The sequence below is a fragment of the Balaenoptera acutorostrata genome, chromosome 2 (assembly GCF_949987535.1).
Source record: "Balaenoptera acutorostrata chromosome 2, mBalAcu1.1, whole genome shotgun sequence".
Classification (NCBI taxonomy): Eukaryota; Metazoa; Chordata; class Mammalia; order Artiodactyla; family Balaenopteridae; genus Balaenoptera; species Balaenoptera acutorostrata.
Window position 1 is genome coordinate 41,545,541 of NC_080065.1, and position 72,089 is coordinate 41,617,629.

General features: G+C 37.0%; 1 non-coding gene and 2 pseudogenes across 1 annotated transcript; 1 reads left to right on the forward strand and 2 right to left on the reverse strand.

The window, feature by feature from the left end:
• Window positions 1-12,689: 12,689 nt before the first annotated feature.
• On the reverse strand, window positions 12,690-32,605 carry LOC103013619 (protein MAL2-like; annotated as a pseudogene).
• A 17,613-nt stretch (window positions 32,606-50,218) lies between these two features.
• LOC114235689 (small nucleolar RNA SNORD28) lies at window positions 50,219-50,292 on the reverse strand. The gene has a single exon (XR_003621805.1). It is a non-coding gene; the product is annotated as a small nucleolar RNA SNORD28 (small nucleolar RNA).
• Window positions 50,293-62,108: 11,816 nt separating this feature from the next.
• LOC114235675 (HIG1 domain family member 1C-like) lies at window positions 62,109-62,400 on the forward strand (annotated as a pseudogene).
• Window positions 62,401-72,089: the final 9,689 nt, after the last annotated feature.

Here is a 72,089-nt window from a genome sequence, read left to right on the forward strand (position 1 = left end):
TCATAGTAATGTACTACGCTAGGTATTGGAGACAAAATAGTGAACAAAAATTTCCTTCTAAAAAAAATGGCAGTATGGTGGACTACCCACTTAAAAATAATGTGTAAGGACCATGAAGGGGTCAAGAACAGAGTTCTTCAGAGAACTTGTCTTGGAGAGTCAGTTAAGATTTGCCCATGGGAATAACATCTAAGATGAATCCTGAAGGATAAGCAGGAGTTAGGAAGAATTGAGAAAAGAGTGCTCCAGACAGAGAGAAGAGCAAATGCCAGGAAGTAAGAAAAAGAATCCGCCAGCACACGTGAATGAGCAGGTTCAAGGAGCTGAAAGAAATTCAGCATAGCTGGAGAGTAGAGCTGTGGGGCAGGGAAGAGAGTGATGGGGAAATCCAAGATGAAGGAGGAAGACTGGAGCCAGAGTCTAAAATGTCCTCTTAGGGTATGTTAGAGCTTATACCTTATCACACAGGAAGGGGAAATATGCAGGAGTTTCAAGTTACGGTTAACATGGCTTTTTTATTGGAAAATGGATTGGAATAAACAAGATAGGAAATGGAAAGAAATGGATTTATTCAAGAATTATTTAGGAAACAGAATATATAGGGATTGGGGATTACTTGGCTCTAGGGTGTAGGAAACAGAAGGGAAGAAACCAAAGTTGAAATTCCCATTTGGGGCCTGGGTAGTTCAGTGACCGGTGCTTCCATGCTGGTTAAATATGGAAAGCTGGTTTGTTGGAAGAATGGGGCAGATGTATTCTGTGATTAAAGATCCACTCCACCTTACCTTACAAGCGAGGAAACTGAGATCTTTATTTTAGTTGAATAAAAAAGCACCACACTAAGATCTTACTGTATACAAGGGTTTAGTCAATGAATGTACCAGAGGATAGAAGGTAATGTATAAATCAAAATATACAGCATAATTATTACAACTATATACATTTCTTTTGTACAAGACACAATGAAAGGGAGGGAGGGAGTCTAGAAAAGAATAAAAGCAAACAACAAAAATAAGAGAATTTCACTCTATGAAATAAGAAAGCAGATAGAAACATCCAAGATATTGGATAATCAAGAAGTTAAAATATGTAAATAGGTAAGAAGTGGACAATTGGAATTTTTCCATTATTCTTCAGGAGCTACATTAAAAAGATTTAGCAAGACAACCATTAAGAAATACCATACCTTAAAAATCTAACCACCAGACATACTCATGCAGATTTTACTTTAATTTTTTTAAAGTCCTGTACTTCTTCTCTATACTTTTATTGAATTTTTCAGTCATTTATGTTTTTACATATTTTACTTGTTTGACAATTTTGAAGTAGGAAAAATCTTCATTATTTTCCACCCAGGTTAGAAATGCTGCTATGAAACCTGAAAATTTATATCAAACATAGGCAATGAGGAACTTCTAAAGTTTGTTTGCTTTCTTCCTTTCTGCTCTGGAATCACACAGTTTCAGAAACTTTTTATTGTTGTTGTTTTTACCACAAAAGAGCATAAGTTCTCTTTTAAAAATGACAATGGAATTATTGGAAATTCTCTTAAATTATCAGTGCTAAATATGACATGTTTTATATTTAACAGTTAACAGGAGTTGTTCTGTTCTTAATGAGATTCTATATTATAAAAAAAACTGTTTCACTTAGGTAACTGATTCCATTAATTTTCTTCTGATAAAAATATATGTATTAAAAATATACATATATGTATTGCTTTAGGTGTATTTAGAAACCTTTATCTTTATCTTATTCTTAATATTACCTGTAAAGTTTAGGTAGTGTAGCAAAATTTTACAAATTAAGATTTTACTCAGATCTTATCTTCTAATGGAAATCTGCCTGAACAGACTCTGCTGAATTCTTTTGGCACACTATTTTGCCATGTATTCACCCATAAAATTTTTTGATGTTTTACGATAGGCCGGGCACTATTTTAAGTGCTGAAAATATAAGGCAAGCAAAACCAGAAAGGACCCTGACTTTATGGAGCCTGTGTTCAGTCCAATGACCTAAGGCAAAACTGCAAAATACAGTGCAAAGCACATTGGAAGCTATATAAATCAAGGGCTCGGTGCAATAGAGAGATGAAGTAAAATAGTAATAATGATACTATAATCTACTGTTCCCTTTAAAAAGTAAGCCTCTGCTTCAAATTTTATTACAATCAAAGTACAAGAATGCCACTAGAAAGACAACACTTGAGATCAAGATGGGAATGTATATTAAACTGTTCAAGTTAGTGGGATGGAAATAATCATATTTTAAGATTTCTAGTGAGTGATATTTCATTTTTTAAAAACAAGTTGAATGTATACATTATGCACATACTCCCAAAGTATCTTCAGAGAGAGTAGGCTAGTACATACTCATATCTTAATATGCCCACCGTAACTAAATGTTTATTCCTTGGGCTTTGTGAATGAGTGTCCTAAAGTACTTCTTTCTCTCAAATTTAAATTAGATAGAATATTGTTATTCATGCTTAGAGCTAATTTTCTGGTTTGTTTGTTTTTTTAAGTTCTTGTATGTATCCTCCCTAGAGTATAGCTTAATTATAGGTCTTTTAACCATTTGATTTTTCTTTCATTCTTTTTTGTTTGGTTGGTTTTGGTTTGTTGTTGTTTGTTGTTTTGTTTTGTCTTGTTTTGTTTGCATGGAGATTTAAGAGTAAGTAGTTTGTATTTGAAAAAGACACTGACAAGAGGCATCCTAAGGGACCTATATATATATATATATATATATATATATATATATATATATATATATACATACGAATTTATTATTATAAGGAATTTGCTCATGCCGTCATGGAGACTGAAAAGGCGCAAGATCTGCACGGTGAGTAAGCAAGTTAGAGACTCAGGAGAGCTAAAGCATAGTTCCAGTCCTTAGGCCAGTGGGCTTCAGACCCAGGAAGAGTTAATCTTTCAGTTCAAGTTTGAAGACAGGAAAAACTGATATCTCAGTTTAAAGCCAGTCAGGCAGAAGGAGTTTCCTCTTACTCAGCCTCTTGGTTCTATTTAGACTTTCAACTGATTGGATGAGGCCCGTCCACATTAGGGAGGGCAATCTGCTTTATTCAGTCTACTGATCCAAATATGAATCTCATCCAAACACTGTCACAAGAATATTCAAAATAATATTTCACCAAATACCTGTGGTCCAGTCAAATTACCACATAAAATTAACTATCATAAGTGACTTTAATTAGTTTCCTTTGTCTTCTCAAGCTAACAAATAATGCCATAGCATTCAGAGGAAGGAGAGAGAGTTGACACAAAAACCAACCCATTGACAACTATTTACTGCATACCTACTGTGTGTTCACAAACTGCCTTCAGGGTCTGGTCATCTGACTGTAAATCTAATCCATGCAATAGGACATGAAGATACATGCAGCAGGAGGTCAGGATAGAATAAAGAGTTTTCCTGGGCAATCAGGTAGGGTTAATGGGGGAGAAGTGAGCAGATAGAATGAACAAGCAGGAATAAAGATAGGGATCGATATGACATGTTAGGACAGAGAGTTTAATTTACTTAGAGCAGACTATGCCTGTACATCAGTGATGGGAAGTAAGGTTAGACAGGTAGGTGGTAGTCCATTTATGAGAAACCTTGGAACTTACATAATATACTATTCTATCTGTATAGTGCTTTACAATTTTAAAACTGCTTTGAGATACTTATCTTTTTTGGTCCTTTAAACAAAACCACTTTTAACAACTTTGTGAGGTAAATATTATCATTATTTATTTTTATAGTAGAGAAGCCTTATTATTATACGGATGTTGGAGCTACCATCTGATTCCTACGTCAGTGCTCTTTTCCCATTGAAGTGGCAGCAGAGGACAATTTATGATTCTTGAGCAAGGGATGTTACTATAAAAACAGTGTTTTAGAAGGCTTGATCTTGGTTTATGAGATCAAGAGTGACACCTGGGAAGTCAGGAGGCAGCAATAATGCTTTGTGCTTATTCAGGCATTAAATGTTATCACAGAATAAAGGAATGAAGGAAAATTGACATGAGTGGAGTCATTTTGAAAGGAAGAAATGACAAACACTTACATGTGTGATCTATGAAAATGTACGTAGTAAGATATACAGTAAAGACACAGAGATAAAGAGAAGGTAGATCCCCACTTTAAAAATTTAGGAAGATATATTTTATCTATTTCTAAGTTTCTAAGTTTAAATTCAGCTTAGTTTTAAAGCTATCCAAATGTTCACTGTCATTTTTGACTTACATTATCTTGTGGTGTCCCCCACATTTAAGGGGAAAAAACTCTCACAAGAAGGTTTTTCTCATAGATTTAAAATCATCTCGTGGAACACAGATGATCAACAGATCAAACAACTTGAAAAAAGGTAATTGTTGAAAGTACTTCTACTATGTTGACAGTACTTTTTTTTCAGTTCTCTCTGTTCTCATGATAATGACCTTCATTATAATACTGCTAAATATATCTCACAAACACCTTTACAATGTTCATATATATAATATGATTTTTTTTTCTCTTTTTCTAGATACACAGAAAATTGGAAAATAGGCCCTTAGCTAGAAAGGATTGAGAGAGAAGGCTATTCTGAGAATTTAAAAATGAAAACAAAATAAATCATTAAACTTCTACTTATTTTTAAGGTACACATTCAAAACAAACTTTGAATTTAATTCATTTGACCTCCTCTGTTTCGTTTCTGGTTTGATACACAAATACATTTCTCCTAGGGTAAGAAATTCCCTAAGCAAATAAAATAAACGTAGTTCTTGTAGATTCAGAGCAAATCCAGCCATTTAAAAGACTCTGTCATCATCCTTAGAGTAATAATCAAAGAAAAATTGGCTTTTACAGGCAGAGTTTATACTGACCAATTCTCTGTTTTGTTTGGTTTTGGACACTTTATCTATTAAAATTTAGAGAAGAAATAAAATACTTGTTCTTTATCTTACATAAAGATTCAGGGAATGGAAAAGAAAACACAAAATAAATATAGTTTCTACTCTTTAAGAGTTTTAAAAAAGATTTATAAGGTGGGTGTAAGAAGAATTTAGCTATTGTTGTTTTAGCCCAACACACTACATATGAGGAACAAGTAAGTACAAATTAACAGTTTATCTAAATAGATGGTACAAGTACTGGGGTGACTTAGAGTAGTCATGGCAGATACCAGGTGGGGTTTAGGAGGGAATGTGCTTAATAAAGCTTAATATAGAGCTGTCCTGCAGGAGGGAACACATCTGAAATGGCAATGGGGAAGGACAAACAAGCTGGGTAAGTGTGAGAAACAACTTGACTGTTGGGAAGTGTGGTGTCAAGGGCCCTGCATATTAATAAAGATTCTCAAACTCAGTGGAGGGGGAAATTTTTTTTTAAAGCGGCATGGAAATATATCATGAGACTTTTATAAAATCAAGATACTTCAGAATGAAACTGGCCAAAATGCCAAACCTTATGTATTTTCCACCAGAGTACAGAAATGGAGATTCTTTCTAAAAGTATGATGTTTAGATTTCTTTTTAAAAGAGAAAGCAAGAAAGAAAGGAAGGAAAAAAGGAAAGAACATTTTGTTGGGTTAAGTCAAGTATTTTCTTACAAAAATTAAGTTCAAGATTAGTGGTTATTAGAGGGGAAGGGGGGTGGGGAGAGAGCAAAATGGATAAAGGGGGTCAACTGTATGGTGATGGATGGAAACTAAACTTTTGCTGGTGAGCACGCTGTAATGTATACAGAAGTCGGAATATAATTTGTGCACATGAAACTTATATAATGTTATCAGCGAATGTTGCCTCAATTAAAAAAAATCAGCAAAAAAAAAATGTAGTTCAGCTTCAGAGTATCTTTTTTATTTCCTAGTGGCAGAAAACATAAACAATGCAACCACAAACAAACCTTAACATAAATTTTATTTTCTTCCTCATTGCTTTGTGCATAGTTTAGTCACCTATGGATCATTTATTCCACCTACAAAGTTGCAGAAAAAAATTTTAAATCTTTTCCCAATATATTACAGAACTAATATCCTATTTGTGCTTCATAGTTGATTGGCTGTATTTACGTTTATTTTCCTTTAAAAAAATCACATATCAACATGTGAAAAGCATCCCCTCCTCCATTGCAAGCTATATTTAAAATTGCCCAGGTGGTGCTGTCATCAGCATTTTACCTATTCTTTATGCGTATATGATAATCATTATTTTGTGTTTCTTACAAGTCTTATAATTTTTCCTAAAATACTGATTTGCTGCCGAGATGCTTCAAATGTGTATACACCATATTCTTGTTCTCTTTTACCCATCTGTTAATTGTGCACATCAAACTATAATTCATATCTAAATAATTAGAAGCAATGTCTGTACATAGTCAGAACTCAGTAACTGAAGATTAAAGGAATGAATGAATGAATGACGAATGAATGAATGGTAAATGCACCCGTGGTGGGAGAAGGGAGATACTGATTATATCTGTATTTGTATCCGAAAAAAGCTCAAAAGATAAAATAAATATCCTTGGTAAGATAAAACTTGTATCTCAGTCAGCATTAAACTAAAATTACAAGTAGAGAGTAGGACTGATCGTAAATTTGTATCACATGTAAGTAATACATTTTTTCTCTGTGTAAAAATTTTAAAATATTGTAGATAAGATTAAGGTCCCTTTGAACATAACCCCATAGATAATACATATAATATTGATTTGTGGATATGTGGGATTTTTTTTCCCACAAGAGAACTCTGAACAAATATTTTGTAGCAGGAATGAGGGACAAAACCAAGGCAGACGATCTACATAGCAATAATAGAAATAGCTAATATCTCCTAAATTCCAAGTCGCTTTTTAAAATACTTGTGCCCACATTAGCACACTGAAGCCTTACAAGGGCCCGAGGTAGTTACTAGATTATTCTGATCGCGCAAATGAGTAAACTGAGGCATTTAGAAGTTAAGTACTTTCTTCAAAGTCATGGAACTTGCAAGTTGTGGAGTTTGGATTTGAACCTAAGTAAGGCGACTCCTGCTTCTGCTCAAAACCACCACATCACATACAAAATGTGTAGAGCAAAAGGGAGCCTATGATTGAGTGCTGATCATACAACCGTCATTGACACACAGCATGCACCTGCATTGGTACAAAACAGGCTCCCATCCAAGTTAACTCACATTTCTCACGTGACTGCGGGATACTCTAGCAAATTCTAGGATTTATATTCTATTTTCCAATTGGTTGTTCTTCTCGTGTGTGGGAAATCCGCATCAGTTCTCAAATGTGTTTCTTCTTGATTAGTAACTGAATCAAACTCACAAGGGGGGGACTCAGATATTCCAAGGTCCTCTGGCTCCAATTCTGTGAATCAATATTAATATACTCTTGTTCAACATAGATGATCCCAACTAAGCATCATTTCCATTAAGCCGCACATCAGCGTGTGAGACATTTTCATTGTGCCTGGAATGTCCTTCCCTTATTAGTTTACACGTCAAATTCTATTTATCTTTCAAATTCTTGCTAGGGTGCTATCTCCTCAGTCTTCCTTCCCTGTACTACTTCTGTCTCTTGTACGTGCTGTTAGTACCACACCATTATTCTGGGTTTTAATTTTTTTTACATGCCGTTCTCACACTAGGCAGTAAGATGCTTGAGAATAATTACAATCTTTGGGTTGCCCAGGTCTGAGCACAGCATGTTTTACATGCATCACAAATGCTTGTGAAATAAATTGAAATGTGATTATTACATCAGCATTGTTGCAGTCCGAATTTTACGACTACCTTTACAGCTCAGTTTTTAGTTAGGGTATGAATAAACTCCCATTTGTTGAGAAAAATTTGTTTCGTATCTTCCCCAAATATTCCACAAAGCTATATTCTTCTGATATGCCTTATTTTCCCAATTTTCTTGATATTCTTTGTAATATTTTACATTTGGAGGGAGCTTTTTATTCATTTATTAAATTTAGGAAGAATTCTACCAATTCAAAGCCCCCACATGTATTTGTAGTGGCAAATTTTATGTAGTGCCCATTAAAAAAAAATATTATACTTTAGCAGTATAGAAAGCAGCATCTAATTCTACCAAACTGTGCTTACTAGCAATTGTTATTCCTACTAAAGGATAAGTTCACTTTTCAAAGAATTTTTCCTGTCTATAAAATTCTGTAAAATGCAACTCCTATTTCTAGCAGGAAAGTTGACTAAGAAACCCTACCACCACTGTAAATACCTAGACATGGCAGGTGAAATATAACAAAACTTATTTTAAATGCATAACTAAGTTTTCAGCAAAGACGCAAATTGGTCGATACCAGAAATAAACTGGAAACCGAAAACCAAATGATAAGCATGTGAGTGGAACCTGAGACTGTCCTGTGATGTGCTTTTTCTCCCAGAACTTTAGGGACTCAAGCTGTCCATCCCATGTGAGACGGGGAACAAGGGGCGTGCTCTCCAGCCTACACAGGACAGGGAATTGGAACTGAGAAATTTGAACAGAGCTGGGACCTTCACATGTCTACAAGTTTGGTGGATGATTTAATTTTTTAAATTGCCCAATATCATGGGGAGATAATAAGAAAGCTTGTCCTGTCTTTTCCTCCACTGTATGTGGAAAAAAAAAAAATATATATATATATATATATCCCCAAATAAAGTGAAATTTTAGTCCTATGGCTATGGTGGGCTTGAGGGTAAAATTAACACATATTGTTAATGCATCATATTGTTCCTGAGACAGTGATTACCATTAGGCCACCTGGTACAGCTAATGCAAAGCTGTTCCTTAAAGGATAAAAATTTAGTAAAAGTAGCCTAGTTTTTGTGCATATTACAATACCATGAGGAATAAGGTTGACCAGATAGAATGAGTCCATTTCAGTAGGCGAAGCCAAGCTGAAGTAAACAGTGTGCTTAGTGTCCAACATCCATCCCATCACTTCCCCGATAAGTGCCTGCATAATTTGGGAATGAAACTTAGTTTTTGGATGGGTCTGCTTTGTCCACTACTCCCCTCCCCAAACCATGTCTGACCTGCAATGCTATACTTTAATTGTAGGGATTTTACCATGCCCATATCCCCTTGGCACCCTGTTGCCTCTGTAAATTCTATTCCCTTGCCTACTTCTCCTCACTTTGTTTTCTGAAATTTACAGTGTCCAACTGCACGAAAAGCAAAACAAAACACACAAATGAAGCACTTTTAAATATCCCTGCTGCCTTCAAAGCAGTACCTCTATAGTAGCATAACAGCCATCTAGAATTCTGATTGGGGTAATGAGAGGGAAGGGAGTACAGTAGGAGGAGTGATGAGTTGATAAATGTTTCATAACCAGCTTGGGGGATAAAGGCTGATTTGTAGCCTTTGATGATTTCTATGATGTAAATATTCCTACCATGGCTGATTTCAAGCTCCAGTGTAACAACCAGCTTGCAAAATTTCTGATAATTTAGCACTTGACTATCTCAAACCACTATGAGCCGGCTCCAGCACACTGCTCTCAACCTACCTTCAGAAGGCAGTATTGTACCATCTGAGACGCACTCTCCCAGGGAAGTTGTCTACTGCATTTTTCTAACTGGTTGTATCAACCTATGGATAGTAAATATTCCTCTCAGATTCTAGCAGTAGGGTTACTGCCATCCTAGGTGTTTGATGGCAATGTGGGCTTTGTGTTTGTCTTTATACATATTATAATGGGAAATTGGGAAACAATAAACCAGAGGCTATTTTAAATTGGACTCCCAAGCTATAAAATATTAACTATATTTCTAAATTTATTATTTATTTATTCAACAAAATGTATTAAGCACTTTCTAGGCACAGTTTGTTTTAAACCAACCAACCAAACAATTCCTTCTCCCCCGCTCCCAGAAAATTGTTCTCTAATTTGGTTTTAAAATATTCCATTTCTTTCCTCTGTGTAAATTGAATACAAGGCAATATCTATATACAATAATCGTATTTTGAATGTATAAAACTGAAAGGAAAGAAATCTACTGAAACGTTTAAAATATGACAGATCATGGTAAAACATCTGCAAGGAGAACTCTTTTTTTCAACAAGCCACCTGAATTTTCAAGTCACAGGATCAGTCATCCACCTATGATAGTAATTAAAATAACTGATTACAGTACTTTTATGATAGAAAAAAAATAGAAAAAAATTCTGAAATGTCCATTAATTGGAAAATAGATAAATTGTGATAGACCCATAAAATGAAATGTTACATAGCAGAGAGGACGAATAAATCCAAGCTATACAAATCCATATGGGCGAACCTTACAAATTTAATGTTGAAAAAAATTGCCGGAAAATATATATAGTATGATGCTTTTTAAATAAAAATTTTAAACCCTTTATATATACATATTTTATATATATATATATATATATATATATATATATATATATATATATATAATCTGCCATGCATGGTGGTAATAAACAGCAATTTCATGAAAGAAGTAACCTCAGAAGTTGAAGGAAATGTGTTGCTATTAAAAAGAGATTCATAATCAGCTTTAACTATATCGGAATGTTTTATTTCTAAGCTGGCGATTAGCATATAGATTGTTGTTAACATTTTGTTCTTTTGGAATGTATAAAATATTCCATAATACATTTTAGTAATTAAAAATTTAAAATTCATCAACTAAACATTTGTAGCTTCACAAATATTTTTGTGATTTAAGCATTAGTCAACAGAATATTATCTTGTGCATAAAAATCCTCATTAGTCTTTCCTATTTTTAAGTGTGGAAATTAATTTCTTCAATATTTAATTAATAATATGTCATTAATGTTATTAAGGATCTTCTACCCCATTTCAAATCATAACTTGCAGAGTAATACGTGTACAAAAAATCAGAATTAATAATTAGGAATGAGAGACCCGTGTCATCTTACCTGGAATAAGTATGACGGCGACACAAGTTCAATCTCTCTTTGTTTTCATCATCCACATTTCATCCCAGGAAGATGTACTATATTTTTCATAATCAAGATTTGTGATGTCATGTGAATGTGTATGCTGCTCCACGTGTGCGCACAAATATGTGTGCTCATGTATGTGTACGCAGAGAAAAGTGTCTATGATATAATTTTTAATTATGGAAATTGATCCAAGGCACAGAACACAAACTGTAATCAAACAGGAATATTTAGTTTCTCTGAACCTAACTAAAATATTGATTAAAGAGACTCAAAGAGATTGATTCTCTGACCTAGAAACCCCTGCTTTGCCAACCTCAGAATTGAAGTTATATATTGGATATAAACACTGTTGAGATAACTCTGAATGAGGCTAAGGAGACTATTTCTTCTCCTTCCATTGAATTTTAAGGTCAGATCTAGACAAAAATTGTCTTGCAATAGGATGGGTTTTAGGAAAACAAAAACCTAGTTAGCCATAGTTTTTCAAAATTCTGTCCCCAGTGGTCTAGTGGTTAGGATTCTGTGCTCTCAGAATTCTAGACCTTCTTTGGTCACTGACCAGTTTTGTGACCTTACTTCTCTGATATTATTTTTCTGTTTCTTTTTTTTCTCACTTGTATAAATTATCTGGCATTCTATGTATAATTACATAACCCATACTGATTATATTTATTTGTTATATTTAGTAGAATTAGTTTTCCTTAGGCAACCCATGACTTATGTGTGCCTCAGAATTTCCCCCTGAGATACAAAAAAGTTCCCTAGCACTACAAAAAATGAAAAAAGATGTTTCTCTAGTTCATTCTTGGTGGGGGGAAAAAAAAGAAAACTTAGATTACTTGCAACCTGACAGAACAAAGGAAGTACATGCAGATGTACTTTCCCCAAAATGAGGAGAAATAGGATGATTTACTAATGCCTGAACTTTTCTACTTAACAAGGGCCATGCAGTTTTTCTTGTATAACGAAATTGGCTTTATCCAATTCTAGCACAACTGTATTTTAAAGAAATAAAATATTTATGACTCTGTATGAAAAAATTTATATGCCAAAAATTATAAATTAAATAGGATTTGTTTACTTTCAAATGGATTTAGCCTAACATTTAAAGTATTTAATTTATAAAAATTAAATCTTAATTCAAATTTTAAGGTGAACATTTATTGCATACGGTGGTGTTCAGCTTTATTTGAATTAAAATGTGTATTAATTGACATCTTGCCTACATAAAAATGATGATATTATGGTGATTCTTTTTATTTTGTTTTGTTTCATTTTTAATTAAGGGTTAAGTTGCAGATGTGACCAAACCAGAACCTTGTAGATGAATGAATATTCTGAAATGTATAACTGTAGTTTAATAAAGTAGTGCAGATGGGCTCATGGTGGAAATAAAATATAGTAATACCATCAAAAGACATTTAATCTGTGCCTTCATAAGAAATATTGATTTTTTTTAGGTTAAAAGCACAGTTAGTTGCCAAATATTATTAGTTTGAAGTAGTAAACTCCCTTGCCAAAGCAGTCCAAGAGGGAAAATTTTCCTTTCTTTCCTCACCACCACCACCAAATTTCCCCCAAACTTAAAGGACAAGTTATCCTACAGTTACAAATGCTCAGTTGGCTTCTAGAGTCTTCTGACCCCGAGTATAGAACCCACTTCACATGCCTGCCCAGGTTCCCACGTTCACATCTGCCTGCTAGGCTTCAACAGGGTGCTCACTGGAATGTCCCTGCTGTCACCAGCAGTGCTTCATCTGTCACACCGCCAGTATTTCCGCCCTCCCAGCTGCCAGCTGGCCCAGCACAGCCTTCACACACCATCCACAAGGGGAACTGCAGTGGCCCACGCACCCAGGCCCAACTTGATAGGACTCACAGTAGCTCTGGTTCTTCCCATCATGGCCAGACTCAGATAAAGTATTGTGCAGTGGGACCTGGGACAAGGCTCCGCCAGCACCTGATAACACAACACAGAAGTGTGGGGTTTAACACCCCATGGACAAACGTAGGCTAATTAGAGTCAGAAAATGAAAGAGCCAGCAGATAAATTCCTCTCCTTTCCTTCTCTTTCAGACTGTTGAGTAGCAAGGGTTCCATAAAACCTTCCTCAAAGACTTCCGTACTGATTATGAGAAATATGTTGTGCTTCCTTCTGAAGCTGTGGCTGTTGGGCAGTGAACCACCTTTCCTCCTTCCTTGACTCACCTCTTTTTCCCTCACTCTTGTCGCTCTGGCATTGACCCTCCCCATAAAGTCTTAGGACGTAGTCTCTATTTTTCAGGGAGCTTTAAGATATCAAATTTTGGGGCATATATAATCTTAAATCTGTAAGAAATCTAAAATACTATGATAATAATTAAAAATCTTTCTGTAAAATTCCACTTGAATATCCATAGTTATCACCCTTTAACAACAATACACCAAGTTTAAAAAAAAAACAAAAAACAAAAGACAAAGTTCTCCTTAATACCAGGAAATTAATCTAGTTCAGGAAAAGATCCTATTTTTCTTATAGCTCTGTACCATGTGATGTAAAATACTAATCATTTTTTAAACTTCAGTCAGGACTGGTAAAGGATAATAAAATAATAAAAAAGTATGTTTTACTACTAGAGCTAATCAATGAATTTGGTAAAGTAGCAGGATACAAAATTAATGCACAGAAATCTCTTGCATTCCTATACACTAATGATGAAAAATCTGAAAGTGAAATTAAGAAAACACTCCCATTTACCATTGCAACAAAAAGAATAAAATATCTAGGAATAAACCTACCTAAGGAGACAAAAGACCTGTATGCAGAAAATTATAAGACACTGATAAAAGAAATTAAAGATGATAAAAATAGATGGAGACATATACCATGTTCTTGGACTGGAAGAATCAACATTGTGAAAATGACTCTACTACACAAAGCAATCTATAGATTCAGTGCAATCCCTATCAAACTACCACTGGCATGTTTCACAGAACTAGAACAAAAAATTTCACAATTTGTATGGAAACACAAAAGACCCCGAATAGCCAAAGCAATCTTGAGAAAGAAAAATGGAGCTGGAGGAATCAGGCTCCCTGACTTCAGACTATACTACAAAACTACAGTAATCAAGACAGTATGGCACTGGCACAAAAACAGAAATATAGATCAATGGAACAGGATAGAAAGCCCAGAGATAAACCCACGCACATATGGTCACCTTATCTTTGATAAAGGAGGCAAGAATATACAGTGGAGAAAAGAAAGCCTCTTCAATAAGTGGTGCTGGGAAAGCTGGACAGCTACATGTAAAAGAATGAAATTAGAACACTCCCTAACACCATACACTAAAATAAACTCAAAATGGATTAAAGACCTAAATGTAAGCCCAGACACTACCAAACTCTTAGAGGAAAACATAGGCAGAACACTCTATGACATAAATCACAGCAAGATCCTTTTTGTCCCACCTACTAGAGAAATGGAAATAAAAACAAAAATAAACAAATGGGACCTAATGAAACTTAAAAGCTTTTGCACAGCCAAGGAAACCATAAACAAGATGAAAAGACAACCCTCAGAATGGGAGAAAATATTTGCAAATGAAGCAACTGACAAAAGATAAATCTCCAAAATATACAAGCATCTCATGCAGCTCAATATCAAAAAAACAAACAACCCAATCCAAAAATGGGCAGAAGACCTAAATAGACATTTCTCCAAAGAAGATAAACAGATTGTCAACAAACACATGAAAGAATGCTCAACATCATTAATCATTAGAGAAATGCAAATCAAAACTACAATGAGATATCATCTCACACTGGTCAGAATGGCCATCATCAAAAAATCTACAAACAATAAATGCTGGAGAGGGTGTGGAGAAAAGGGAACCCTCTTGCACTGTTGGTGGGAATGTAAATTGATACAGCCACTATGGAGAACAGTATGGAGGTTCCTTAAAAAACTAAAAATAGAACTACCATACAACCCAGCAATCCCACTACTGTGCATATACCCTGAGAAAACCAGAATTCAAAAAGAGTCATGTACCAAAATGTTCATTGCAGCTCTATTTACAATAGCCAGGACATGGAAGCAACCTAAGTGCCCATCAACAGATGAATGGATAAAGAAGATGTGGCAGATATATACAGTGGAATATTACTCAGCCATAAAAAGAAACAGAATTGAGCTATTTGTAGTGAGGTGGATAGACCTAGAGTCTGTCATACAGAGTGAAGTAAGTCAGAAAGAGAAAAAAAAATACCATATGCTAACACATATATATGGAATCTTAAAAAAAAAAAAAAAGGTCATGAAGAACCTAGTGGCAAGACGGGAATAAAGACACAGACCTACTAGAGAATGGACTTGAGGATATGGGGAGGGGGAAGGGTAAGCTGGGACAAAGTGAGAGAGTGGCATGGACATATATACACTACCAAACGTAAAATAGATAGGTAGTGGGAAGCAGCTGTATAGCACAGGGAGATCAGCTCGGTGCTTTGTGACCACCTAAAGGGGTGGGATAGGGAGGGTGGGAGGGAGGGAGATGCAAGAGGGAAGAGATATGGGGACATATGTGTATGTATAACTGATTCACTTTGTTATAAAGCAGAAACTAACACACCACTGTAAAGCAATTATACGCCAATAAAGATGTTAAAAAAAATATTTCTAACACCCTAAAAAAATAAATATATAAATAAATAAAAAAGTATGTTTTAAAGAAATACAGGAAACATATGATTAGTTTACTGTGGAAAATAGATCTGATGAACAATAACAATGAACATTAACAAAAATTAATTCACTTTTTTTTCTTTCTCATGAACTTTATTGAGGTATAATGTATATACAATAAAATGTACCCATTTAAAGTATACAGTTCAATGAGTTCTGACAAATATCTATACCCATATTACCATCATCACAATCAAGATTTAGGATATTTGCATCACCCCAAATAGTTCTCTCCTGACCTTTTTCAGCAACACTTTCCCACTCTTAGCCCCAGGCAACCACTGGTCTCATCGGCTTTCACTTTGTCACCATAGAGTAATTTTGTTTATTCTAGAATTTCGTATAAATAGACTGATCACGCACACACATTTGTGTTTATATGTATGTCTAGGTTCTTTCTCTCAACATAATGTTTTTGAGGTTCATCCATATAGCTATGTTTACTGGTAGTTTGTTTCTTTTTGTTGCAAGGGAATATGCCATTATATTGATACACCACATGTGATTGGACCTTTTCATTGTTTCTAATTTTTGCCTACTACCAATCCAGCTGCTATGAGCATCTGTGTGCAAATTTTTCTGTAGATATGTATTTTCATTTATTTTGGGTAAATATTTAGTAGTGGAATTTCTGTATCATATGGTAAGTGTATGTTTAACTTTAGAAGAAACTACCTAATTATTTTCTAAAGCAGTTGGACCACAAGCAATGTGCAAGAGTTCCAGTTGTTCTGTATCTTTCTCAACACTTATTAATCTTTATAATTGTAGCCATTTTATTGGAGAGTGTTATCTCCTGGTAGTTTTAATTTGCGTTTCTCTGCTGAGCAATGATGTTGAGCATCTTTTCCTGTGCTTATTACCATGTCCTATCTTCTTGGAAAGTGTCTGTTTACATCTTTTGTTCATTTTTATTGATGTTTGTCTTCTTATTGACTTTTAAACAATGAGAAGCCTTCAGAATCCACTGAGGGGTCTTGTGGTTTACAAATATGCCAGAACATTTTAATTAAATTCATGAAATAAGAACAATTAATTACCTCATTTTCTGCTTTTAGCCTCCTTCCTCAGGAAGCTCCAGCTATTCTCGCCTTCTATCTGTTCTTAGAACAAGCCCAGTTTTAACCAGCACCTCACATTGCTCTTGCAATTAGCCCTGCTTGAAATTCTGCTTCCTTGTCCCCTCATGTGACTGGATCCTTCTCATCTCTCACGTCTCAGCCCAAAAGTCATATCCTCAGAGAAACCTTCCATGATCACCCAATTTAAAATAAAGCCTTTTATGCCAGTTCCTATCACAGCACCCTGTCTCATCACTTCTCATAATCTAGTTATATATTTTTAATTTATTTACTAAGTTGTTTATTGCTTCCCCCCCCCCACAACCCGTGCTCCATAAGAGTAGACACCATGCCCAACCTGTTTTTCCAGGGACCCTTCCAGCATGTTACACAGTGCAAAGCCCACATTGGGAGTGGAATAAATATTTACTGCTGAATGAATTAATACCTCAGTTCTCCATGGATCATTAATTTGAAGGTCAGTTTATACTTAGAGAAATGATTTACTCCCTAAAGTTCCTGTTGAAGTTTTAGGCAGCTGTCAGTAACTCAAAAAATGGGGATATGCTTGGACTCTCTTCCTACTCACCTATTCATCAGGAGATTCCTACGGTAAAAGAGGCTTCATGAGCTTTCCTAGACGACTGTGTGCAACTACAGGAATTCCAAGGAGTCACAGTATAGTTCGTGGCTTTTTGAGACTTCACATCAATGTTGAAACTTTTCAGAATAAGTGTCTCAAAATAAACAGGATTATCCAAAGGCTACTGAGCTATTTCTGGGCTCACTGAGAAACTAGGGAAATCACACAATGAGTAAAGTGGGCCCAGTAGAAGACAACAGAGAGCGGTGGGTATCTTGGTGAGTGCCACGTGTTGTCATGCTAAAATGAAGGATCAGTTTTTCCCAATCTCCTGGTTATGAATGATTAAGTGAATGAAGACAGGTTCACTTGTAGGCTCTATGTCTTAGTAATTATATTAATATTGGCAAGTTACTTAATCTCTATTTTAGTTTCTTTATCGTTAGTGGGGATAATAAGACCTAATGTTTAAGCTGTTTTCTGGATTAAGTGGAATGCTAGCAGAGTGCCTGGCATATAGTAGAAGTTTTATTTTGGTTTTTGTTTGTTTCCCAATTTAAATCACTTAAGCTTACATGTATTAGAAAGCAAACATTTTCTAAACACATACTGTATTTAGTTCTCTGTTCAACTAGCTGCCTAATAAATATTCACTAAGAGCAATAAAAATTTAATGGGTCTAGGAACAAATAGGTAACAATTATATAACCTAGAGACTGCAGCAGCAAATGAAATAAAAAATGTATTAAAAAAGAAAGACCTTAAATTCATATTACTAAGTGAAAGAAGTCAATGTGAAAAGGCAACATACTGTATGATTCCAACTATATGACATTCTGGAAAAGGCAAAACTGTGGAGACAATAAAAAAGATCAGTGGTTGCCAAGGCTGGAGTAAGGGGAGGAGAGATGAAAAAGCAGGGCACAGGGGATTTTTAGAGCAGTAAAAATACTCTATGATATAATAATGATGGGTACAGTGTATATGTCATTATATATTTGTCCAAACCCATGGAATGTATAATACCAAGAGTGAACCCTAGGGTAAACTATGGGGTTTTGGTTGATTATGGTGTGTCAATATAGGTTCATCCTTGGTTTAAAAAAAAAAAAAGTACCATTCTGGTGACTGATGTTAACAATGAGAGAGGTTATGCATGTGTAGGGGCAGGGAGTATATAGGAAATCTCTGCACCTCCCTCTAAATTTTGTTGTAAACCTAAAACTGTTCTAAAATAATTGTCGAAAGAAAGAAAATAATTCAAAGGAAAAAATACTTTTCATAATCAATTTAATAGAGCAGAGACTCAGACAAACTTAAAAAATAATTTTTTCAAGATATTCTTATTAAACATTCTCTAAAGAATAAGAAATATAATTTGTGCTTGACTTTAAAAAAAGGTTGCAGTGCATTTGTTTGGCAATATTGTAGAATTAGATATTGTATTTTGTGTACATTTTCCAGACAGTCAAATCTTACTCTGTGATATTTCCTTTAAAAATAACTTTGTCGGGCTTCCCTGGTGGCGCAGTGGTTGAGAATCTGCCTGCCAATGCAGGGGACACGGGTTCGAGCCCTGGTCTGGGAGGATCCCACATGCCGCGGAGCAACTGTGCCCGTGAGCCACAATTGCTGAGCCTGCGCGTCTGGAGCCTGTGCTCCTCAACAAGAGAGGCCACGATAGTGAGAGGCCCGCGCACCGCGATGAAGAGTGGCCCCCGCTTGCCACAGCTAGAGAAAGCCCTCGCACAGAAACGAAGACCCAACACAGCCATAAATAAATAAATTAATTAATTTAAAAAAAAACGACTGTACAGCTGTGTTAATTAAAAAATAATAATAACTTTGTCTAAATATTATATAATATCACTTACATGTGGAATCTAAAAAAAACCAGTACAAATCAACTTATTTACAAAACTGAAACAGATTCACAGACATAGAAAACAAAATTATGGTTACCAAAAGGGAAAGGGGAGGGAAAGGGAGAAATTAGGAGTATGGGATTAACAGATACACACCATATATAAAATAGATCAACAACAAGGATTTACTGTATGGCACATGGAACTATATTCAATATCTTATAATAACCTATAATGGAAAATAATCTAAAATTGTATACCTGAAACTAACACAGTATTGTAAATCAACTATAGTTAAATTAAAAAATAAGTATATAAAAATAAAAATAACTATAAAGTTATAAATGTGATGCAGGTATTATTATATAGCAACTGGGCATCAGAGATTAATCAAACTGTACCAAGTTAAACAAACAAGAAGTTCCTATTCAATCCTAGGTCTTTCAGGATAGAGAAGAAGAGAAATTTGACTAAATAAAATAACTTCAAAAATCACGTCTGAAATCAATGGGTATGTAAGTAAAGTCAGCACCTGTATACAGATGAGTCTCATATCCGCCTGACCATATACTCCATCTTCATGCTGACCGTACATATTTGTATATCCTGTTGTCACCATAAACTCAGTAAGCCTAGAGGAAATGTCTTTATCTCTGCAAAAATAGTTTGTTTCTCAATTAAAATCCACTTTATTTCCTCAATCATTAAGGCTAAGGCTTCAAAAGTATACACTTGTCTTCCAGTCTTTGATTTTGAACCTCATGTCTGACCAGTTACTAAGTTCTAAAAATTTTTCTAGTGAGATAAGAAAAAAGATCGTTGGTTATTTCTTACTTCCCTTCTTAAGCCTGAAACCAGAAAGGGGAAAGGAAATTCTAAATGCAACAAGCAGAGTTCAATCATTTGCTTACCATGGGAAGAAGGAGCCTCTGAATTTAAAAATAACCCTTGCCTAGAGTCCAGTGATCAAAATCTATACTTGTCTCAGCTACTAACTAGCCTTGTGACATCAGATAAGACACTTCCCCTCTCTGCTTCAGTTACCTGATCTTCAGAATGGTGGGGAAGTGGGTGGTATTCTAAAATAGATTCTAAAATTCTGTGTGATCCTCCCTCTTGTCACATTTGTCCCTTTTTTTCTATCCCCACTGTAGCCAGTCCAAATATAGGCACTTATCACTTTATTTGTAGATTTTACATTACTTCAAAAATCACTGCAGGGCTTCCCTGGTGGTGCAGTGGTTGAGAATCTGCCTGCCAATGCAGGGGACACGGGTTCGAGCCCTGGTCTGGGAAGATCCCACATGCTGCGGAGCAACTAGGCCCGTGAGCCACAATTACTGAGCCTGCGCGTCTGGAGCCTGTGCTCCGCAACAAGAGAGGCCGCGACAGTGAGAGGCCTGCGCACCGCGATGAAGAGGGGCCCCCACTCGCCGCGACTAGAGAAAGCCCTCGCACAGAAACGAAGACCCAACACAGCCAAAAATAAATAAATAAATAAATAAATTTAAAAAAAATAACATATTGAAAAAAAAAAAAATCACTGCAGCTCTTTGCCCTAAAACCCATCGTTGACCTTACGGACAGATTTAACTTTCTAAAACACCATTCTCTTTGTTAATTCCTTACCTAAAACAGCTAGCAGTGTTAATTAAAATCATATTCTAGATCTTTCTAAATCACCTGCCACTGAAATTTGTCATACAAACCACCTACGTAAGCAAACTTTCTGCCCCAGTCAACCTAGATCACTCACTCATATGAAAACATGAACTGAGTTTTCTCATTTCTTCTTTTTTGCTCGTTTCGTGTATACAAGTCTTCTGTACCTGGTGTGCCCTCTTCATTCCTTACTACCCACTGAAAACTTGCTCTGCTCATATTTCACATCCTCCAAAAAGTCTGTTCTGATTACCCCAAACCAAAATGAGTTGTCTTGCATCTGAACTCTCTAATCAAATGAAAGGACTTGAGTGTCAATAGGTTGGATGGGAGAGGGGGCTCTCAGGCCCTTGGGGACGGAGAGGCTTCCCAAGTTGGGTGCCTGGTGGTGAGGGATCCCCATCACTGTTCTCCTCCAGCCATCCTGCTGAAGTATTTTTTTTTTTTAAAAAAGGAGTGAATAGATACTTAAGCACAGGCTGTTGGTGCCCTGCCCATAATCCATCTGCACTGTGCATGCCAACTACTGCTTACCAGGAGCACTTGGAATTCTCTGGTTGCAGACTCTTTGGCTCCGTGCAGAGCAGGCCACAAGTTCCAGGGAACTAACACCCCCAAGAGAAACCCTCAACAAAGGAAAAATGAGAGTTTGTGGATAAATAGCCTAGTTTCTTCGCTCCTCAGGCAGGATAATTCTGAGCAGTGTTCTACACAGCCTTCCAGAGTCTCCAGTGGGATTGAGCCCCAGTTGCCCCCAGCAGTAACCCACACAAAAACTTTCTTCCCAGTCTTGCTTCTCCGCTTCCCAGTCAGTGCTTTGGGAGGTCAAGTCCTGTATAAATTACTCGCACCCAAATGCTTGTTTTGGGGATCTGCTTCTGAGAGAAATTTTAGGTCTTCTATATATTTTGGGGTTTTTTTAATCTATTTTCTTTGGCCTTGTTTTGACTTACATAATTCAATCTTTTGAGAAAATTGCAGTTTCATTTATGCTTTCAAATATGTTGTTTTTTTTTTTGTCAAATGGATACTTTATTAGAGTCATAACACTTATAAAATAAATTTCTTTTCATCATGGAGTTACCAGATTTTAAAACCAACCAACACTGTCTCATTTTTACAGCTAAGATATATAAAGAAATTCTCAAATGCCATAATTTTTGTTCAAGTGCTTTGTCAGTCAACTCACAAATCTAGATCGTGATTAATTTACAATTCTAAGTATTCACAGTTAGATGAGCTTTAGGCTTGGTTCTTAATGATCTAGAAGCAATCCATTTACAAAAGTGTCACCAAAGCAGTTTCATGAAATCATTTAATTTAATGCCACCAAGCATGGACCTGTTATACCTTGGAAACAAAAATATAATCTCACAACTAAATCTAGCAAACTAACTTTTAACAATTCCAGCCGGAATGGACAATATATCCTTATGGCGCATATATGACTTTGTAATATACAATTCATAATTCAGGGTTAAGAGTGTGGCATGGAGCTAGAAAAACCAGGGAAGTTGGATATTATAGAAAAGCTATGACATCAGTATAAAGTCACAAGACTGATTTCCTCTTGCCACATAGTAAATATACCTTTTATCTCTGTAATTACATCACAAACCAAACCTTAATAAGATTCTTCTTTCTAGGGGATTATCACATAAACAGTATTTGATCATTGAGCATTGATTATGCTACTCATTCAGGATTGTTCTATGTTCCATGAAATCTAACAGCCCAGCTTATACCTGGCACTTATAGTGGATGATTCAGCCAAAAAGCAAAGGGTTGAAAGTATAAAATAATCAAAAGCCCTCTTTTCCCAGAGGTAGCCCTCTTGAGGCAAGAGATAAGTATCTTATTTGGACGGGTGGTGTGAGCTGGGGGCCTGACTCCAACTTGTTCTCCCATTCAAGCCATTTTGGCATCTTACCACGACCAGGATCTCTGAGGTGGGTTAAAATACTTTTCTGTGCTATTCATATTCAATAGATGTCAGGACTGTTCTCTAAACATGTGAGGATCTACAACTTTAAGTTATATTTCATATTCTATTCAAATTTAACTCAGAGTCATGTAAAAGAATTAGAAGTAAAAAGTTCACCCTTTGGAGAAGTCTATTGGGTAAAGCCTCACATATCCACACATAAGTATTTGTATATTCATGCACAGGGCAAACAGCTGTATTTGAAGCATAAATAAACCCAAAGTAAGACATCAGGAGCTAGATACCAGTTCCAGGAGTGGTTAGTGGTCTCTGGGGCTCTCATTTTAAGGATGCCAGATGAGCAGTTTGCTCAGTTGTTAGGAAACACTTAGGTGGATTAAGCAACTAGGGTTCACTTCATAAATTACTTTTTCCTGTACCCAAGACTCTGCTTGAATTAGCTTGAGAAACTATAGCCCCTTCAAGGGTAAGTATTTGACCATTAACCCAAAGTCAATGTGATTACTGCATGAGACTAAATACTATGTGGCTTGTCTAATTCGCTTTATACCTTTCAGGATCAGTTCAATAAAATACAGAACCCATAACCAAGGTTTTACACCAGAGGTCAGCAAAAAACAGCCTGCAGCCCATAGGCCAAATCCAGCCTGCTGCCGGTTTTTGTAAATAAAAATTTATTGGAACACAGCTACACTCACTCGTTTACTTATTGTCTATGGCCGCTTTCACGTAATAACAGCAGAGGTGAGTAGTTGTGACAGAGACTGAATGGCCCACAAAGCCTAAAATATTTACTATCTGGAACTTTAAAGAGTGTCGATCTCTGTTTTACACTAAAACATAGAGTTCAGTGGGAAGCTTATTTGAAATGTGTTTTTCTTCAGGAGTTTTAGTTACCTATTAAAACTAAGGTTCAGGTGACTCAGTAACTAAACACAAGAGATACCCCTTTTTTCATGAATGATATCTGTGTATTTTATGGATGTGAAGGGAAATTTTCTTTAAAATAAGAAAAAAAGAGAAAGAGGCAGATGTAAAACTAAAGGCTATTTCTCTGTTTAACATCATACTAAAATTAAAATTCCATCCATGAAATGAACCAAAACTTATACTTAGATTCTCTGCATATACTAAACAAATTACTTTGGGGATGTTGTTATATCTGGACAAAATGGTATCCAAATTGATCAGACATAAGAAGTACACAAATGAAACTAACACGCAGGCAGTCAGTTTGTAAGGGGTGTTAACGGTCGCCATCGTCGTAAAGCCAGACCCAAACTGCAACCGTAACAAGCTGTCGTCACAAAGGCAAAAACTTGTTAAGCAATGGTGAGACCCCTAATGTGGTACATATTCAAAACTTCACGATGAGATGTCTATTCGCACAGTGGTCTCACAGCCAAGCAAAGTGCAGCTATCAGGACTTGAGGATGTAGCAAATCATTTCTGTGACAATGGAAAGTGACCTTAGAGTGTGGCTGCCACGTTTATGTTATACTGGTTATTGTTCAAGAGCGGCTGCACAGCCATGCTTCTGTTGCAACGTAGATTGTGCAGTGATGTGGCGGTGCTTCCAGCAAAAAGGCTCCAAAGTAGAAGACGAACACTGTAAAATGGTAAGCAAAATCCAGGAAGTTCCAGCCGGCATTAATCTGAGTCACCACGCCAGAGAGGAACACGCCCAGGAAGAGGAGGGAACAGATGAAAGCCGTCACGGACACGAACATGACCCATCCTTGCAGCAGAGGTAGAGGAGCATTGGAGGAGGCGACCAGGATCCACACGAGTCCCCCGAACACCTGCTAGTGTTGGAGGGTCTCCTGCAGAGGCGGGGGGTGGCTGTGTCTCACCGCGGGGACAAGGACACTGGCAGCAGATGTTCTGGGAAGTACTCCTTGGCGTGAGCCCTCCCAGAGTCCGCCATTAGCCTCACCAAAGAGCCCGGATAGGCTCCACTGCTGGGTCACCTCAGGCCAAACAACCAACCTCAAATGTGTTGATATTTATGCATTATGTTCTCTAGCTTTATTTACCATGCTTGTAAGAATGTTTATTTTTCAATAAACTATCTCTTAGTTCTGTTGATCATCATTTCTGATATTTGGTTATTATTGCTTCTGTTACTCTTGTCATTTTCTATATTATTAGTGTCTGCTTTTACTTTTGGTATTTCTTGCTCTATGTTCCCTTGGTTTTACTACATTTCTAACTGTTTGAGACAATTGCTAAGTTTATTTATTCTCAGTTGGTCTTATCTTTTAATTATGAATATAAAATTATACATTTCTATTCAAATATTAATTTAGGACCACCAGTTGAAACATAAAGTGCTTTTTCTGTTTATTGATTTTAAATATTTAAAAATCCCCATTGTTACTTATTTAGCAATGTGTTATTTAGCAATATGTTATTTCATTTCCAAAATTATTGTGTTTTGTTAGTTACCTTTTGTTGCTGGTTTCTAATTTTATTTATTTTGACTAGAGAGTTATGGACTGTTTAATGTTATTCTTTTGAATCTCTTAAAACTTTTGATCAAACTATTGATTCATTTTTATAAAGGTTGAAAATATGTGCTTAAAAATATCCATTCTTTATTGGGTGAGTAGATCTCTAAAATATCTATGGACTAAAAAGTATTAATCAAGTTTGGGCATTTGAAGACCTGCTTTTTGTCTGCTTAATTAGTTGCTTAAAATATCCTACCATACTTGTAGATTTGAGATTTTTCCTCTGTAATTATATCAGTCTTGCTTTATATATTGCAAAGTTCTGGCTCAGTGCACACAAGTTTCAATTGTCATATTTTGGTTGATTTTTCATTTTATCATTATGAAATTTTCCTTTGTCACTTTGAATGCATTCCATCTTCTGGCTTCACAGATGGTTCCAACTTCTGATTCCCCACTGTACATGGGGCTTGCAGACTTGGCTTCTCTCTCTCTGCAGGTGCTGAGGCCTTAGCCGCTGCGGATTTTTTAGGTGACAGTCACTGCAAAGGTCTAATGGCTTCAAATATGGCTTATTGCTATATGTCTCTTTTCTGTTTCTGGCAGCTAGACATCAAGACACTTTACTTTCTTGTTCTGATATTAAAAATTCTATATCTGTATCTATACCATTTTCTACATATCTATTAATTTTTCTGTTTTGTGTGTGTATGTATATATATATATATACATACACATACACATTTTATACATACACACATATATGTTACATAGCAGGAAGAGATGCATATATGTGTGTGTAATGTATACAGAGAGAAGGCACACAAGAATTGGTGTATTAACATGCGTTCCTTCTGCCATCTTGACCTTGAAGTCTATCTAATCTTTTCTTAAATAGAAAATGTGATTAATTGGCATTTCCATTCAACTTCTTAAACTTCAAATGCATTTCTTTCATTTGGAATTAATTTTCCTGAGCAGTTTAGTGAGTACCTCATTGCTTTCCTATGAAAGCTGCCCAAAAGATTTCAACATAAGTTGCTAATGACTACTTAGTCCTTTCACTAGAAATGCAAAGCTCCCCTTGAGTGATACTACTGATGTATTTCTCTAAACGCTTTGTTAAATGGTTACTGCTTTTAGAAATGGTACCTGGGCTGATGCCCAAGCTTACATTAAGAAGGGAATGATATTAATGTGCCCTTTAAAAAAGCATCTTTTATAGCCTAGCAGGAAGAAAAATCACTTTACTCTCATAATTTGCTTTATGCATTGCTGTTATCATTGCTAATTACAGTATCCCAAAAAAGCATTTATTTATTAAGTCTCTTCGGTTTAGTTTCCTCAATTAGTAAAATTTATTTTCCTCTCTCAGTAAAATTTCTTTCTCCCTATTAAAATTTTTATATAATTTGATTGGGTAAAGAATATAGATGGATGATCAAATTAACTAATGATAGAGAGATTGGTTAAGTTAATACTTTGTTTTCTTTTATCATTCTATTCAGACTTAAAAATTCCAGATCTCTTTCCTTTCTAAAAGTAAAAAAGGCTTAAGGAGTTCTAAATCTCATTTAGCCAGACACATCCACTTATGCCTAACAATTTAGAATGTGTTTTGACAGATTTTCTTCCTTTCTTTGCTGTCTGTATTATAATTTATGGTTTCATTGCACAGCAGTTAAATATTATAGTCATTTTCAGGAAGAGAAGAAAAGTTACCATAATTTAGCTACCTTTCTACTATCATACCTGAATCATTTAGAAAATTTTAGGAATCTATACAACTGCATTTCTCATAAAACAATAAAACACTCCCATGTCTGTGTGCTGTGCAGTGCCAAGACTTACATCTGTGTAGCTCAGAAAATTAAGATAACTAAGTAAAACAAAAGAAATTAAATAAAGCACATTTTGCAGTACCATTGTGACCATGCAACTTGAACAAAGCCTATGAAAGCAAATTTTGTTCAACTGCAATTTCTTACGTAACATTTTCCAGCATTTTACATAATATAATATGAATGAAAGATAAAGTAGACCTTTAACATATAAGCCAAAAAAAGCTGATTGATTGTCAATGACTGCTAATTATAGTAGATTGTCAATGACTGCTAATTGACTGTCAATGACTGCTAATTATAAAAAAGATACAATTCGGGACGTCCCTGGTGGCACAGTGGTTAAGAATCCTCCTGCCAATTCAGGGGACACGGGGTTCGAGCCCTGGTCCGGGAAGATCCCACATCCCGCGGAGCAACTAAGCCAGTGAGCCACAACTACTGAGCCTACGTGCTGCAACTACTGAAGCCCGCACACCTAGAGCCGGTGCTCCACGACAAGAGAAGCCACCGCAATGAGAAACCAGTGCACCGCAACAAAGAGTAGCCCCCGCTCACCGCAACTAGAGAAAAAAGCCCGTGTGCAGCGACGGAGACCCAAGGCAGCCAAAAATGAAATAAATAAAATAAATTTATTAAAAAAAAATACAAGTCATTTTCTCATCAAGATTAGAATTGTTATCCCAAATATGACTGAAGTTACGATTTTTAAAAGGGTAAAATGAAATAATTTATTTAAGATTAATTATAGAATTATTGTAATAGCATAGCTTGCTATTACAGTATTTTGAATCAGATTTACACACATTTAAAAAGCGGTTTTATATGGGAATATATGTATATGTATAGCTGATTCACTTTGTTATAAAGCAGAAACTAACACACCATTGTAAAGCAATTATACTCCAATAAAGATGTTAAAATAAATAAATGGGCTTCCCTGGTGGCGCAGTGGTTGAGAGTCTGCCTGCCAATGAAGGGGACACGGGTTCGAGCCCTGGTGTAGGAAGATCCCACATGCCGCGGAGCAACTGGGCCCGTGAACCGCAAGGACTGAGCCTGCGCGTCTGGAGCCTGTGCTCCGCAACAAGAGAGGCCGCGACAGTGAGAGGCCCGCGCACCGCGATGAAGAGTGGCCCCCGCTCGCCGCAACTAGAGAAAGCCCTCGCACAGAAACGAAGACCCAGCACAGCCAAAAATAAATAAATAAATAAATAAATAAATTCTTTAAAAAATTAAATAAGTAAATAATAAATAAATAAATTAAAAATTAAAAAGGGGTTTTGTGGTTCAATTTACTAGATAATTTTGGTTATAAATCAGAAAAATCTTTTCTTTAGCATGTGTCCCTTCTGACATTTGACCTTGAAGTCTATCTAATCTTTTCTTCAGCACAACAAAGTTATTAGTTGGCATAACCATTAAAAATACCTGATGAACTGGCTATTAGTCTACTGGTTTTTCTGATTTTTTGTTTTTGTCTTGGCTTGATTATCTTAATATATTCTCTTGAGAAAATTGTTTCTTCATGTATGCTTTCAAATTTATAGACATGTATTTATTTATTATGTTCTCTTATAATCTTTAAAATGTTTAATATAGCTTTAGTTTATATCCCAGTTTTCATTTTCAGCAAAAATGGTTATTATCATTTGCAATGTACAATGAAAATAATTACTTTGGTCATATATTAGAACATATTAGTCTCTTGCAATTGTATCACTGACTCTCTTTGACCTTGAAATTTTAACAGTTTCTGACTTTTTTTATTATAAAATGTGTTTATTGAAATTATTTTCCTATGTATTGAATGCTTTAAGAGCTTCAAATGAAAAGATTTGATAATAAAGCAGTTTCACTTTTGATTCATCAAAAGTGTGGATTTCCTCCCAGATGAGTAAAATTTCTGAATGCATTGCTTGTTTTTATAAGTAATCATTTTCCTTTATAACAATGTATTTATAATTGCTTGAAAATATCATGGTGTTATTTTCTTCACTGGATTTCCCAATTTCCAAATGGTTTTCTTTCGACATCTATAACTGCAATGACTCATGAAACTCCCTCCATAACAGGATATAATTGTTCAGTGGGTAAGAAGACTCAAAGTGAGATAGTGGGTCAAGGATTAAGGGGAGAAAATGAGCATATCTTTAAGCCCAGAGCTCCACAGAACAGTTCTGAAAATCTAACTATATCCACGGTTTTTGGCTCAATGGGAAAATGACACAAGGAAAGTGCCTACAGAATGAATAAAAAGGAGGAGAACAAAAAGAAGGAAGAAGAAGAAGAAGGGGAAGATAGAAAGGTAATTGGTGATTCCATTTAAATTCCTTAAATTATATTACAGAATTTCTTTCAGTTTTTCAGGCTGTGTCTTCGAATGAATGCAATCATAGCTTTGACAAAAAGATAGCTTTGTAATTTACAAGTAAAGGGAAAGACATCATGCTTCGCCTATTCCAATTATTTTCAGCATTAAGAATAGGCAGCACAGAGACTGTGGCAAATGTGGAAGCCATTATGCACTAAATAGGCTTTGCCACTGAGCTTTTACTTTGCTTTATTTTTTGATAATAGAGAAGCTTCTGGCTAGTGCCATACACACACACACACACACACACATATATTTGAATGCAAACGAAGAGATGCCTTTGAATTTGAAACAAAGAATAGTCTGACATTGTGAAAGACTACTCATTTTATGCTTTTATAACTACTCTCAAGTAAGCATTTGAAACACTTTGCAATCTCACCATATTATTAAATAGTCAGGTTGATGCAGCATTATTTTAAAATAGTTTGACATTTCTAACGATTTGGACTTGAGTTTTAGGCTTTAACACAAATTACTTGGACGTTGAAGTGATCTATGCTCATCTTCCAATACAGTGTCTACAACAGTTGTTTAAAAATATAAATGTTATTTCACTTCCCAGCTTAAATCCTCTAATAGTTCACCAAGGCCAAATTCCTTAACAAAACATTAATAGTGCCTGAAAGAAGGGTCCAGGCACACGGTTCCCCACTATTCCCTACGTGCCAGCCACAATAATCATGTTCTAGTTCTTCCGAAGTTCCATAATCCACAGGTCCTAAGCACCTTGGAGTTGCCTGCTTTTCGCTGAAATGTGGAATGTGTCCACCATCCTTCCAGCTAACTCTTGCTTCATGTGTGAACTCAAAATTTACTCCCTGGACCCCCAGATTAGAGCAATTCCCTCTGTCAAATGCTCATCTAGGTCCCAATATTTTCTTTTATACCATTTGTCACAGCTTAACATTGAGGGAAGATAAAATTAACAACCACTGTTATATATTACACTATAAGGTCTATGAGTAAAAATGGACCTTATCAATTTTATTCACCATTTTATCCTCACAACCTAGCACTGTACTTTGGATTGAGTAGGAGGTGCTCAAGAAATATTTCTGACTGAATGCATGAATACACGGCATGATAGTTGTAGCTTTTAAAATATATGTTGATGAAAATATATTACAATCACAAATAAATAGAACTTAACATCATTTTGTAATTTATATAGGTGAATTCAGGTATTTTCAAGAGTCCTACCGTGTTCACAGTGGACATAAGGTTAATTTTTCTGAAAATTGTGGCAACATGTTTCCTTTCTGTGTTCTTTTCTTTCCACCATATTTAGAAATTTTAAGTTACACGAGAAAATATATATGAGAATATGTGGTAGTATCTTAGTTTTACTCCCCTGAAAGTAAACCCTGAAAAAGGAATTCAAGTGTAAACAGTTTAGATAGGAGATGATCTCAGGAAACACTGGTAGCAGAGTGAGAAAGTGAAACAGGGAATGGAGACAAATTTAATAGCATAAAAATGTGATAACAACACAGTAACAAGGGTGTGTTATTAAGCAAGTTACTACTTTGGGCTTTGGGACCCATTGTAGAACATGCACCTCAGCCTTATCCCAACTGAGGGGCAAGGGAGCTGGGGTATTTAAATACTGTCTCCTATCAGTTGTGGTTGAAAGATGTTCCCAAGGGATGTAAATTTACCAGGACTTCCAGCCAGCTACCATGCACCAGCATAGCAGCCTCCAACTGCCAGAGAAAACCCACAAAGAAATGTACGTGCTGTTCTTGGAAGTCTACTGGCGTGTACTACAAGGCTAAGAACCTGGGGGACATGGCAAGGCACAGAGTTTGCTTACAGTAGGCTTCATAAATATTTCTCAGTACACTATGCTATATTTTGATGATTCCAAAGACTGAGGGGGTCTATAATCTTGTTTTAATCATGATATTCCTGAATTGTATTAAAAATTCTTGGTGGTCCATTTTAAAATATAACAATAAAGAACATGACAGGAATGGACAGGTGTAGATGATAGCAAGTGGCATTGCTAAACCTATGCAGAAGCAGGTAGCCTTTAAAAATACTTGGGGAAAGGAATTAGCACAGTATTTGAAGGCTTAATCTAAAATGATTATAAAAATGCTTCCAGACGTGTGAATACAATTTGAAAAATAATTTGGCAAACAGTAGACCATTTCTTTTCTGTTCTTTTTTACCTCACATGTTGAAGTTGACCAAATTTGCTCTCCAAGTGGAAGCAAACAGAGAAAGATAAATAAGCATATGGGTCCTAAGGAGATAAAAAAAAGCTGAAATGGAAGAACATCAAAATATAGATATTGGTCATCTTGTGGTGTTTTCACAAAAATCTGATAGACTTTGGAATTATTGTATTGGAGTTACTCTTAGACATTTTACATGATACCATTACACTTCCACCCTAAAAATAAACTACCAAAAGAGACTGTGTATGAATGAATATTATATTGTATAGTGAAATAAAATATTGAATTTATCTTGTGATTTTAAATAAAATACAATATTTTATATATATTTGTTAGTCTCACAATATCTCTAGATAATAAATACTGTTACTTATCTGAAAAAAAGATTTGGAAACAATGCCACACAGTAAAAAAACCTTTCTGATTATTAAAGAGAATACGATAGTATCCAAATTTACAAGGGTATATCTATAATGAAAATAATTACTGTAAACAATACTTTCAGTTGTCATAGTGCTCTCATATTCATTGTTTCAACTAATCCTCAAAACATTCCATTTTAAAGGTAGGAAACTAAGTCTGACACTAGACGTCTAATTATGATGTCTCCCATCTTCAAAAAATAAAAATAAAAGCCATTGGATTGGACCTACCTCAGTTTCCCCCCAATAAATCCACCAATCTTGTCTCCTTTTCCATTCATCTTCTCCTCCTTTAAAGTAGAATAAAGGAACTGACCCTCTTCCTGTTGAAGACCAGTCCTTTCACTGGCACTCTGAATCAACTTGTCTTTTGCCTTCTTAGGAAACTGACACTACCAACTATCCTTCTTGCCTCAGCCATATCCGCTTTTAAATATCTTCATGTCTTTTCCATATTTAAAACCAGGCAAAACAAAGGCAAACAAAACAAAAAACCTCGCCCCTAAATCCCTCTCTATCTACCCTTTCACAGCCAAGCTCTTCTAATAAGTTGTCCATATTCGCTTTCGTTTCCTTCACACCCATTCACTCCTCACTCCCCATTCCCTCCCTCATTACATGATTAACCTGACAGGTTTTTTTCAACTTCATCGTACTTAATCTCCTTGTAACTTTTGTACTTGTTGAGCACTTCTTCCTTCCCTTGGCTTCATTAGTACTATTCGTTCCCAGTCTTCTTCTCATATTCTGCCTGCAACTACTCAATTTCTTTGTCAAGTTTATCCTCCTTTACCCACACATGAAGTACTTCAAGGGTAGTACTTTCTTTCTCCTCTATTTTATCAAAGCGGAGAAGATTGTGTCTGGGGAACTTGTAACTAAAGATAGATGTTTAAGTAATTCAGACAATAGTGACTCTTCAGTTGTGAAGACATTAATTATATGAGACAGTCTATGGACTTCCAGTTTTTTTTTTTTTTTAAGGATTTTCTTATTTATTTATTTATTTATTTATTTATTTATTTTTGGCTGTGTTGGGTCTTCGGTTCGTGCGAGGGCTTTCTCCAGTTGCGGCAAGCGGGGGCCACTCTTCATCGCGGTGCGGGGACCGCTCTTCATCGCGGTGCGCGGGCCTTTCTCTATCGCGGCCCCTCCCGTCGCGGGGCACAGGCTCCAGACGCGCAGGCTCAGCAACTGTGGCTCACGGGCCCAGCTGCTCCGTGGCATGTGGGATCTTCCCAGACCAGGGCTCGAACCCGTGTCCCCTGCATTAGCAGGCAGATTCTCAACCACTGCGCCACCAGGGAAGCCCCTGGACTTCCAGTTTTGTAGACAACACATTAGAAGAAATTGAAAAACTGACTGCCATCTGTTTTTATTTTTCTTTTTTTTTTTTTAACTGTAAACCATTCTAGAAACATTAGTAGCTACATTTAGAAAAAACCTTATATTTAAGAAAGCTCTAGTTCATGGGAAGAGATATTACCTTTCTCTCTTTCTTTCTGGGACTGGCCATATTAGACACAGTCTGACATCTTACATTTCCCCAAATGGACTACTTTTACAATGAAATGCTGCTGCAGTGACACGATCCAGCTGCACTCCTCACCATGTGTAAAGGAACAATCTTAGTCTCACTTTACTTCATTGCTGACTACTCTGGAGATGCTCCTCGACAGATCAAATCCCAGTTATTCTTTATCCTTGCCCTTGAATTCCAAAATGTAAATCAAATTCATGTATATTACCTGTCTCACCTAAGGCTGCTTTGCAAGCACAGCATGGATTGCTTGTAAGTACAGAGTACAGGTACAAACACAACTGAAATCAGTATCAGTTATTTTTCTGAGGATATTAAGAACACTGAACAGGTGAATTGCTGCTGTGAGTATTTTTCTATGCTAGAATATATGCAGATATCACTGCTATCTTTCTTTTGTTTTATTCCTTACCAAATAGGCTTGAAATGCAGGTTATTGTCGTAGGATACTGGTTCATTTTTATGAGAGTTTCACCATAATATTAGATATTTACAGAACTTGAGGAATAGTGATATATTAAGACATTTCCTCACAAGTATTGGCTGGTGCTAAACTTGACAATAAACTAGTATGCTAATAAAATGCATGATCTGAAGAGTTTGCTGAACTTTAACAAAATATTTATGAAGAATAATACACAGAGATACATACTTTATGCTGCTTGTTTTACACAGATATAATGGACTAGGAAAATATTTAACAAATATTAATATTTATAATATTTATAATAAGGCTAGAAGTGAAAAATTTTAGCATGCCAAACTTCCACAAAGGCTTTTGTAATACTTACTGAGAAAGGATGATGATAAACTTTCACAAATGTAATCACTTAATGTGATCCCTTAAACTAGACATTCTTGATCTATTCTACTAAATTTTGCTGACAGTATTATTTCTTATTATTATGGTTATTTTGTTTGCACATTATCAGTAAAGTGTAGAATCAGCTAAAAATGTTAACTATGATTTTTTTCAAGACTGTAGACCTTAGATTTATGAGTCTCATTAATCTCAATGTCAGCAATCCATAACATTCTAGATTTTTTGTCTAAGTTTTCTAGTTAAATGTTTATTTATATATCCTGTGCTGCTACACAGTCTTAATAATTAAAATTTTAACTGCCCTGAATAATGGTATTCTGAATAATAATATTAGAAATATTATTAAATATTCTAATTAAATTCCAATAAATATTCTAATAAAATTAGAAATGTAACTGCCCTGAATAATGTTATTCCGCACTGAGTTACCTTAATTTGACTATGCCATCACCCAACTGCTAGTTACATAGTTTGTTTCAATTTATTTATTTGTTTGTTTTTCTGTATTTGGAAACACTAAAATGATTAATTTCCAGCAAATAATTGTTTACAAGATTTGCAAATAACTGTTTCAAAGATTTATTTGAATTTAAAGTACATTTTTTAGAAAAATCAACTTTGAGATATAATTTATATATAATAAAATGCACATTTTTTTTTTAAATTTTATTTATTTATTTATTTATTTATGGCTGTGTTGGGTCTTCGTTTCTGTGCGAGGGCTTTCTCTAGTTGCGGCGAGCGGGGGCCACTCTTCATCGCGGTGCGCGGGCCTCTCACTATCGCGGCCTCTCTTGTTGCGGAGCACAGGCTCCAGACGCGCAGGCTCAGCAATTGTGGCTCACGGGTCTAGTCGCTCCGCGGCATGTGGGATCTTCCCAGACCAGGGCTCGAACCCGTGTCCCCTGCATTGGCAGGCAGATTCTCAACCACTGCGCCACCAGGGAAGCCCAAAATGCACGTTTTAATTATAAAGACCAATGTGTTTTGACAAATGTACACTTTTATATAACCACCAATACAGATACAGAAAATTTTCATCAGCTCAGAGACTTTCTTTGAGCTCCTTTGCAGCCAATCCCACCCTCCCCCCAACTTCCCATCCCAAGGCCACTTACCAGCTTTCTATCATCGTATATTAGTTTGGCCTGTCCTAGAACGAAGTATAAATTAATCATACAGTAGTTATTCTCGTGTCTGGCTCTTTTGGTTCAGTATAATATTTTTGAGATTTATCCATGTTGTCACCTGTCTTGGTAGTTTGTTCCTCTTTATTGGTAGGTAGTATTCCGTTGTATGAATTTGTTCATTCACGTGTTGAAAGACATTTGGGTTGTTTCCAATTTGGGGAGATAATGAATGAAACTGCAATCAACATCTTGTACAAGTCTTTTGTGGACATAGAATTTTATTTCTCCAGGATAAATACTTATTCTGGAATTTCTGGAGCATAGGTATCTTTAATTTTATAAGAAATTACTGAACCATTTTCCAAAGTAATTGTACCATTTTACATCCCAACTGGCAATGTATGAGCATTCCAGTTGCTCCACATTCTTAACAACATGTCACTTTTTCTAGTTCTTGTAGTATTACAGGACAGTGAGACCTCACAAATTTACGTCTTGGAGACCACAGGATTTCTGAGATCAGAAGACAACAAAAATAAGAGAGTTTTAAACTGTGAGATTGCAAGGTAATGCCATGTCTTTCGATTTCTGGATTTGATTACTCAGTAACATACTCATATAAGAGAATTAACTGGAAAGAGCATTTTCTTTGCATCTGAGACTTCCTCAGACTCAAAGCCCTCGCATCAGCTCAGAGGTTCAAAAACGTTTGGCAGGTGTCTCCTACTCAAAGCAAAGATTGTCCTTGTTCTGGAGGCTTGCTCCTCCACCTATCTTGTCCCCAGCCTCAGCAACTGCACCAGGTAGAAGTGTTCTCTGTCTCTTGTTCAGCTGTGAAGAGTTTATCTCTCTGGACAGTTTAGTTCTAGATTTATTTGTACCAAATAGGATTTTCACAAAATGGTGGTTTTCAACAAACGCATCAGTTTTCAGTTTATTGGGTAACTTGTGTCAGTAGGAGTGAAGGTCTTTCACTTTCTTTTACATCCTAACCATAAGCAGGGCTCTTACAAAAAAAAAAAAATTTTTCTTTTTTGCTAATTTGAATGATTTCCTAAGTATATATTCCCAGAAGAACATTATTAAGTCAAGAATAATAAATGTTTTTGTAATGATTGCCAAAAAGAATGATAATATGATGAGAGTACTATATGTCAAAAGAAATCCTATGTTCCTTTATCCACAGAGTGTTACTCCACAGAGTTGAAACAGGACTCATTGAATTTTATTGCATTTATTCTGTTACAATATTTGTCTATTGTTTTCAAACTTATTTGCATGATATACTCTCCCCTTACCCATTGATCGTTTATTCAACACTCATTTATTCCAAGAGCAATCTTACGACCTTTCCCCCACTTTTGCAAGCCAAATGAAATAAATGAGAATAGCTGCTAGTGGGTACGGGGTTTCTTTTTGGAGTAATTAAAATTTTCTAAACTTGATTGTGGTGATGTTTGTACAACTCTGAATGTAATAAAAATCATTGAATTGTATATTTTAAGTAGAAGAATTATATGGTATGTGAATGTTATCACAATAAATCTATTATCTAAAAAATGAAATAAGGGAAGGAAATGTGAATGTCAGTAAAGCTTCTATGTCTCCAACAACTGAATTCTCACCCAACTGAAAACCAAAATCAATTTTATGGGGCAACTTCCTAGCACATTGAAAAAAGAAAGCAAATAATCGGATCTATCAGAACATCATCACAATAAATACAATAGAATGTACTAAATTTTTGTTTGATGCCAGGTACTGAGCTAAACATTTTAAATGAATTCTCTTATTTAATTTTTATATCAACTCCAAGAAGTTACTATTATTTATGATACTTTTTGTAAGTGAGAAAACTGATATTTAGATCAAAAAAAGTAACTGAAAGAGCTAGAGCTCAAATCCTAGGTTCGTCTGATTTAATTGTTTTAATCTGTTGCTTCCCAACATTAGAGCATAAGATTCCACTGCTGTTGGCTAAAAAATCTGCACATTCAGAGACCCACACTCAGTGTCACTCAAAGGCCAAAAAAGTAGTATGGACACATCACAGCCTACGCTGCTAAAAACCCAGATCCAGGAATCCTAAAAGCCTAATTTGAGAAATCCTAAATTCTTCGGAGATTAACTGGAAAGCAGGGGGTGCCGATAGATCTTACACTTAACAGGTATGCTCCTGTTCAACATCAGTTTAAAACCTCATTGATCCTGTGTCCAGCCACAATAACAATACTTTAGGTTCTATGACACTTTATAGTCAATGAAGAGATATGGTAATGGTTAAGATAATTTATGACCAGCCTTTTGAGAATTATTGAATATAAGTTTTGCAAGAAATCTTTGAAATTTTATTTTATAGGTAAGGATACAATTCCCAGAGAAGCTAAGGCAATTTTCCAAGGTAAAGCAATTTTTTGGAAAGAAAATCAGGGAACTATCTCAGGTGTTTTGAGCCAGGGTCCAAGAATTCTTTTACCACATTGTATTGGTTATTACTGATTAATAAGTATTAGTTCCCTTTTTTCTCTCCAGTCCTTTGTGAATGCCCAAACACTGGGCCAATAATCATTTGTAATACTGCTTCCATGGTCTCTAGTGTAGTCTGCTCTCTGCCTGCAAACTCTGGAAATAAACTTGGCATTATCCCAGACTCTGCTCCTGCCAAGTCTAGTTTCATCAGAGAGTAATAAAGAACAACAATACACATTTTTACTTTAATGTTCAAAGAACACTTCTGGATCATTGAATTTTGGACAGCATTTCATCTGTGGGATGCAAATTATTCTAATTACAACAAGTTTACCTTATAAAAAAGAACACCTGCTTTTTCAGGGCAACATCCCCTAAACAATATTGAATTGAATAAAATTAAATTTTGCTTGCACTTAATAGTAGTTAGGAAAGGATGCAAAAGAAGCAAGGAATTATATTTGCCACTAGGGAAAGCACTGGATGGTTAGAGAACTTTATGGAAGGAACACTTTAGAATTTTATACTGTGTGCCTTTGTACCATGTGCATTCAATTAAAAAAAAAAAGAAATAATAGCATGTAAAAATTCTTCAGTGTTGACATTCTAACAATGAACTACTCCTTTTAGAAATACAATTAAACAGTCAGTAACTGAGGTTTGCTTTATACATAGTAAGTTTTCCAGCTAACTAAAGCTTTCAGCTCCAAGGTGCATCACTGCGTATATTTCACTATTCCTTCTATAAGTATAAATTCTATATAAGGCTGCTGTGTTTGCCAGGCATGGGACTAACCCTGTGATACAACAGAGGACATGGTCCCTGCCCTTATGGTGTTTTTATAGTGTTAGAAGGATCATTACTAAAGACATCTCATTTTTGCCTCTTTAAACCAAGGGTAATCTATGCACATCCGTGTAGTCTTAATGACTTTTGATGAACATCCATTATTGAAATAAAGCACTAGGACTCTATTTTAGACTTTGTGTCTCTTCCTTCTTAAATAGAAGGCTGTCAACCTCTATGGCACTGAGGGTGTCCAAATTTACCAAATTTCTAGTATTTTTCATTTTTATAGTTTTTAATCTTCGATGAGAGGTGAAACCAGATAAGTAGACTTGTCAAAAATTGTATGCTCAATAAATGAGACTCTGAAATATGTCCCTGTAAAGTATCTGGCCACTTAAGGGGACTCTAGGAAACTTCTTCAGTGATTTTAGGAGAACCTTGGGTTCGTGTATTTGCTAAAAGTTAGAGCTCCCCGTAAATGATATTACCAACTGTTAACTCCATTCTCTTTGTGAGGTTAGCAGAAGGGAAAATTGGTAACTGGGCCGCTTTGACTGCCATAACAAAATACCATAGACCGGGTGGCTTAAACAACAGAAATTTATTTTCTCACAGTTCCAGCAGGGTTAATTTCTAGTGAGAACTTTCTTCCTGGCTTGCAGATGGCCACCTTCTAGCTGTGTCCTCACGTGGCAGCGAAAGAACAAGCTCTCTGGTGTCTCCTCTTATAAGTACACTAATCCTATTGTATAATGGGGGGGGGGCAAAAATATTCAGCCCACAGCAGATGGTTAAACTAAATAATCATCTTTATTTTTCATATCATTTTATTTGTGTATAATTTATACACAAATAATAATTATAATAATTATAATTTATAATTTATTTTATTATATTATTAATCATATTACTGTTATTATATTAGATAGTGATGTGTATGGAAATTCTCCTGAGACATCTATTTTAGTGTTATTTGGTTGAGTATCAATTTGTAGTTAAACTCAGAAATAGCATCTATTCTTTGAATATCTCAAAAGAGGATATCAAAGTACTAGGGCCTGTAGTTAGTTTGTAGACTCAAGGCTTTTGGTTTCCATTATATATTTTGTTAAGGCTATAGACATCTGTAAGTTCAGAAATAACCTTTACTATTATCAAACACGTATGTCTCTCAAGGTCAGAGTAGAAGCTGTGTTAAACATTTTTGTTGTGAGATTGATATTACTGCTTGATGAGGGGAATGAAGGAGCAAAATTCACTGATCAAATTTGTTTTTCAGTACAGTCTCCAAATAAGAATGAGCCTTGATTGCTAAAAAGCTTTCCCCTGGGGTTTTCTTTAAAGGGTTATAATGTTAATTTTCAATGACTGTCCTTAATACAGTAGTTGTGAAACCAATCAAGTGTAATGATCCTTCATCTGGAAATTTCTCAGACTTCATCTAATGGATCTTTAAATTGTTTGTACAGATCATGGGTCAATGAATTAAGCTAGTGGCTTTGTTCTTGGTAGTGGTGTGAAATGGGACGGTACAATAAACAGAAAACACTAAGGCTTTTCTTCATAGGAAAGTAAATATACGTTATGAGTATTTTTCATTTATACATTACAGTGAAACCACTAGTCCCTTCCTTCCAGCATGACCGTGAAATACTTGTCTTCAATCAACAGACAGCTGGGTGTACAACGTTTGCTAAACTAGCTGAGTACTTACTGTACTTCCTAAACTGAAATGTGTAAATGACCAGTTGAGGATAATGTTAAACTGCTCTTTCTAACTTTTAGGTCCAGTAGGTGTAGGGTGGTCCAATAGGTGTTGCCTGAAATTCTGCAGTTCTAGGAGTGATACTGACATTGCTGGCCCAGACCATACTTTGAAGAACAAGGCTCCAAAAGGCTCAAGGCACAGTCATTTCTCTTAAAAACTTACAAAACGTGAACTGATAAAAATAACATTACTATCCTACTCTCTATGGGTGCGTTGAGGATTGATGAGATTACATATGTCAAGCAACTGGCACAAGGTAGTTCAAAAATGATAAAACCTATTAATTGAATAAATAAGAGACATTGTCTATTATGCTTAATTTTACGTAGCTTTATTTACCTAAGGCAGGGAATTTGGAGGACTTGTTATGGCAGCATGGGCATGTTGATATAAGTTTGTTAGAAACAGTAAACTCTAGAGATGTGGGACTTGATTTCCAAAGTGGGAGTAAACTCATCAGTGGCTTCCAGTCACGGTGATGACAAGGTAAAAGCAGTAATTTAATCTGGCAAAATTAAAGTTTTGGAAACCAGTGTAGATGGTTTTGCAGTAATATAGATGTGACTTGATGAGGGCATGTGGGTAATGGTGGAAGTAATGAAAAGAGTGGAAGAGAGACCAGTGTTTATTGATTGCCTACTCTCAGTCAGGCAGCACGCTTTCTGTTACACTGGTTGCATGTCAAAACCATCTGGGAGACTTTCAAATGTGTGCACACACCCAGGTCTCACTCCCAGACCTCACCAGAATCTCTGTGGGATGGTCCAAGCAAATCTTTTTAAATGCTCTTCAAAACCTTCTCCTCTGGGGCTTCCCTGGTGGTGCAGTGGTTGAGAATCCGCCTGCCAATGTAGGGGACACGGGTTCGAGCCCTGGTCTGGGAAGATCCCATATGCCGCGGAGCAACTGGGCCCGTGAGCCACAACTACTGAGCCTGCGCGTCTGGAGCCTGTGCTCCGCAACAAGAGAGGCCACGATAGTGAGAGGCCCGCGCACCGCGATGAAGAGTGGCCCCCGCTCGCCGCAACTAGAGAAAGCCCTCGCACAGAAACGAAGACCCAACACAGCCAAAAATAAATAAATAAATAAATTTATTTTAAAAAAAAACAAAAAACCTTCTCCTCTGTTATGGCTGGTGCACCACTGCCTGGAAGTCTTCCTCTCTGCAGAACTCCTACAGGGAGACCTCCACTCCTTCCCTTCCCCACTTCTCCTCCAGCCTGGCCACCTTCACATAACATCCCCCAGGGAAGAGATAAGTAGTTACAGCAGACATCTGTACTCTGCTCCTCTGACAGCCTTCTGTTTTACTCTCAAAAGTCTAGATTTAAAGTAAAAAATGTTTGAAAGTTAACTGTTTTTTCTCTTTACCTCTCTGCTCTACCTAATAACTCTAAGGCAAAGTAGATGCCTCTGTTTATGAAGGGAATCCTCAGGAAGCGCAGACAAGAAAGAGATGCACACAGTTCAATACTGCACGATCCTTCATCACTACAATAAATGGCCTGAGCCAGGGTATGATTCCAGGTCTAAGTCCCGAGCACATATTATTCCTTCTCTGCCTTGCTGCCAAGCATTGCAAGCTCTCCAGGAAAAAGCAATTAAATTAATAATGACTTTTGCTCTTCCTTTTCTAAGACAGGAAAGAAGTAAAAGTCATTATTTCATCTCACCAGAACAGTACTCTGAAATATTAAGATATATAGTGCAGTAATTGTAGCAACATCTTTATCTTGATCTACGAGGCTCTCACAACAGATCCCATTTTCATCACACATCTCTAACTCCTCACTTCATATTTTTGGCCCAACTCGGATTTTAAAAATCAAACATCATCCTTTCTTACAGATCTTTCTCTCCCACTTTTGCCTTTTCAAGGTTCTCTAATACTTCTTACCTGTCTTGACTGGATTAAATCTCTCTTCTGTCAGAGCACAATTTGTAAAGTTTTAGCTTCCCTGAAAAGAAGAGTTGAGTTGACCCAGTTAAAAACTTGTATGTATTAATAATCCCAACACAATTCTGAATCCCTTTTCAAAACTGGCATTTCCTCAATATGTATGTTTTCTTAATGTATGTATGTTCTTTTAAAGTTTTAAATGCATATAGTATTGCATTGCCCTCTGTTCTTTTCTCTGGAACTTCTCTAAAATACATCTGTTATGGTTTCCTGGAAACAGTGATTCTCAAGCCCCACTTACACATTAGAATCTCTTGAAGGCTTTAAAAAATATTGTTGCTTGAGCCCAATTAAGTCAGAATCTTTGGGGTGGTATCAAGGTGTGTGTTCATTTTTTAAATGTCAGAATTGAGAATTGCTACTTTAGGTCATGCATTGCTTTGAAGATGTCCCTTCTCTTTTCCTTGAAAATGACCGCAACAACACAACAACCCTAGGGCGTGGGTTCAGCGGGAGGAACCCTAGCAAGGTTTGGAGGCCTAGTAACTGGAGGGCTCCCAAGAGACAAATTTGGAAGTCACAAAATAAGAAGACATAACTCAACCAAGGATATTGAATCCGTTACTAAGTACTGTATTTATAGTCCTTGCTTCAGCTAAATCTCCTATGCCTGTAGGAAGTACCTCTTGCTCAAAATCAATGTTTTAGATGATGGATCAATGACTTGTGTTTCTCTGCTCTGCATGGAAGGCTATGGGGAGAAGAGCAGAGTCAGGCATGCCTTAATTGTCTTCTCACTCTGTCATCCATATGAACCCTAAATTTTCCAGGGTAAACTGTTCTTTACAGATTTATCAATAAAGGGCCCAGAATGTCTAGCTAAACCCCTGCCACAGGGACCCCTGGTACAGAAGGAGCATTGTAGGATAGTCTGTGGTTCTGAACTTGAGACTAGGCACCAGGCGCCTTACTCATCATAATATTGCTCTTTATTTTGAACACATCAGTAAGCAATCTGGGCCTCAGTTTCCTTACTGTCAAAAGGGTATAAGATCGGGACTTCCCTGGTGGCACAGTGGTTAAGACTCCGCCTGCCACTGCAGGGGACACGGGTTCGAGCCCTGGTCCAGGAAGATCCCACATGCCGCAGAGCAACTAAGCCCGTGTGCCACAACTACTGAGCCTGCGCTCTAGAGCCCACGAGCCACAAGTACTGAGCCCGCAGACCACAACTACTGAAGCCCACGTGCCTAGAGCCTGTGCCCCGCAACAAGAGAAGCCACTGCAATGAGAAGCCCGCGCACTGGAAGGAAGAGTAGCCCCCGCTTGAACCAACTAGAGAAATCCCGTGCGCAGCAACCAAGAAAGACCCAAAGCAGCCAAAAATAAATAAATAAATAAATAAATAAATAAATTTATTTGGAGAAAAAAGGGTATAAGATCAAGTGCCATAAATACCTCAAAGGATTTTGTAAAGTGAGACAATCATATAGCTAAGTGCTTGAAAAATTACAATGTACAATTCAAACAAAAAATGATTTTTATTACTGTGATTATTTATGAATGATGAATTTAGTCCATGTTCTTCTATTTTTTGGCCAACTTTTGTGATAGAACGAAGTTTAAGAAGTACAAACAAGAGGAAAAACAGTCTCACTGCAGTACATTTAATGATATGAACACAATGAAAACAAAGAAAAGAATTTTTAAAAGAGAAGAAGAGGAAGACATCCTGGGTATTTGTGATGACAATGAAAATTTGAGGGGAAGGAGGGGAAAAGTGTCACTCTTTTTAATTTTGCTGTTTTGTAATGTATACCTTCTGCTGAAACATACTTGCTCTCCCTTTAGCAACCCAAGCATTGTTTAGGGCAGAAATGGCTGACTTTTAAGTTGAATTCTCGAAACTCCAGAAGGAACTTTTGTTTCTTCCTAAGCCAAAGTAAAAATTCAGTCTTTATCCTTATTACATTCTTCAGGGAAACGTCAGCTCCTCAGTACAGCCCCTGGGACATACTGCTGCAAAGCTGTTTGCCTGCTCTAGAGAAAAAGATCTCAAACTTCCCTCGAGATGCCACCAGAACTGCTCATTTCAGATACTTATACACAGAATGTTTCATTCTCAAAATAATTTTTCATTGACATGTTTTCCAAAGAGATTGTTAATATTAAAATTCTATATCAGAAATTACTTACTAATAAAGAGGTTAACCTCATAACAAACCAGGAAGGTTGTAAAACGCTTTATGAATACCTAAGGCTTCTGCCACAAACAAGAAAATGGTAATACACAAGGGGAAATGTATTCCATCAGGAAGAATTGTGTTCCATTTAATTCCTGCCATGGTTACTCCTCTATTCTGTTTTCCCTTAACATTTATGAAATTAGTCAATGCTATATTATTTTACTTTTATGGTTATCTTTGGAAGAGTGATTATTAAAAAATCCATGAAAACTTTTCCTCCTTAAAGGCAAAATTGCACATTATTCAGTATGCAGTTAACACTTGATAAATACTTTAAAATTATGTACTACTTTGAATCACATGATATTACCATTTTCATGAGTCAAGTGTAATTTTATATCAACAATCCCATATGCCTGATTTCATACAGACTAACTCTTGTCAATCACTTTTTCAAATATTAGGTTGTTTGTATTTCATTTGTAAATATATAAGATTTTCCCATCCATGTCAGAAAAGGTTAGCTAAGTTTTTTTTTTTTCCTATTTAATGTAGACATTTACACTTTACGGCAATTAAATAATACTTCTTCATTCTATGATGGTTTCAAGTCTCTAAAAAGATCTTTCTTTCTTTCTTTCTGGCTGCGTTGGGTCTTTGTTGCTGTACACAGGCTTTCTCTAGTTGTGGCGAGCGGGGGCTACTCTTCGTTGCAGTGCGCGGGCTTCTCATCACAGTGGCTTCTCTTGATGAGGAGCACAGGCTGTAGGTGTGAGGGCTTCAGTAGTTGTGGCATGCAGGCTCAGTAGTTGTGGCTGGCGGGCTCTAGAGTGCAGGCTCAGTAGTTGTGGCTCACGGGCTTAGTTGCTCCGCGGCATGTGAGATCTTCCCGAACCAGGGCTCAAACCTGTGTGCCCTGTATTGGCAGGTGGATTCTTAACCACTGTGCCACCAGGGAAGTCCCAAATATTTTTCTTTATAAGTTTTAACATTCTTTTTTTGTTTTTGGAGGCTTTGGGGTTTTATTTTGGAGACAATATCCAGCTGCTGAAGACTTTTGAGCCCAAGAATGATATAACAAAAGCCATATTTTAGGAAGAATAATCTGGCAATGGTAGAATTGATAGGGAAGGGATGGTATGCAGATAGGTCAGACAGAAAACTACTACAATTGTCCTATGTTCCTGAGCCCAGTAAGTTCTTTAATTTAATTTTTATTTTATATTAAAGTATAGTTGATTTACAGTGTTGTGTTAGTCTCAGGTGTATAGCAAAGTGATTCAGTTATACATATACATACGTCCATTATTTTTCAGATTCTTTTCCCATATAGGTTATTACAGAATACTGAGTAGAGTCCCCTGTGCTATACAGTAGGTCCTTGTTGACTATCTATTTTTTATATAGCAGTGTGCGTATGTTCATCCCAAACTCCTAACTTATCCCTCCCTGCCACCTTTCCCCTTTGGTAACCATAAGTTTGTTTTTGAAGTCTGTGAGTCTGTTTCTGTTTTCTAAATAAGTTCATTGGTATCATTTTTTTTTGATTTCACATATAAGTGATATCATATGATATTTGTCTTTCTCTGTCTGACTTACTTCACTTAGTCTGATAATCTCTCGGTCCATGCATGTTGCTGCAAATGGCATTATTTCATTCTTTTTTATAGCTGAGTAATAGTCTGTTGTATATATGTACCTCATCTTCTTTATCCATTCCTCTCTATGGGCATTTAGGCTGCTTCCATGTCTTGACTACTGTAAATAGTGCTGCAATGAACATTGGGGGGGATATCTTAGCATTCTTATCCCTAATTTTTTATTTTAATTACATTCCTTTGATATCTTGTAGACAGGTATGTTGAACCAGAATGTTTCAGCTTTAATTTTTCTTGGGCTCAGTATGTTATCTCTATACATAATTCACATGTTAGCTAACAGCATTCTTATTTCTTTAACACCATTTTCAAATTGTGTTTATCCAAACTTGAAAAGGCAAATCCCTAAAGTTCCACTGCAACAGATACTCAGGCAAGTTTTTTCTTACCATTTCAGTTAGTCAGTCCTACTCTTCACTTGCCTTCCTCCCAATAGAAAAACAATGTTTAAAAATTTTTTTCACAGTAAGAAATATGGATTTCCCTTCTAAGTTACTACTAGAAATCACAAACGTTAATAATATCTAACAAAGGCATACTTAAGGTGATTGCACATCGTTCAACACTGATTTAATTCAACTTTCATGACTTTCTTCCCACCACCACACCAACAGAACCTCCACAAATATTAAATAGCAAAACATTATAAAGACTGCATACTCAAATTGTCACTGCCTTTTCCATTCTATTTTCTAGCATGTAGTTCACATTTTAGTATCATTTGTTGACCAAACCTTGTACATAGCAATGCTTCCAAAATGCTGATATCCCAGAGAACCCATATTTCCCAGAGAATAATTGTAGTTGTTTCCCTTTATGTTTAATAAGATTCTTTGTCAATATAATGAGTCCACTCTTCCCCATCCCAATTTTCTACCCCTTAATTTTAGTTTATGCACATTTAGAGGTTGTTTTGCTTATTCTCTATACCCTTCTCTTGGGCAAATGCTTTTTCCCTTCCCTAGGAGTTTTATGTTGACTTTTTCTAATAGTTATGTAAACGCTTTCACGTGCCAATTCAGCATCTTTCTAGTTCCAGTTTCAGCAGTCCTTTGAAGATCTTCGTCTCCAGATCTAACCATTTCTTTCTTGAATAGCAGAATCACCCTTGATGTCTCCTTGCATGTATTTATTTTCCATTGGTCTTTCTCCATGGGAGGAGGCGGGGGAGAGTAAATGTGAATGTAGTTTGAATAAGGAAGAGGGAGGAATGGAGGGTTGGGAAAGGGAGGACAGGAAGGAAGGATGTGGAAGAGGAGAGCAGAACAAACTGGGGAATTCATTGCTTCCTCTGAGTCTATTACTTGCTAGAAGGACCCGCTTTCCATGGTTCTTAAGACTAAGGGAAAGAAAGACATGAGAAGAAGCACAAGAAAGTGGTGACTGCAATATCAGTGTTAGTCTGACAAAGAACTATGTAAAGAAGGTAATCAAAGAAGGACCAGATATTATGTGCTCATTTCTTCACACTTTTAGAGGGTTCCTCCTCTCCCTCTCCCACCCGTGGCCCAGCTCCAGCTCACGTGAATACCCTGGGTCATATCTGATCAGTTGTTAGAACTTGTCTCCAATGTGTTTATTTTCTCTCTCCCTTATATTGAAACTCAAAACCAAACTCTAAAACAATCTTACACTGAATTTTCCTAGTCATTAATCCATGTCTTCATAGCATAATTTTGAATAACAACCACATAAATTCACACTGTTTTTCTCTTGAATTGTTAAAATAAAGCTGGTTATCAACGGATATAGCTATTTTCAGAAGCTATAACGGGAAAATTCAAGTGGAGTTGGTTCTGTAGATGTGAAAGAGTAAAATCTGTCTGGGACTGAAGGACTGTAAATCAGCTTGGACTGGAAAAGAAAAAAGTAGTCCTGCCATTAATCAGCCTGGGAGGACAGACACAGATAAAACCAGCTACAAACTTAACAGGAAACATTGTTTCTTCCAAGGTCATGCAGCTATAAAATGCCATCATGAACCCCCCTCTTTGCATGACCACTGCTTTGTTCCTAATGATGCCTCCAGCCCTGCTTTTCTATCCTCACCCATCTATTACTGGAGATACTCAGTTACTAAACCATCCCTGCGTCATGATAGCACCCAGTTCCTAGTTTATCCCTGCTTCTCCTAATCCTGCTGCAGAAACAGCATGAAACCCAGAACTGGTCTCCCTTCCCTGAGAGCTTCCTCAGACTCCTTCAGCAGGAACCCAGACCTTACAGAGATGGCACCCTCTTCCCCCTCTGGGGAGCTCCATGCATGTTTCCTCTGCAGTGTGCTCCCATGCTTGCAAGTCAATAAATAAGATTTTGTCAAACGACGGGTTTGAGGGTGGTAGACTGGATGGTTGAGCCTTAACAGACGTCAAGTAGAAGTTGGAGAGTTTGAATGATTTTCTTGGATATTTGAAGTTTTAAAATAAGATTGCCCAAATGCCAGCTGTTGTTTTGGTGATATATAAATTATAAGAAAAAATGTGTTTTAAAAAAATCAAGGGCTTCCCTGGTGGTGCAGTGGTTAAGAATCTGCCTGCCAATGCAGGGGACACAGGTTCGAGCCCTAGTCCAGGAAGATCCCACATGCCGCAGTGCAGCTAAGCCCATGCACCACAACTACTGAGTCTGCGCTCTAGAGCCCTCAAGCCGCAACTACTGAGCCCACGTGCCACAACTACTGAAGCCTGCGTGCCTAGAGCCAGTGCTCCACAGCAAGAGAAGCCACCGCAATGAGAAGCCCGCGCACTGCAACGAAGAGTAGTCCCCGCTCGCCGCAACTAGAGAAAGCCCATGCACAGCAACGAAGACCCAACACAGCCAATAAATAAATAAATTAAAAAAAAAAATCAAAATCCTTTGAGACATAATGAAATAAGTATCTGAGTGAGGTTTCATGACTTCATCTAAAGCTGACAATTTTTTTTTTTTAATATTCTGTCAATAAACATTTATTTATTTATTTATTTTTGGCTGGGTTGGGTCTTCGTTTCTGTGCGAGGGCTTTCTCCAGTTGCGGCAAGCGGGGGCCACTCTTCATCGCGGTGCGCGGGCCTCTCACTATCGTGGCCTCTCTTGTTGCGGAGCACAGGCTCCAGACGCACGGGCTCAGTAGTTGCAGCGCACGGGCCTAGTTGCTCCGCAGCATGTGGGATCTTCCCAGACCAGGGCTCGAACCCGTGTCCCCTGCATTGGCAGGCAGATTCCCAACCACTGCGCCACCAGGGAAGCCCTAAAGCTGACAATTTTCAATAATAAAAATTCTTTCAATGATAGAGACATTACTTTTCTAAAAGGCCTGACAGTTTTGCTAAGAAGAAATAAATTTCCATCAAGTGTTTAATTTTTAACAAGTTGAATGATCTCTGGGGTTTCTCTTCTGTATCAAACCTTGAATCTCCTTGGCAAGTACCCAATACAAACATTTATTTGCCTTCACTCTTCAAACAGGTACTGTATTGCATATACACCAGTAGTATTTGATTTAGAAGAGTACTACACGTATGGCCTATTTCTGACATATCTACTTCAGTTCTATGCATTGCAGCTTCAAAATACATTTTATATCTGATGAGAAAAATCCTTTCCGACCAGCCTCATCTTTTTTTCAAAATAGTCTAAATTGTTTAGACTGTTTATTCTGCCAAATACATTTTGTTAAAATGTGGTTTAATTCTAAAAGAAAATTATATTAAATGCTTTTTAATGTTAAAAATAACATTAAACTTCTAAATTAATTCTGAAACAATTGAATTTATAGTCTCAGGGCTTAGCATGCTTGTCTTTTTCAAATATTATTTTGTTTCTCAGTAAAGTTCCTTTTATAGATGTGTACCTAATAGTTTTACTATTTTAAATACAAGGTTTATTGTTTTTCTTTCTTTTTAAAATTTTTTTCATTAATAGAAACTGCCTTTAGAACTCTAACATGCTATTAACTGTGGTACCTCACAGATGATAAACATGTCAATCAAATTATCCAACTCATTATTTTTCTTTAATAAAGATAATACTCATGACAAGAAAAGTTATAAAATGCGGAAAAATACATAGACCATCATACTCCTAATAGGCCATGGTATCATCTTATTATCTAAAAATATTAGCAATTATATCCCAGCTTGTTAAAAAAGTTCTACCTTCTATTCTTGTTCCATGTTGTGGTAGGCAGAATAATGGCCTCCCAAAGATGTTCATGTCCTAGTCTCTGGAACCTGTGAATATGCAAAAGGAAACTCAGGTTTCAAATAGAATTAAGGTTGCTATTCAACGGGCCTTAAAATAGGGAAATTGTCTCGATGGCCCCAGTCTAATCACAGGAGTCCTTAAAAGCAGAGAATCTTTCTCGGCTTCAGTCTGAGAAGGATGTGAAGACAGAAGAAGGTCAGAAAAATGAGACATTAGAAGGGCCAGGCACTGCCGGCTTTGAGCCAGGGAATATGAGTGGCTTCTGAAAACAGGGAAAGTCTCCGCCACAGCCTCCAGAAAGGACTGCAGCCCTGCCAACCCCTGGATGTTTTCTCAGTTAGATCCATGTCAGACTTGTGATCTACATAACTGTGAGATAATGAACTTATGTGTTTTATGCCACTAAGTTTGTGATAATTTTTTACAGCAACAATTGAGACTAACACAGGTCTTTACATTGATCTGAACAGTATTGAATAATAATGTCAAATCTGGGGTGGAGAAAGAGACATTTAGGTCCAAAAAAACAAATGAGGCTGCCTTCCCTCAGCAACAAATGATACAAGAATTCTTCCCCACTTCATTAAATTTCTAATCTAGTTTTATTGATCTGATTTCTAATGATACATTTTAATGCCTCATATTTTCTTTTTCTGGTTTCCTTCATTTATTTTTGTTACTTTCTTGACATACCATTTTCAAAGGATTATACAAGATTTCTCTACATCCATTTTTTAAGGAACTTTGAGGCAGCATCTTCTCTAATGGGTTCTTATTTGAAAGTCATAATCCCCTTAAAGTATTGGCCCCTTCTGGTACTTTTGCCATCATATCTCTTTATACCTGTTATGACAAGACTCAGGTCTTACGTCCATATTCTTATTTTCATCTTTTGATTTTTCTCACATTTAAGCTCTATTTCTAAAGATAGATATTATATACTATATATAGTATATATACTACATATAGTATATATATACTATATATATACTATATGCAGTATATATAGCTAATGACCTTGCTCCATTCTCCTCAATTTCTCCTGTAGAGATCCAATCATCGTGGGTAGGGTGAATGTCAGTTGTTGTCTTCCCAGTAGCCCTTTCTCCTCCTTTTTTAATGGCACAGTGCTCTTAGGCTAAATCACAGTGACCCACCCCTTCCTAACTAACAGGTAGTACATAAACCAAGATTCTGTCTCTCCTGGGAATCGGAATCTTGAATAGAATGCCATGGTGGTCCTAAAGTTGAGTTGTGGGCACTCAGAAGAAACTGTCTCTGAATTTCTGACTGAGATGCCGAAAGCTGTCATAGTTCAGTTTTTTTCTGAGGCATGGTTATTGTGTTTTCCCTTCTACTATGCGAGCTATGCAACATCTTCCTTTTAAATACGTTTATTTACTTAATTTAACCAGAGCCAGTTTCTAATTAGCCTCAGACTGATACACAGAAGATGGTGATCAAGATGATATATAATATTCTCACCTATTTCCATGGATTAGTGCCAGTGTTTCTTTGTATGCTATCTTAGTTAAGAATCTTTTAGTTCTACTGTAAGACTGGAGATAACAAGAAGAAAGAAAATATACCACATAAGTATGAAAAATAAGAATAAGAACACATTCTAGGGGGATCTCCCCAGTGACTCCATTGATACCAAATGTGCCTTCCAATTAACTCCTGTTTTCTCCAAACTGTGAGACTGCACACAATGGATGTTAGAGTGAGATTAATAGAGTGGTATACCTTTTGCTTCCTGTTTTGCAGTAAGGATGTCAGCAAACCTCTTTCCCAAGTCAGTCCTATGTAATCTCAAATTAAGTAAAATCTTCTAGCAGCCATGGGTTTATGTCAACCCACTCCAGCCCTCAGCTGCCAAACGGTGACATATAAATGAGGAAAACATCCATGTAATAATGTGGTTTAATGGTCTACATGGCAAACAGGGCAAGACATCCACTGACAAGGAAATGAGTGGCAATGAGGGCAGTCCTTGAGGGAAAAGCCAGAATGACATATTGGCATCAGATATGCTAAGTGAGGGACACTATGAAATAAGATTTAATAGTGAGTTCTTTTGTCCAGAAGAACCTTTCTCTAAGCCATTAGAACACCCACTACCTTGCCCCACCCCCCAAATGAGCATTTGTAAATCTGAGTTGCCCCTATCCCCTTTACTGGAATTAATCTTTAGGAGAAAAATTTCAGGGCCCAGACACCAGTGTATATAAAACTTCATTTACCCTGAAGGGAGAATAAAAGAATTTTTTGAAAAGTTACTCAGGCATCTCTGAGAATCTAAAGAAAAGTTGGAATACCTAACCACAAGAATTGCCTCAGAGAAACTGAGAAGCAGGAGTTCGTGTACCTTCCTTCTGTAGTTCTACCAGGAATTTAACTTAATCCACACAGTTGGGGAGTTGTAATCTCCTTATGTGAGAAATGGATGTGAAAAGACTTTAGAACAGCAATCAACGGTAATATGTTTGGCAGCCAGAAAAGACACATCCTACCTCAGGACCCTCACAGCTGTAACGTTTTTTAGTTTCAATGTAGTGCTTCTTTTCTTCTTTGTATTTCCTCTTTTCCCATTTAACCTCCATTACTCTGATTTTCACTCTGTCTGCCTTTTGTTTTTTCTATTTCTTAGATCATTCAATTGCATTCTGTAATTTTGAAAATTGATTATTTTAATATCTTTTGATCAATTTCTCTCTTAAAACTTTTATCATATTTTAAATTGTTTCATTATTCTCCAAAATTTTAAAAGTTAAAAAGGATCAGTGGTTTCCTCACCAGTGTTACCTTTCTTTTATATATACGATATATGAACTGTGAAAGCAAGTTACAAAAACTAGAGTGAGAACATCTTATTTTTATAGAAATAATGTGTATATAATAAATTTATACACCAACGTCTAGATCTAACTACCAAATTGCAAAAAAAAAATTTTAAGGAAAGAGGAACAGAATAAGTCAAATGATACCACAAATGAAGCAATCAACCAAATCCAAAATGTGGGAAATTCTTCAGAACAATGGACCTAATTTCTTCAACCATACATGTCATAAAAATAAGTGGAAGGAGAAACGATTAAAGACTTAAAAATTTGGTTTGTTACAAAATTCTTGTATCCTCATTTGCAAACAAACACACAAACAAAAAAGACAACTGTTAACATACATTTTTGAGAAAATCATGGAAATTATATTAAGGAATAATTAACTTTGTTATGCATGATAATGACATTGTAGCTATATATTTTTTAAAGCCTGTCTGTTAGAGATGCACACTGCAGTATTTTCTGGTGAAGTGTTATGATAGGTGAAATTTGATTTAAAATATTCCAGTCCCACTTGTCAAACTGTGTGCTTTGGGATGGGATGGGGCAATGGATAACAAGATTGACAGGATGTTAATCATTATTAAACATGGGTGATGGGTACAGGGGATTCATCATACTTGCTCTCTACTTTTATATATTTTTGAAAATTCCCATAGTATGGATGGTGAGTTTATAGGTGATTAATCTCTCCTTTTCAGTATTTTCTAATTTTTTGCTACAACGAATAAGTATTAGTTGTGCAACAATAAAATTCTTAAATATTTTAAAGTTATGTCCTATATTTTAAATGCATTCCCATTTCTAATAGAAGTTGTTCATCTTTTATGTGCTACTCCCAGTTTTTCAAGTTTTGAGAAATGAATTTTGACATTATCAGGAAAGGTGCCATCTTCCATCACAAGGCAGTTTTGAAGTTCAATTGAGATCACATTTCTGAAAATATAGTGTAGCCATCACAGTATTATCCAAATGTATTAGTATTTGTTATTGACTTGCTTCTTGCTTTTCTTTCTTTTTTCTTTTTTCATATTACAATCCAAACTGTAAGCACATATACACGAATACATGCACTTTCATCTTATGTTCTTTTCCCTGAGATGCAACTAAAATCTCCTTTGAATAACTTCTAGATGCAGGGAAATTATCCTCAGATAACTTTCCATATTTCCCTTAAGAGTATCCCTATTAGAAATTGTCATATTCTCCTCTCAAAAGAAAGCACCACATTCTCAAGAGATAAATGTAAAATATCTTGGTGCATGGAAAATACTGAGTAGTAGTAGTAGTAATAATAAATTATAATAATAATTTGCTTTCCTCTCCGCGCCCTTCAGTTTCTCTCTTTCTGCTTCTTCCATTTGTCTCAAGGCCTATTATTATTGCCCTGCCCCTATCCTCCTAGTTCTTCCAGGCATAATGGTCCATTTCTTTGGGCCTATTAACTTCATTTCTTTGAGCCTTTTCCTCTATTGATTTATCCACATATTCTTTTCCTCTTTCTACCTTTCCACTGCTAGACTTAGATAAAACTTCTTTACTAAAAACAGCCATGGTTTAGGTGCTCTCTTCTTTATGCATATAGTTTCATTTGCAGCCATGTTACCTGTCTTCCTTCACACCACCTCTATCAACAGAAATCTATTTTCTTTGTTTTTGGTCTCATTTCTGGAGCGTCTACTCACTGCACTACACAATCTCATGTGGCTTTAAAAAAAAAACAGTCATTTGTTTTGGTCAGAGTAGCCAATTTATTTATTTAATTTCCCATTTATTTTTTGGTTTGAAACTGGCCTGTGTCCCTCTTACTTTGTTTTGACCAGTTACTTAGAACCCACAGAGCCTACAAGGGACCCTTGGGGATTGTAAATCTAACTCCTTCATTCTAATGATGAGAAACCGGAAACCCATGTTTCCTGATTCCCGGTCCAATGCTGGAACTCTTTTCATGACACCTCAATTCATCATACATTTTAATAGTCACAGTTTATATTTGCATAATACTATTGCCTTTGTAGCGACTTTCACATCTATCTTCTCATTTGCATATAGTTTAAAAGCCACTCCTGAGCACTAACTTCTAATCATATCAGCCACAACCTTGGGATGCACCTGTGACTGCACCTCCTTACTCTAGGCCCTCAGGTAACAGCACAGAATCCTACACTGCATTTTCTTTAATGCTTTCTCACCTTGTTATATGCTCTATTATCATGGTAATATTTGCCTTCAGTTCTCTGTGGAAGCATTAAAAATGTGCATAATAGATATCCTTTTAAAATATTACCTTAATAAACAGCACTTGGGGTGGAAGGGAGCTGGATGAGTAAAGGAAGGGTATACTTCCTCCCAAACAAACCGACCAAGAACCTCCTGCAAAGAGCGATGACAACAATCTGGGTGAAGGAGGTTCACTTCAACAACAAAAGCGTAAGAGCCCGGATACTCCTAGATAGACCACACATTACCTTTCTGTGGCACCTCAGTGTTTCCTAAACCTTTTCACACACTGTCTCTTTTTTCTTCTCTGGGGTGCCCCATTCTAGTCTACACACAATTCTTTTATATATATATATATATATATATATATATATATATATATATATATATTTATTTATTTATTTTTGGCTGTGTTGGGTCTTCGTTGCTGCACGAGCTTTCTCTAGTTGCGTTGAGCAGAGGCTACTCTTCGTTGCGGTGTGTGGCTTATCATTGCGGTGGCTTCTCTTGTTGCAGAGCATGGACTCTAGGTGCATGGGCTTCAGTAGTTGTGGCTCGCGAGCTCTAGAGCACAGGCTCAGTAGTTGTGGCGCACGGGCTTAGTTGCTCCACGGCATGTGGGAACTTCCCGGACTAAGGCTCGAACCCGTGTCCCCTGCATTGGCAGGCGGATTCTTAACCACTGCGCCACCAGGGAAGCCCCTACACATAATTCTTTTTTCTAGAAATCAGTTATGTCCTTTTCTGCCAAACATGCAGCACTTTTTGCTTTGTTATTTTTTTCTCAGCCTGAGTCAGAAGGGACGGGGGAAAAATAAAACTTCAGGTCTGTTCCTTAAGCCTGCAGAACCAATAGGAGCAGAAGTGGTGTTTTTCATCTGGGTATTCTTAGCATCTTGCACTGCTCCTGCAACCTGCAGGTGCTCAGCGTGTGTAGATCGATGAAGAAATGAAAGACCTCAGTGGGATTTCCACTCTTCACACGTTCTCATGCAGCCCACCTCCCTCTAGAGTGTGTTGTTCTACCTGTTTAGGTAATTTACCAGTTGCTTTTAGACACATTTATCATTTAGACCATGTTGTCTTCATCTCACCAAGTATTGATTCTTAATACAACCCCCGAAGGAAAGCAGGGAACTTTACAGAAGAAGTGGTTAAAAAAGAGAGAAATTAAGCCATTTGTTTAAAATCACATAACAAGTTGGTGACAAATCCTAAACTAAACAGGACTCAAGTCTCTGGCTGAAAGTTCAATGCTCTTTTCATTTAAACTACATTGCTTCTCAGGAATAATAAAGATTTCCATAGCACAGTCCAACTAATAAGATAATGGATGTGGAAATAGATCCATTGCACAGAAAGCATTTGACCACACGTCATCCTGGTCCTCCTCGTGTGTTTTGTTTATATACTTTAGCTGGGTGGCAGGCAGGTAGCACAACAACTCTCAGAATGAATTGAGGCCACAGTTTTATGTGGCTGAATGTGTTGAGTCATTTCCCTTAGTTCACACTTCTACCTCACTCTGTCTTCTAAGTTATTATCATGGCTTTAATCTCGCCTTTATTTTGACAGTTGGGATTTTTTTTAGCTGTTATCCAAATGAAATACTGATTCTCACTTATGAGCCCCTAATCCTTCCCCAATGGAATTGGCTATTTATTTGATACAATAGCTAAATCAGTAGGATTAAAAACACTTTACAAAGACATTAAAGCGTTGTTTACAAAAATGACAGTTAATTTACAGAAAATAGAAACTGAAACTTGAGATGATTGCCATCAGATTTCTCTAATATGTACTCAGCTCTTTTTCCCCTGTGATATAAATTAAAAGCCTTTTTAAAAAAGACTACTACCATTCAGGTGAAAAAAAACAGCCAAATCACTGAATTAGCTGGTAGGCATGATTTCTGGGCTCCAACTATTTTTATATTCTTTTGTAATATAGTCGTTATTTCTTCAGGGCTCTATAATGTTGTACTTAACTAATACCCAAGTAAGAAAACTCTATCTAATTTTAATCTTTTATTTGATAAAAACTCAGCTTGTTTTATATGTAAGTATTATTAGTAGCCTAAAAATGACATTTCTGAATGAACAGGATGAATCAACTTGGGGAACAGAAAATCAGGTAATCACTATCAGGGAAATTAGCAAATAGAAGGAGTCTATCCAGCTGGAGGGAAGGCAGGCGGGTCGGCAGCATGAAAATATTGGAGAAGCTTGTTGGAAGGGCAAGACCTAACACAGTTGATCTTTACACTTGTAAAATATTTTGCTTCTTGCCTCCGCTTGAATGCCCTTTGTCATTTATTATGACTGGATTTATTGTTCCAATAGGGTTGTACCTATAGTTTTGACTACAGTCGGAACAAACAAATCACTGGATCAAGCTGAAGCCTTAGATAAATTATATAGTAGGGATTCATGCACAGATTTGCTCTATTGCCCTCTCAAATTTCTCTTACCATCAATCCATCCAACTGGTGTTCTCTGAAGGTCATCAGAGGTCAATATAATTTCAGTAAGGTTTTAACCGAAGGTGGCCTTAACATTCAGTGACATTCAGCCATGTTTACAACTGAGAAGCCACTCCCCCTGTTGAATGGTCACCTTATACATGAGTCACCCAGTTTGTGTCACATTTCCCAACAGCGCTCATGTTCTGTTGCATTAACCATTGATTTCCATAAGCCCAGCTCCCCCCAACACTGATGATCTGAAGAATCTGAATTATTTCCTTGTCTTTGTCAAAGCCATTTCATTTCTTGTCCTCACATTTTTACTTACATTGTTTCTATCTGGAATGTCTATATGTATCTACTTCATTTTCCATTTTATCATTCCATCATCCACATGCTCTACAGATTATCTATTATCAGAACTGATCTTAGCTGACTCTCCATCAAAGTGCTTTCCCTGAACTCACCCTGAAGTAACATTTTTCTCTGCTAAATTACCGCTTGTCCTACATTAGTGCATGGCTTCTCTAACTGTCATGAAATGGAGTAGATGGGGAGAAGATGGAACTTGAAGCAAAATCTGCTCATTTAAGGCAGACTCTGGGAGAACAGGCCTGGCTGGAGGTGATGTACAGTCTAGATGATGTTTTCAGAACCTGTAGATGGTAACAACCAAAAACCAGTGCGACCCAGGCAAGCTGTCAGTGCAGGGCCAAAAATTAGGTATTTCAAAGAGTGGATAAATCAACTTGGGGAACTGTGTTAGTAAATAGAAGGCAGACAGGCAGGGGTGTGGTACAAAACTATTGAGGAAAATGGCTGAGAGATAGCAAGACTGATGCATGGCCTAAGTTGTTAAGAAATTAAGCCTACTATTGAGTCACTGAATCAGTTACAGGGGCATAAGACAACATAAGAACATAGATTAGGTCAGGATTAGCAGCAAGGGTGAAATAGTCAGTTCTGAAATAATGAGCTAGAAATACTTAAAGCCTTCTTGCCAAAGGTAAATATAAAGGACATTTACTGGTTCTGGGTAAATTTCAGGTCTTTTGTTAAGAAGCCTACAACAAAAATATTCTCTTCCTTTGAAAGTGAACAGTGAAGTATAAAATCCCAAATATAGCTGCAGGTTCCATCACCTACTGATATGTGTGTATGGAGCATGAAAGGAAGGCTCAGAAACAAAAGCAGATGGAAAAGCGTAGAAGGCGGCATTTGCTTGCAAAGAACTATGAGGAAGTCAACTTCAGAAGAAGTAGCCCAACAAAATAAAAAACAGGACAAGTTTTTTAAAGTAAACGAACAATATCATAAAGACTATCAAGTGTGCTCATGGTGGAAAACAGCAATTTTATCATGGTTACCGTATTCACAAAGTTCATGATGTATCTTCAGACAATCGCCTTGTTGACAATAAAGTCATTTTTATTGAGTTAGCAATTTAAAGAAAATACTCAAAGTTTTATTTATTTGGGGGACTAGAACCAGACAGACAGAGCCTTTTATTTTTTATTTATATCGGAGTGAAGTGTGAGGGGTTTTTTTCCTTTCTTCAGTGGTGGGATGTGGTACATGTGCTTACAATGATGGCAGTGCCAGGTGTCACTTCTGCTTTTACAGTCCTTCCTGTGGTCATGTTTCCTCCCCATAGGACACATTTGCCTACCTACATTTGCTTAACATTTTCTCAATCAGTATTATTGATTTTATATTTTACTTTGACTCATTTTATTTGCATAGATGTAACAAGAAATGTTGATTAATATATAATTATCTCTTTGTATGGTTTTTTTAATGGAACAATATGATACTAAGATTCAAGAGTTTACTTCTGTCTATAGGTTTGTAAGGCCCTATGGTTTTAATTTATTTCTATGTGTTTACTAGTTCAGTTGAGAGCAGACTAACCCATCCAATTCATTCTACCTGGTTCTATCTACAGTACTTAAAATTTTAAGGGTGTCCTTTTTATAAAAGATACTCAAGTTTCTCACTGTCCTTGTCCTGTCAAGAAGTGACACCCTTTTCCACCTCCAAGGCTGAGTTCCCTAGTCCATAGAGCAAGTACCAGATCAGGTTCCTGAAGGATGCTGTAGGTATCACTTCTGCATGCAAAACATAGAACATGTTTTTATTACTGGGTCTGTCTTGTCTGATTAAATGGAATTTGTAGCATGGTAATGGTAAACAGTTGATTTTTCCAATTATATTCAGGTAAAAAAGAAAACCAGTTCTTATTGAACCAATACAAATAACTACATTGTCATGGAAAGTAAAGGTCTTTATTAAAAGTAACTTTGGGGGGGGGAAGTAACTTTGTATAATGTTTAACCATTACAACTAATTTCATGAGTGTTTTAATAGACAAAGCCAAATGTAGCATAAGATTTTACAAAATCATTAACTGTATTTTTTCTTGGAAACTTATTAGTTTCAATTCTATATAAAGAATTTTCATAAGGTATATTTTTCTCAACACTGAGAATTCCAATTTGGAGTGCTCCATTTAGTTTTTACACAATTTAATCTTAAATTGAGGGTTAGAAATAGATTCAGAAGAAAAAAAAGGGGTTCTCTCATGTTCATTAAAATAAAAAATTAACCCCAATTAAATCACTTTATTAAGTCCCTTTAGTCCTAAGCAATTACTTCTTCTTTTACTGGTCTTGAGCTGTGCAGTCTACCTTCATGAATTCACCTGCTTCTACATTACAAGACTTGGAAGTCCTGACTCATTCACTTGGTATAGTTAGAATATTGTTTGTGAGAACAAGGTCAGCTCATTTGGGAGGCTGATATCCATGAGTCAGTTTCCTGTGGTATCAAGAGTATCTACCGTGTCTGGTACAGTTCTTACTGAAGCTCTTTTGACATTGCTTCTAGAGGCCTTTGTTTTAAAGAGAAAGAAGATGTTGATAACAAGACCGAAAAGTCTGGTTTATTTTGTGTCATAGTAAACAACCTCACAATGAAGGAGAATGAAATTCTCTTTTGAGGTATAATACAAATTCATTTAATAAAACTTTTATCAGTGAATACCATAAAAGAACAAGCATATTAAGGACAATAAGAGAATTCTAATATATCTCTAGGGCCTTTAATTTACCCCATAAAGTATATATTATTACTGTCACCGGTTGATAAGGTTATTTTAAAAAAATTAATTGGTGGACAGTTATTATACCAGTCTTTGTACATGACCATAAATATGCCCCAATCCAACCTGAAAAGTACATAATTGTTGCAATGTAGCCACAGTAATTATAAATAATTATTGTGTTTAATTAATCTAGGACTATTTTTACTTGTTAGGTGTTCTTATATTGTGTGCTTGAAAAGCAGAACGGTTCCCACTGGGAGTGTTGAGCTAATTAAGAATCTGGAGAATGCAAAATACCACCTTTATTTCTTATTTCTTCTTGTATATGGCTAGAAAGCAGATCTTTGGGGTTGCCCAGTGGTCATCTAGGAAACGTAGAGATATTGTATTCATAAAAAAAATCTTAATAGTTTGCTCTTTTCAGTTGGAGGGTTAAATTTTGGAAAATTAGTATCAAAAAGAGTGTCAACAATAGAGGTTGCAGGGTCAAGAGCCCTGCCATCAGGTAACCCCAGGTGGGCTCCCAACTTAGTTCAGCATCCCAGCTGCAATGGTGCCACTCTGGGAAAGCACATCTCCTAAAAGGACAAGAATTTTTGCTAGCCCCCTACAACTCCACCCCAGCCTATTACACCCCTGCGCCCGCTTTCCCCTTGAATCTCTGTCCAGGGATCAGGTACTGGGGCTTAAGTTGGGAGCTCTCCTGTGAAGGGCAGAATTAAGTAAATGCATCTTCTTCTGAAGCCTTAAGTTTGATTGTGGCCCAGGTGCCACTACCTGTGATTTTCCAGCAGAGGTTGTGGAGACCTTGACCAATAGCTACCGACCACTCCCCCAAGGGGTTTGTGAGACTGGGCTTTCCCATTGTCAATTAGTGGGAAAGTTCATGTAAATGTGTCCCTGCCTTAGACTGTACTGATATATGGGGCTTCTGTCTGTCAGAAGACAGACAGCAGGTGATGGGACACTTCAAAGAGAAAAAATGTCTTCAGATAACAGTTGATGTGCAAATGATGGGGAAAGCCAATTATCCTAACTAATCAGGAAATCGAGAGCTTCCCCTTTGTCCCCTGAGGGTTACCAGCTTTGTAACTATAGTGTCCAATGATCTTTACAAGTTAAAGTACAGAAGAGGTCAGAAAATGTTCATTCATTTTATTCACATGAGACTTGTTACCCAAGGATTACTCATAGAAACTGTGATTCTAGGTTTTCTCTATTCTGCAGGTAAAAATGACATTAGACCTCGATTCTTCAATGTGACTAAGAAATGAAGCTATTTTCTGGGAGCAGGAAGACAAGACAGTTCTGAACACAATTTTTTATGAAGAATGAATTTTCAATATGTAACAACTTACACTGCATAAGTTATCAGAATTCTCATAGCCTTGGTATATTAAATCTCAAAGTTTTTAAGAAGTTAATTTCCAAATCAACAATCATAAATAGTCAACTTAAAGATATCCTTTGTTGGTGTCTTTCAGAATTTAGGACATAATTTTCTGACTTGTAAATTTTTTACTTTCTAGTTAATGGCAGAAAATAATCTGTATTATGCCAAACCAATCTGAACATTAGACGTTAGTTACATAATGGATGCAGAAAATTTTTCTATATCTATGTTAAATGCATCACACCATTCATCAGCTTAATGTTCTCCAAATAGGGCAAAGTAATTAAGGCTTTCTTAACTCCTTTTTTTTTTTTTTTCAAACATCTTTATTGAAGTATAATTGCCTTACAATAGTGTGTTAGCATCTGCTTTATAACAAAGTGAATCAGTTATACATATACAATATGTTCCCATTTCTCTTCCCTCTTGCATCTCCCTCCCTCCCACCCTCCCCATCCCACCCCTCTAGGTGGTCACAAAGCACCGAGCTGATCTCCCTGTGCTATGCGGCTGCTTCCCACTAGCTATCTATTTTACATTTGGTAGTGTATATATGTCGATGACACTCTCTTACCCTGTCACATCTCACCCCACCCCCTCCCCATATCCTCAAGTCCATTCTCTAGTAGGTCTGTGTCTTTATTCCCGTCTTGCCACTAGGTTCTTCATGGCCTTTTTTTTTTTTTTTTTCCCTTAGATTCCATATATATGTGTTAGCATACTGTATTTGTTTTTCTCTTTCTGACTTACTTCACTCTGTATGACAGACTCTAACTCCATCCACCTCATTACAAATACCTCCATTTCATTTCTTTTTATGGCTGAGTAATATTCCATTGTATATATGTGCCACATCTTCTTTATCCATTCATCTGTCGATGGACATTTAGGTTGCTTCCATGTCCTGGCTATTGTAAATAGAGCTGCAATGAACATTTTGGTACATGACTCTTTTTGACCTATGGTTTTCTCAGGGTATATGCCCAGTAGTGGGATTGCTGGGTCGTATGGTAGTTCTATTTGTAGTTTTTTAAGGAACCTCCATACTGTTCTCCATAGTGGCTGTATCAATTTACATTCCCACCAACAGTGCAAGAGTGTTCCCTTTCCTCCACACCCTCTCCAGCATTTATTGTTTCTAGATTTTTTGATGATGGCCATTCTGACCGGTGTGAGATGATATCTCATTGTAGTTTTGATTTGCATTTCTCTAATGATTAATGATGTTGAGCATTCTTTCATGTGTCTGTAGGCCATCTGTATATCTTCTTTGGAGAAATGTCTATTTAGATCTTCTGCCCATTTTTGGATTGGGTTGTTCGTTTTTTTGTTATTGAGCTGCATGAGCTGCTTGTAAATCTTGGAGATTAATCCTTTGTCAGTTGCTTCATTTGCAAATATTTTCTCCCATTCTGCGGGTTGTCTTTTGGTCTTGTTTATGGTTTCCTTTGCTGTGCAAAAGCTTTTCAGTTTCATTAGGTCCCATTTGTTTATTTGTGTTCTTATTTCCATTTCTCTGGGAGCTGGGTCAAAAAGAATCTTGCTGTGATGTATGTCATAGAGTGTTCTGCCTATGTTTTCCTCTAAGAGTTTGATAGTGTCTGCCCTTACACTTAGGTCTTTAATCCATTTTGAGTTTATTTTTGTGCATGGTGTCAGGGAGTGTTCTAATTTCATACTTTTACATGTTCCTGTCCAATTTTCCCAGCACCACTTATTGAAGAGGCTGTCTTTTCTCCACTGTATATGCTTGCCTCCTTTATCAAAGATAAGTTGACCATATGTGTGTGGGTTTATCTCTGGGCTTTCTATCCTGTTCCATTGATCTATATTTCTGTTTTTGTGCCAATACCAAACTGTCTTGATTACTGAAGCTTTGTAATATAGTCTGAAGTCAGGGAGCCTGATTCCCCCAGCTCCATTTTTCGTTCTCAAGATTGCTTTGGCTATTCGGGGTCTTTTGTGTTTCCATACAAATTGTGAAATTTTTTGTTCTAGTTCTGTGAAAAATGCCAGTGGTAGTTTGATAGGGATTGCATTGAATCTGTAGATTGCTTTGGGTAGTAGAGACATTTTCACAATGTTGATTCTTCCAATCCAGGAACATGGTATATCTCTCCATCTATTTGTATCATCTTTAATTTCTTTCATCAGTGTCTTATAATTTTCTGCATACAGGTCTTTTGTCTCCTTAGGTAGGTTTATTCCTAGATATTTTATTCTTTTTGTTGCAATGGTAAATGGGAGTGTTTTCTTAATTTCACTTTCAGATTTTTCGTCATTAGTGTATAGAAATGCAAGAGATTTCTGTGCATTAATTTTGTATCCTGCTACTTTACCAAATTCATTGATTAGCTCTAGGAGTTTTCTGGTAGCATCTTTAGGATTCTCTATGTATAGTATCATGTCATCTGCAAATAGTGACAGCTTTACTTCTTCTTTTCCGATTTGGATTCCTTTTATTTCTTTGTCTTCTCTGATTGCTGTGGCTAGGACTTCCAGAACTATGTTGAATAATAGTGGTGAGAGTGGGCAACCTTGTCTTGTTCCTGATCTTAGTGGAAATGGTTTCAGTTGTTCACCATTGAGGACAATGTTGGCTGTGGGTTTGTCATATATGGCCTTTATTATGTTGAGGTAAGTTCCCTCTATGCCTACTTTCTGCAGGGCTTTTATCATAAATGGGTGTTGAATTTTGTCAAAAGCTTTCTCTGCATCTATTGAGATGATCATATGGTTTTTCTCCTTCAATTTGTTAATATGGTGTATCACATTGATTGATTTGCGTATATTGAAGAATCCTTGCATTCCTGGGATAAACCCCACTTGATCATGGTGTATGATCCTTTTAATGTGCTGTTGGATTCTGTTTGCTAGTATTTTGTTGAGGATTTTTGCATCTATGTTCATCAGTGATATTGGCCTGTAGTTTTCTTTCTTTGTGACATCTTTGTCTGGTTTTGGTATCAGGGTGATGGTGGCCTCGTAGAATGAGTTTGGGAGTGTTCCTCCCTCTGCAATATTTTGGAAGAGTTTGAGAAGGATAGGTGTTAGCTCTTCTCTAAATGTTTGATAGAATTCGCCTGTGAAGCCATCTGGTCCTGGGCTTTTGTTTGTTGGAAGGTTTTTAATCACAGTTTCAATTTCAGTGCTTGTGATTGGTCTGTTCATATTTTCTATTTCTTCCTGGTTCAGTCTCGGCAGTTTGTGCATTTCTAAGAATCTGTCCATTTCTTCCAGGTTGTCCATTTTATTGGCATAGAGTTGCTTGTAGTAATCTCTCATGATCTTTTGTATTTCTGCAGTGTCAGTGGTTACTTCTCCTTTTTCATTTCTAATTCTATTGATCTGAGTCTTCTCCCTTTTTCTCTTGATGAGTCTGGCTAATGGTTTATCAATTTTGTTTATCTTCTCAAAGAACCAGCTTTTAGTTTCATTGATTTTTGCTATTGTTTCCTTCATTTCTTTTTCATTTATTTCTGACCTGATCTTTATAATTTCTTTCCTTCTGCTGGCTTTGGGGTTTTTTTGTTCTTCTTTCTCTAATTGCTTTAGGTGCAAGGTTAGGTTGTTTATTCGAGATGTTTCCTGTTTCTTGAGGTAGGCTTGTATTGCTATAAACTTCCCTCTTAGCACTGCTTTTGCTGTGTCCCATAGGTTTTGGGTCGTCGTGTCTCCATTGTCATTTGTTTCTAGGTATTTTTTGATTTCCCCTTTGATTTCTTCAGTGATCACTTCGTTATTAAGTAATGTATTGTATAGCCTCCATGTGTTTGTATTTTTTACAGATCTTTTCCTGTAATTGATATCTAGTCTCATAGCGTTGTGGTCGGAAAAGATACTTGATACGATTTCAATTTTCTTAAATTTACCAAGGCTTGATTTGTGACCCAAGATATGATCTATCCTGGAGAATGTTCCATGAGCACTTGAGAAAAATGTGTATTCTGTTGTTTTTGGGTGGAATGTCCTATAAATATCAATTAAGTCCATATTGTTTAATGTATCATTTAAAGCTTGTGTTTCCTTATTTATTTTCATTTTGGATGATCTGTCCATTGGTGAAAGTGGGGTGTTAAAGTCCCCTACTATGATTGTGTTGCTGTCAATTTCCCCTTTCATGGCTGTTAGTATTTGCCTTATGTATTGAGGTGCTCCTATGTTGGGTGCATAAATATTTACAATTGTTATACCTTCCTCTTGGATCGATCCCTTGATCATTATATAGTGTCCTTCTTTGTCTCTTGTAATAGTCTTTATTTTAAAGTCTATTTTGTCTGATATGAGAATTGCTACTCCAGCTTTCTTTTGATTTCCATTTGCATGGAATATCTTTTTCCATCCCCTCACTTTCAGTCTGTATGTGTCCCTAGGTCTGAAGTGGGTCTCTTGTAGACAGCATATGTATGGGTCTTGTTTTTGTATCCATTCAGCCAGCCTGTGTCTTTTGGTGGGAGCATTTAATCCATTTACATTCAAGGTAATTTTCGATATGTATGTTCCTATTCCCATTTTCTTAAATGTATTGGGTTTGTTATTGTAGGTGTTTTCCTTCTCTTGTGTTTCTTGCCTAGAGAATTTCCTTTAGCATTTGTTGTAAAGCTGGTTTGGTGGTGCTGAACTCTCTCAGCTTTTGCTTGTCTGTAAAGGTTTTAATTTCTCCATCGAATCTGAATGAGATCCTTGCTGGGTAGAGTAATCTTGGTTGTAGGTTTTTCTCCTTCATGACTTTTAAGTATATCCTGCCACTCCCTTCTGGCTTGCAGAGTTTCTGCTGAGAGATCAGATGTTAACCTTATGGGGATTCCCTTGTGTGTTATTTGTTTTTTTTCCCTTGCTGCCTTTAATATGTTTTCCTTGTATTTAATTTTTGACAGTTTGATTAATATGTGTCTTGGCGTGTTCCTCCTTGGGTTTATCCTGTATGGGACTCTCTGTGCTTCCAGGACTTGATTAACTATTTCCTTTCCCATATTAGGGAAGTTTTCAACGATAATCTCTTCAAAAATTTTCTCAGTCCCTTTCTTTTTCTCTTCTTCTTCTGGTACCCCTATAATTCGAATGTTGGCACGTTTAATGTTGTCCCAGAGGTCCCTGAGACTGTCTTCAGTTCTTTTCATTCTTTTTTCTTTATCCTGCTCTGTAGTAGTTATTTCCACCATTTTATCTTCCAGGTCACTTATCCTTTCTTCTGCCTCAGTTATTCTACTATTGATCCCATCTAGAGTATTTTTAATTTCATTTATTGTGTTTTTCATCATTGCTTGGTTCCTCTTTAGTTCTTCTACATCCTTGTTAAATGTTTCTTGCATTTTGTCTATTCTATTTCCAAGATTTTGGATCATCCTTACTATCATTATTCTGAATTCTTTTTCAGGTAGACTACCTATTTCCTCTTCATTTGTTAAGTCCAGTGTGTTTTGAGCCTGCTCCTTCATCTGCTGTGTGTTTTTCTGTCGTCTCATTTTGCCTATCTTACTGTGTTTGGGGTCTCCTTTTCACAGGCTGCAGGTTCGTAGTTCCCGTTGTTTTTGGTATCTGTCCCCAGCGGCTAAGGTTGGTTCAGTGGGTTGTGTAGGCTTCCTGGTGGAGGGAACTAGTGCCTGAGTTCTGGTGGATGAGGCTAGATCTTGTCTTTCTGGTGGGCACGTCCACGTCTGGTGGTGTATTTTGGGGTGTCTGTGGCCTTATTATGATTTTAGGCAGCCTCTCTGCCAATGGATGGGGTTGTGTTCCTGTCTAGCTAGTTGTTTGGCATAGGATGTCCAGCACTGTAGCTTGCTGGTCGTCGAGTGAAGCTGGGTCTTGATGTTGAGATGGAGATCTCTGGGAGATTTTTGCCGTTTGGTATTACGTGGAGCTGGGAGGTCTCTTGTGGACCAGTGTTCTGAAGTTGGCTCTCCCACCTCAGAGGCACGGCCCTGATGCCTGGCTGGAGCACCAAGAGCCTTTCGTCCACACGGCTCAGAGTAAAAGGGAGAAAAAATAGAAGGAAAGAAAGAAAGAGGCTATAATATAGTGAAGTAAAATAAAGCTATTGTAAAGCAAAGCTATACAGACAAAATCTCACCCAGAAGCATATACATATACACTCACAAAAAAAAGGAAAAGGGGAAAAATTAATATCTCCTGCTCCCGAAGTCCCCCTCCTGAATTTGGGCTGATTCGTTGTCTATTCAGGTGTTCAGCAGATGCAGGCACATCAAGTTGTTTGTGGAGATTTAATCCGCTGCTTCTGAGGCTGCTGGGAGAGAGTTCCCCTTCTCTTCCCTGTTCGCACAGCTCCTGGGGTTCAGCTTTGGATTTGGACCCGCTTCTGCGTGTAGGTCGCCTGAGGGCGTCTGTTCCCCGCCCAGACAGGACGGGGTTAAAGGAGCAGCTGCTTCGGGGGCTCTGGCTCACCCAGGCTGCGGGGAGGGAGCGGTACGGAGGAGGCGGGGCGAGCCTGCGGCGGCCGAGGCCGGCGTGACGTTGCACCAGCCTGAGGCGCGCAGTGCGTTCTCCCGGGGATGTTGTCCCCGGATCCCGGGACCCTGGCAGTGGCGGGCTGCACAGGCTCCCGGGAGGGGAGGTGTGGAGAGTGACCTGTGCTCACACACAGGCTTTTTGGAGGCGGCAGCAGCAGCCCCAGCGTCTCACGCCCGTCTCTGGGGTCCGCGCTGATCGCCGTGGCTTGCGCCCTTCTCTGGAGTTCGTTTAGGCGGCGCTCTGAATCCCCTCTCCTTGCGCGCAGCGAAACAAAGAGGCAAGAAAAAGTCTCTTGCCTCTTCGGCAGCTGCAGACCTTTTCCCGGTCTCCCTCCCGGCTAGCTGTGGTGCGCCAACCCCTTCAGGCTGTGTTCACGCCGCCAGCCCCAGTCCTCTCCCTGCGATCCGACCGCAGCACGAGCCTCAGCTCCCAGCCCTGCCCGCCCCGGAGGGGGAGCAGACAAGCCTCTCGGGCTGGTGAGCGCCGCTCGGCGCCGAGCCTCTGTGCGGGAGTCTCTCCGATTTTCCCTCTGCGCCCCTGTTGCTGTGGGATCCGCGCTGATAGCCGCGGCTCGCGCCCTTCTCTGGAGTTCGTTTAGGCGGCGCTCTGAATCCCCTCTCCTTGCCCACCGCGAAACAAAGAGGCAAGAAAAAGTCTCTTGCCTCTTCGGCAGCTGCAGACTTTTTCCCGGACTTCTTCCGGGCTAGCTGTGGTGCGCTAACCCCTTCAGGCTGTGTTCACACCGCCAGCCCCAGTCCTCTCCCTGCGATCCTACCGCAGCCCGAGCCTCAGCTCCCAGCCCCGCCCGCCCCGGCGGCTAAGCAGACAAGCCTCTCGGGCTGGTGAGTGCTGCTCGGCGCCGAGCCTCTGTGCGGGAACCTCTCCGCTTTGCCCTCCGCACCTCTGTGGCTGCGCTCTCCTCAGTGGCTCTGAAGCTTCCCCCCTCCGCCCCCCGCAGTCTCCGCCCGCGAAGGGGCTCCTAGTGCGTGGAAACCTTTCCTCCTTCACGGCTCCCTCCCACTGGTGCAGGTGCCGTCCCTATTCTTTTGTCCCTGTTATTTCTTTTTTCTTTTGCCCTACCCAAGTACGGGGGGAGTTTCTTGCCTTTTTGGAGGTCGGACGTTTTCTGCCAGCGTTCAGTGGGTGTTCTGTAGGAGCAGTTCCACGTGTAGGTGTATTTCTACTGTATCTGTGGGAAGGAATGTGATCTCCGCGTCTTACTCTTCCGCCATCTTCTCTATCATCCTTAACTCCTTTTTATAATGACCAAAATGACATCAGAGGAGAATGGTCGTGTTGTTATTTAAAGTTGATTCACCACTCTTCACTTCACTCTTATATGGAAACATGACTGTTTTACCACAAAAATTACTATATCAGAGGATATAAATATGAGCGTAAGTTTTAGGCACCTAAGGACAATGAATAATAAAAGGCATAAAAAAGCACAGCAATAAGAAACACTGATCATTAGAAACAGTGAGACAAAATGGTTATTAAAAATGAGATTTTGTTAAAGAGTATTCAAATACATAACAGAAGCAAAAACATTGAGTGTCTTGACTAAGTGAAGAACCTTTGCTATCTGGAAGACAGTAACTTTACTATTTTTATTAAGAGCATGCTAGTATACAAACATTGATTTATCATTTTATGAAAAAGAAAACCCAAATATTATTACTTTTCTTAGATCATCTATATAAGATTTTGCAATAAGAGATTCAAAAGCCCTTTTACATTTTATATGTAAACTCATTAAATTAAAACAAATTAGTCAAAAAATTGTAAACATTGTATTGCTCATTTAAACTCATTATATGCAAGTATCATGAACTATAAAGTGAATAAAGTTTACTTTCCACAGATATTCTACAATTGTTATACACCCTCAGATTTGTATTTTAAAGTCTAATTTGGTATTATGGCAAACCATAACAATGTTACTATTTTTTAAAAAGTTACTCCCTTTTTGCCTTGATAAACAAAAACACATTATCTTGCATGTGCTTTGCCTACATTCACACTGACTTGATTTCTTAAAATAGAAAAAATAAACAGGTGCACCAATAGGAGTTAAAGATATTTGTACATACTGTTAATTCTTTTATCTGATAGTCATTCTATAACATATAAAAATAAGGGACATGGATATATTAAAAATTTTGCTTGAGTATCCAGAGATTATTTGTCAATTATCTCAATGCAATATTAATCCAAGTTCTTAAAGTTAAGTAGTATATTAAAATTCAATTTATGCCGATACATTACAGAGAAACAAAAATGTATGTTAAAATTTTGTTGGGTATGAAATTTGAAAAGTTTTTCCCAGAGTGTGTAATTTTGCCTAAACAATGTAATGATTTGCAGCCCTACCTCAAGTTCCAGGAATAAAACTTTTTAAAAGACAGTAATTATTCAATTTAGTTGAACCATAAAACCAACATGGGACATTTAGAGACTTCTGATTAATTAGGGTATGTTATAAATTAGAAAAAAATGCTAACATTAATTCTAACATTGTGGTAAAACAGGAAGAAACCATATGATTTATTTAGACCAAAACTATCAAGCCATATGCATTTATTCAAGAATTTCCCGTGATTAGAAATATTAGTAAGCTTCATTTTAATTCAATAGCAAAACCCTTCAAATTTTGTTTTAAAGTACCAAAGTCCTTAACATTATTTGATTCCTTTTACCCACCTGCCTTCCTTTGCTTCTTCTCATCTCACGTAGCAGTGAAGTCCATTAATTCAACTCAAAACTAAACCTCTGTATTTTTTCCTCTGAGCTGTACACAGGTCCACAAGTTAGTTTATATAGATATGCCAATGAAAACAGGAGCTTCATTAAATTTAAGAGATTGTTTACCCTAATTTAGTAATTTTCTCCAGAGATAGTAAAATATATAAGAATTTATCCAAAAGATATTTATATCACACAACAGAAGGTCATTATCAGATTCTGGGCCAGTGATGATTTTCTCCCTATTTTATTGTGTACCTTTATGTGCTGTTTATTTATAGTCCTCATCCAGTCAGATTGTGGGTCAAGTTAGGGACATAATTGTTGAGATTTAGTAATACCTTATTGTTGGCATAC